The 57,459-nt window shown below is 39.0% G+C and overlaps 2 protein-coding genes and 1 long non-coding RNA gene across 4 annotated transcripts; all 3 read right to left on the minus strand.

Annotated features, from left to right (window-relative positions):
- Positions 1 to 31,313: 31,313 nt before the first annotated feature.
- LOC129454549 (uncharacterized) lies at positions 31,314 to 33,945 on the minus strand. Its single transcript, XR_012359375.1, has 5 exons — positions 33,091 to 33,945; positions 32,447 to 32,506; positions 32,263 to 32,353; positions 32,107 to 32,186; positions 31,314 to 31,929 (listed from the first exon to the last, which is right to left on the minus strand). It is a non-coding gene; the product is annotated as an uncharacterized lncRNA (long non-coding RNA).
- A 6,711-nt stretch (positions 33,946 to 40,656) lies between these two features.
- LOC141350851 (GTPase IMAP family member 7-like) lies at positions 40,657 to 41,771 on the minus strand. The gene is made up of 2 exons (XM_073856685.1): positions 41,729 to 41,771; positions 40,657 to 41,675 (listed from the first exon to the last, which is right to left on the minus strand). Exons 1-2 carry the CDS (start codon positions 41,769 to 41,771, stop codon positions 40,720 to 40,722), a joined length of 999 nt encoding a protein of 332 aa, XP_073712786.1. The 3' UTR covers positions 40,657 to 40,719.
- Positions 41,772 to 46,216: 4,445 nt separating this feature from the next.
- Positions 46,217 to 55,092, minus strand: LOC129436609 (NXPE family member 3-like). 2 transcript variants are annotated; one of them, XM_073857648.1, is made up of 8 exons: positions 54,749 to 55,092; positions 54,240 to 54,304; positions 53,599 to 54,030; positions 53,099 to 53,514; positions 52,943 to 53,019; positions 51,984 to 52,187; positions 47,305 to 47,642; positions 46,217 to 47,231 (listed from the first exon to the last, which is right to left on the minus strand). In XM_073857648.1, the coding sequence occupies exons 1-8, from the start codon at positions 54,810 to 54,812 to the stop codon at positions 47,037 to 47,039; spliced, it is 1,791 nt and encodes a 596-aa protein (XP_073713749.1). In that variant the 5' UTR covers positions 54,813 to 55,092; the 3' UTR covers positions 46,217 to 47,036. The 2 variants fall into 2 exon arrangements, with proteins under 2 accessions (XP_073713749.1, XP_073713750.1); XM_073857649.1 differs by lacking the exon at positions 54,240 to 54,304 and having other exon boundaries at positions 54,749 to 55,090.
- Between the last annotated feature and the right edge of the window lie 2,367 nt (positions 55,093 to 57,459).

A 57,459-nucleotide genomic window follows, 5' to 3' on the forward strand; every position in this document is an offset into this window, starting at 1 on the left:
TGGTGTCTTATGTGGTGTCTTATGTGTTAGAAGGTTTAAAAGCCATCTGTGTGGATTTAAGAAAAGATGTGTTCATTCATGTCTGGCACAAAGGGAATAGCCCAGGGTCAAATAGGTCGTGGGAAGGAGCCACGGGTCTGAGGAATGTCATGGGTCTGGGGACTGTCATGTGATTCTTCAAGTTACAAGCCTTAACAGAAACATATTGTTAAAGCATATGGAGGGGAGGGACAAAGACCATATATATTTACCAAGCCTGGCTCAGAGCTTCAGACTGGTTTGGAGATTTCCTCCCAGGCCGGCAGACTGGGTTTGGGAGGAAATTTCCGGGCGGCCTCGGCTTATTATTTTGTCCGGAAAATAAAAGTCTATCTCTTGAAATCAGAACCTAAGACTGAAGATTGTTTCATTTGAGGAAAAGGAAAACCACAACAAAACCAGTCAGTATCTGGTGGGACCACCAATCGCCTTACGCAGTGCTCATTCAGGTCGGTTATGACAATGAACTGCAGTCAAGTCGAGACCCAGATGAGGACAACAAGCATGCAGATGAGCTTCAGTGAGAGGTTTTTGACAGTTTTTGCAGAAATTCTTCAGTTATGCAAATCGATCATTGCAGCAGCTGTCTGGGTGGCTGGTCTCTGACGATCTTGGAGGTGAAGATGCTGGATGTGGAGGTTCTGGGCTGGTGTGTGATTAAGAAAAGAGACCCGGCTGGGTCGGCTGGCCTTTCTTTGTGGAGTTTGCATGTTCTCCCTGTGTCAGCGTAGGGACCTAAGAGCACTGTTTCAATCACACTTTCATCTCCTTTGTGTGTGTGTGTGTGTGTGTGTCCTTGTGTCCTCACCAACCTGGTAAATAAAAGACATCTTAATTAGTTATTACCATATCAAAAACCCTCAATTCTATCAATGCTCACCAGCATTCCTTTACTTTCTGTGCATCAATAGATAAAGAAAGGGACATTGGCCCTCATTTATCAAAAGTGCGTACACCAAATTTCCAGCGTACACCTGGTGTACATTCAAAACCACGGTGACTTTGAGATTTATCAATATGGACGTTGGCGTACGGCACGCTCAAATACTACGCCAGCTCAGGAGGTGGTGTATCCATGTTTTGAGTTAGGAAATGCGCAGAAAAATGTTCCTAACACAAAAAAACGCACTGACAAACTAAAATAGTATATGATATATTATGACCCACTGCAACATAGTAATTATAAACTTAAGTGTTTTTTTGTGTGCAACATGAACTTCAATGTTTAATTTGTTTGACTTTACCAAAGCATTTGATTTGTAAGCATATGTATAGACCTTTTGCGAGTCGACGTCACAGTTACGTCACGCGGGCATGTGGTGGCAGAAAAACAGTGGAAATGAATGAGACACAAGTGAAACGAACAATATAACTCACTAGAAAATGTTTTGTTGTGCTGTTGAGTGTCAGAATATGAATGCCAAATTAGATAACCTTCATTTTTATAGTATACCGTCGTCGAAGACACCATTTGAAGATAAACGTAGGTGTTTATGGTTGCAATAAGCCCTCAACCGGACAGACTGGAGTGATGAAATCATTTGGAAATCTTTTAATAATTAGAATAGAAAATAATTAGAGAAGATATCTGGTGTTCTGTCGAAGTCTGATCCCTCTTTGTGTTTTTTATAGCGTTTTTATCACGTTATGTTTATAATTTATTTAGAAAGATTAAAGATTTGAATGAGTTCATAATATCAATAATATTACCATATATTAAAGTTTTCATATTTTTTCGTTTTCTATTACTTCTTTTTACCTTTTATCTTAGCCTATGTCTTCCTGTTTGTTCTAAATTATGATGTTTACTAATAAATATATAAACATAGCACACACACACAGGGTTATTATAGTTTTCAAAAAATATTTGTTTTTATTTTTATTTAGTTTGTAACGTGTTATTTTATTTCAGTTTAGTTTTAGTTCTTTTAAGTGGTGCATAAATAGTTTTGATTTCATTTCTATTTTTCAAAAATCATTACTTTTAGTTTTTATTTAGTTTTAGTATAGTTTTAGTCTTTAGCATAATATCATGGTTTTGTACATACACCTTGCCAAATCTGGTAATGTTGAAAATAAGATAATAAGATTTTTTTTAAATAAGTTTTTTTATTTAGTCCTGTCAATCAAAGGGCAGGACAAATACCACACCAACCAACACTCAAATTTCTGTTAGATTATTTAAGCTGGGTATATATAATATATAAATATACATGTTTGGTTATAAATAATCATATGCTGGGTTGTTGTTAACCCAAACATGAGTTAAAACAACCCAGCATTGCATTAAAACAACCCAGCATATGTTTATTTATAACCTATCGTGTGTTTTGTCCAATATTTTCCCAACATTGGGTTAAAAATAACCCTGATTATTTAGATAAAATCAGCACATCTTACTTGTACAAACTTATTTCTGTGCACAAAAACTGAAAATCAATGCAAAGTTTAATGTTCTGTCTATGAGTGTCCATTTCTGTACCAGGAGACATCGTTGTACTAACAATTAATGGTTGACTTAATATTAATATATAATATTATTTGTTGATTATCCGCAAAAGCATATAAAATTTCAGATAAGCTCAGCTGACATTCTTTATCATAGCAACCAAAAAGCGCCAGCTAACACTGCCAAGCAAGCGGTCGCCGTCAGCGTTTTCAGCCATGTTTAACATTTAAATGCTTTGGTGTACAGTACATTGATATAATTAAACCTTCTTCAGTTATTGTAATGGTTTGCCAGCAGAAGACAGGTTGTCTTAATAAACTAGCTGTCATACACATTACGTGACGCTGCTGTGCAGGTCAGGAGTTCTAATAGACACTCGTCTGCAGTGTTGGTCAAGTTACTTGGAAAAAGTAATTAGTTACTGATTACTGATTACTTCCCTAAGAAAGTAATCCCGTTACTTTACTGGTTACTTATTTTCAAAAGTAATTAGTTACTTTACTAGTTACTTTACTAATTACTTTTCAAAAACATGATGCACGACCTGAATATGCTACACAGTATAAAGCAACAGGGCCCGGTTGCATAAACCACCTTAAGTGTAATTTTCCCTTGAATTCACCCTTATGTTTCATTTAAACTTAAGTTTTTTTCTGTTGCATCTCCATGGCAACAATAGTATTTTATAAACCTGGGTCGCTGTCGTGAAACATTTAACGATTACCCTTACCTAAGAGAACCATTTCAGGGATTATACTGTATGCAACACCTTTAAATTATTATCTTACTGTAGGTAAGGGGAATTTACCCCTTAAGTTTCATACTTTCATACCCTTAAGTTTCATACTTAAGGGAAAAACTTAAGGTGCTTTATGCAACCGGGCCAAGACCTTTTAGCCTAATTCTATTCTTTCTGCATATTCCATCATCTAAAATTGAATCAAATGAAACATTCTCTGTTTTAACCTCTCGACGCGCACTAATTCGTTTTTTTAAGCCTGCTAACATTAATAATATTAATATCAACATTACTATACATCGTTTAGAAGGTCTACAGGTTTAGCATTAGTGTATGGTCTCTGTTTTGAGATACATGCTCTAGCATCAAAAATGAAGTAAGTTATTTTGTTACAGAAGTCCAGATGACAACATGCAAAATATAAACGGGACTTCTTACCTTATAACGATCGCGAGTCAAATCCGTTCTGTTTCAGATGTGTGAATAACCCATGAAATCAGTCTAATAAAATTCATCAAATGACAATTTTTGTCCACAAATGCGTATAATCCATGAAATATAGTAGTCTGTTGTTTACATCAGATTTCGCGTGAACGTGTATAAGATGGAGCCGCAGCGGTCACGTCAGCTTGTCCACAAATGCGCATAATCCATGAAATACAGTCTGTTGTTTACATCAGATTTCGCGTGAACGTGTATAAGATGGAGCCGCAGCGGTCACGTCAGCTTGTCCACAAATGCGCATAATCCATGAAATACAGTCTGTTGTTTACATCAGATTTCGCGTGAACGTGTATAAGATGAAGCCGCAGCGGTCACGTCAGCTTGTCCACAAATGCACATAATCCATGAAATACAGTCTGTTGTTTACATCAGATTTCGCGTGAACGTGTATAAGATGGAGCCGCAGCGGTCATGTCAGCTTGGGGTTCAGGGATTTTTACAGTAAGTTTCACATTGTTTGCTTAGATTTGAGGTGGAATCTTTCGCTGTAGATAAAAGTTTTAGTAGTTCCCACGCAGAGTGTACAGCGGACGCTGATGTTTTTGTCACCGTTAACTGGGTTAAACTCAAAGTAATGTCGGTACTTCCAAGCATTAGTCTTGTTCTCTTCCGCGCTCCATGTTGTCTTCTCACGTTCAACAATACACGGCGCGGCGCTCATACGTCATTGTCACTCCACTCGCGTCACGACACGAGAGATTCTCACGAAACAAAATCAAGATTAAAAAATAACGCAGTAACGCAGCCTGCTAACGGGGAAGTAACAGTAATCTAATTACTGGTTTTGCAATTGTAATCCCTTACTTTACTCGTTACTTGAAAAAAGTAATCGGATTACAGTAACGCGTTACTTCTAACGCGTTACTGCCCATCACTGCTCGTCTGCCACCTATTGGTCATTTTTGATCTAGCAACATCTGCTCATTTGCTTATGATCCGGTAATATGAGTGACTCCGTGTTCAACTGCTGATCCAATAATATTTAAAAAACAAAAACGCAAGTTTTGTTTTCCAAAATTTTAGTTAGTTAGTTTTAGTTAGTTTTGTAGGTCCACATTTTAGTTATAGTTTAGTTTGTTTTTTTAGAAACCTTCGTTTTTATTTTATTTCAGTTAACTAAAATGTTTTTTCGCTAATAGTTTCAGTTTTCGTGATAGTTTTCGTTTACTATAATAACCCTGCACACACACGATGTAAAGTGTTAATATTATATAAACAGGCCTATACAAATTAATTTGTATGTAAACATAATAGTTTTAGAACAAACACGTAGGCTATAAATATAAGGAAGAAATTGAAAACAGGAAAATGATGAAATATTTAATAAATGATATTATACAGAATACATGATAGTATTGCTCTTATAAGTACTTCAGCGATTCATACTGTAAAATAATTGATTACCAATAAAGAACAATACATATACATTACATACATGCACTCATATCAGTAGCCAAGCCATTTAAACTTTTAATTTATTTAAAAATTAAATGTAGCTTGGTGAAAACGTTATAAGAAACATTACACTTAAGAGAAATATAAAAAAAAGAGACTTCTTCAGAACACCGGATCCATAAAAATCACAGTTTAACGCTAAAACACTTCACACCGCTATTGCGAAGCATTCACTTTCTGCCACCAGTTGGGCTCCGCCCACAAAAAACGTCATCTCTGTTTGCAAACACGCAAAAGTTTGTTGAGAGCCTGTGCGCTTTACCTGATTATTCAGGGCAGGGCATGTGAACGGAGCTTAGCGGGAGCGGAGCGTTGAGCGGTGCAGTAATATTACCATCAGAGCGCCTTTCCGAAAATTCCGCTCCCTCAGCACCGCTCGTTGAACCCAGAACGCCCTTTGATAATTTGCTAGTTCGAGGATCTGTAAAAACGTCGAGCAATAAGTTATGGAATTCAAGTCTTATACATAAATGTAAAGTTAAAATCAAAGTTAAGATTGGACAGGAAGAAAAAATTGAAAGGGAGTGCGGAGAGACTGTAAAAGTTAGCAAATATTCATCCTGGAATCTGAAGCGGCACATTGCAAGAAAGCACAAGGATGTGCTACGAAAACATGGTAATGCATCAAAAGGTAAGCTAGTTACATACCATTTGATGATAAATAAATACAAATGAGTAGGTAAGGTAAAATGCTTGTGTTGAATGGAGCCATAAATCCGATCATGATGACATCCGGACAAAATCATGGCCACGAATTATCTTTTATGCTACGTTATGGACACTTCTTTTTCTTATTTAGTCTAAAGTATGGCCATAAATTAAGAATTCGTTCCCAATATTCAACAGTTTGTTCCTTGGAATTAATTATTATAATATTTCGTAATTACTATTACAATTATTATTACTTCAAATTATGAATTAGCTTAGTAAAACATGTGGATGTCGTGGAAACAAATTTTTAATTTGAATTATATCCGGAGCTCCGTATCAAACTGGATCTAAGATACAGCTAACAAACAACTGTATGTAAATACAGAACAACACACTACAAAAGTTACAGTACTACATCATTTTAAAATATTATGTAAAAAAAAACTTAACCAAACCATTAAGCTGACTTAGAAGTTAGATGTAGGCAACAGTAAATAATAATAATAATAAATAATTCTTCTAAATATCAATAAGCGTCATTAATAATAAAAATATTACAAATTGTCATGCAATTATTAATGTGTCTTTAATCCCACTTTTTAAACTCCCAAATAAAACAATTTTGTTTCTTTCCACTTCCCCAGTTTCTCTTCTTTGCCGTCTTCTGTGTGTCCATGTTGTAAAATGAGGGCGTGGGGGAAGCGGAGACTTGAATTTATATGGGCTTGTTATTCTAATGACGGTCGTTTTCAGCGGCGGCATTTATGAAGGGCAGATATTGCTTACACCTGAATTTCAAAGGTACGCACAGCTTCATAAATCAGGCGGTGAGAGGAGTGTACACATAATCTTAAGCCAACATATACGCCCGTTTCTACGCGAGAATGATAAATGAGGGCCATTTCTAAAGATAACTAAACTTTAAACACAGAAAACCTGTTTGGGGATACATATGTTAATAACTTGCAACTGTCCATATTGTCTCCTAGATCTCTTATTATTTTAGATAGCATTTTCAAAATGCCAAGCTAAACCCATGAAATGGGAAGGAACACGTCCGGGTCTTATACTCGCACCCAACCATCAAGTTATTTATGATCAACAACACGAAGGCAATGATTCTTTAACAGGTGAAATCCAGGCTAAAGTCTCATAATCTAATTATGAGCATCAAAGTTTGATTTCGGTCATTGATGTGATATTGATTTTAATTTTTGACATGACCTTAGTCTATATTACACATATCGAGGTTATTTTTTTGTGTAGTATTTCAGCTGAGTTTTCACAGGCAGGGCCACACACTGCAAAAAATGACTTTCTTACTTAGTATTTTTGTCTTGTTTTCGGTAAAAATATCTAAAAATTCCTAAACTAAGATGTCTTTTCTTCATGAGCAAAATGACCCAAAAAAATAAGTCTAGTTATTAGACAAAAAATATCAAATTTTAGTGAATTTGTGCTTAAAACGAGCAAAAATATCTGCCAATATCGAATTTTATTTTTGTGACTGATTATATTTTTGCCAATAACCACTAAACACCTTTTCAGTGCTAATTATCCATTGCGCATCTTTAGTAAATATCAACATCGTTATTTATCGCCAAAATGATGGCGTGCGTTGGCACAAGCTGTTAGTAAATCTGGCCCTTAAAATGAAGGTAAAAATATGTTTATTTCAGATGGTTAATTAAAGAGATTGCCTCTCAAAGTCCATCCCTACGTCCTTGTCGTGAGAGGTGGAAGCAGGTAAGGCTGACTAACAGGGCTCTGGTGAAGCGCATGGGCCAATCCCCCGTGTCGTGGATAAAAATGATTACTGAAACATTGATGGAAAGTAAAAAACCCTGTAGCATAGAAGATGAAGACTCTTCAGAAAGACATGCCGAAGAGACTATGAAGGCGCATACTGAAAACCTTAGGGAGAGGGTGCAACGGAATCTTCTATCTTCTAGGCAACCTATTAACATTGCAACCTGGAACATCAGGACAATGTACCAGGCAGGAAAAACGTCAGCCATTGCAGAAGAGATGAGGAGGTACAAGATCTCTGTCCTCGGTCTGTGTGAAACCAGATGGATACAGACAGGTGAAGTCAGACTGGCAAGTGGGGAGTCCATACTATACTCTGGACACATGGATGATAAGGCATCACACACGGAGGGAGTAGCATTTATGCTCTAAGCTGCAGACATTCATGAACCACTGCCTAAGACGTATCCTTGGGATCTTCTGGCCAAACACAATAAAAACATCAAGCTTTGGGAACTCACCAACCAGGAATCAATAGAAATACAGATAAAAAGGAGAAAGTGGATCATACAATGAGAAGAAACAAAATAGCAATAACCAATCAGGCACTGACATGGAACCCACAAGGCAAACGAGGAAGAGGTCGTCCCAAGAACACCTGGAGGAGAAGCACAGAGCAAGAGATTAAGAAGGAGGGGCTGACGTGGCAACTGCTTGAAAAGATGGCCCAAGACAGGCGTGGATGGAGGCGATTCATCAATGGCCTATGTTTCGAAGGGAATGTAAAGGCTTAAAGAAAAGAAAGAAAGAAGAATTAAAGATACAAGTCACATTAACACCAGGCTGTCTCACCACTCAGTGCACTAAATCACCAGAATTCTAATCACATGCACCTGGTGCACCCATCATACACAAAGAGTATTAGCACACACTTCCCTCTGCCACATCATCTGGTTTCTGTTATGGAAAAGGACTCTTTACTCATTAATACTCCTTACCTGCTTTCTCCATACCCTCACCCCATATCCTCTAACTTTACCCAACTCCTCTACAATAATACTCACCTGAAACCCACCCCTGGAACCACCATCTGCATATCTCTGGTGTGTGTGTGTGTGTGTGTGTGTGTATCCTCACCAACCTGGTAAATAAAAGACATCTTAATTGTCAATTACCATATAAAAATCTCTCAATTCTATCAATGCTGACCAGCATTCCTTTACTTATCTGTGCATCAATATATCAATAGAAAGTGAAAGGGACATTGTTTCTATTCTGTTAATGAAAATTGTTTGCATGTTATTTAAAACTAAATATAACGAAACTTTTAACACAGAAAATCTGTTTGGAAATACAAATGTTCATAACTTGCAGCTGTCCTCATTGTCTCCTAGATCTCTTATTATTTTAGATAGCATTTACACAATGCCAAGCTAAACCCATGAAATGGAAAGGAACACGTCCAGGTCTTATACTTGCACGCAACCATCGAGTTATTTATGATTAACAACACTAAAGCAATAATCCTATAACAGGTGAAATCCAGGCTAAAGTCTCATAATGTAATTAGAGCATCAAAGTTTGATTTCGGTCATTGATGTGATATTGATTTTAACATAGACAAATGTAATAAAGTAAATGCAAATGGACTGGCAATCCGAAACACCGGGAGTTTTCCTATGCATGTAGGTTGGTAGTATTGATCAACTAGTAGTGGGTTACGACTGGCAGGGCTAACTAAGGAAAAATCTGAACAACATGCAAAGTTCTGTATCTGCAGTAAGACTGGCTGTGTGTCAATGATGTAGTTCACCCTTGAGAAATATTTGAATCCTGTCTGTAAAGAAATATGATTGGTGGGTTCAAATAAAGAATTCAAATGTGTGTCCTGTGATGGATTGATCATCTATACAGGGTGTACCCTGCTTGTGGCCTGAGATGCTAGAATAGGCTCCAACCTTCCCATAGCCTTGCATACGATGAGCCCTTTTGGAAACGGTTGGTTGGTTTGATGGATGGATGGATGGAGTGAAATTATTTGATAAGAATTTAGCAGTGCTCTGACTGCTTTATTTTATCCTTTTGTGATTGTTAATGAATTATTAGGACTATGTAATAGTTTTATACTATTGTGAATTTTAGAGATCCAGCTGTGTTAGGGGCCATTTACATGTCACGTCTTTTACTTGCAAAATTATGTTATTTTAAATGAAGACACGCGGCAAGCGCGCTCAAGTAGGGAGAGCGACGTGGTGCAACATACTCTTTGTTTTTTTTCAGGTATGCCGGCACTGCATTGAGTTGAAAATTGTTCAAGTTTTCAGAATGTTGCACTGCAGGTCATGTGACAAGAACCCACCAATCAGCTTTACCCTTTACCTATTAATAATGTATCATGTAAACATTGTATCCTTACATATCACCAAAGAGTATAGAAGTACCAAGAGGCAAAACACAATAGAATGTTCCATTGCAACAAACGCACCCATGGCGGTCCTGCAGATTTTCCAGGCGCAGGTGCTGAAGGCCCTGGATGAGGGCAGCATGTATTTAAACACCTTCAGGGATCTGAGGGCAGCTACAGACTTCTCGCTGAAGGCTACAAAGTAGTCAGCGCAAGCCATCGGAGGCAGCATGGGGTGATGAATTGCCAGCTGTGGTTATATCTCACTGAAAGAGGTCGACAGGAAGACGCTGCTCAACGCACCCGTTTCTCCATCTGGCCTGTTCGACGGTGTGGTGGACACCATCACGGAGCGTTTCTCGGAAGAAACGGAGTGGTGACTTCCTGCCTCGCTGCCCTGCGTCTCATGGCCTGGTGTGACCGCTGCTGTCAAGACATCGCTCCAAATCTGCGCCACGCCGGCCGGCAGTGCAACCCCTCGTGACGACGACCCTCGCTGTGAGAACTGACGTGGTGGTGCGTCATAAGAGCCCCTGGCAGGAATCCTTCAGGAAACGGGGTAATAAAATGGATATGGATATTGGGAAGAGTGCACGTTACAGTTACGAATGGATGTATGCGAGTGCTAAGACCCTGGTTCGATCCCAACCTATTCAGTGAGGGTGCCCATCTTGGGTTGGTCACAAGGCAGAAAGTGGTCATGACGGAGGTGTCTTTAACGGGCTGGGGAGCCCTATGCAATGGCGTTCCAGCTTTGGGCTCCTGGTCGGAGACGGAGCGGTCATGGCATATAAACCACCTAGAGCTCAAAGCATCTATCTAGCACTGCAGAGCTTTATGATGTTGATCGGGGGCCATAATGTTTTTGTCCGGACGGACAACACTACGGTAGTCTCATACATCAATTGCCAGGGAGCGGTGCACTCCAGGCCTCTGTTCAGACAGGCAGAGATGATGCTGCTGTAGGAGGATCATCATCTCCTTTTAATAAGAGCGACGCATGTCCCCGGCAAGATGAAGTGCAGACCTTGAGATCTCAGGCGAACGGCTCGAGAAGTGGAAACTTCACGTGTGTAGTGTGTGCGGGAACCACTGACTGCTGCAAAGTGTGCTTGATACGCTGAAGCTAAGCTATGCTAAGCGAATAGGAGATATCATGGGGTCTCTGTGAATGCTGAATGCTTACAGTTTGGACCTGGAGACTACAACATTACGCTGAAACCCAGAGCGGGTTATGTGCCTAAATCACTATCTACGCCATTTAGAGCACAGTTTATTTCAATCTCTGCCTTATCCTTTGACAGCGCAACGTCTACGGATGCACTCGTCTAGAGTAAGCTTTGCCTGATGAGAGCCCTCAAGGCTTATATCGACTGCTTGGCGCCGTTCCAGACAGTGGAGCAGCTGTTTATTTGTTATGGGGGCAGCGCTAAAGGATGCCCTGTTTCCAAACAAAGACTTTTTCATTGGGAGGTTGATGCTATTTCACTGGCATACACTAGCCAGGGAGTGGAGTGCCCTTTGGATATTAGAGCCTATTCTACGAGAGCGATCGTATCTCCATGGGCTTGGTCTAAAGGCGCATCTATCCAGGATTTTTGATTGACTGTTGATTGGTCATCTCAGAACACCTTTGCTAGGTTTTACAATCTGCATGTCTTCTCCTTGGCTTTCCGAGTGTTTTCCGTGAGTACGCCCTCTACCTCCAGTGCCTGGTTTGTTATTTTATTAGGGCGTGTGTGGGGTGGTGCTACCACAGCACTATTTTGTGAATATCATAGTGCCGAATGCTCTCCACACACTGGGTGTTTAAGTTGTGGATCTACTGCAAGAGTACCGCGTACAGTACTACTCCTTGGTTACTCAAATTATTTCCTGCATCCTTGGCGCCGGAAACTGTCTGCTCGCTGGATGCTAAGTCATGTGTTTACTACAGTTGAATTATCTCCCATTGTCATGACTTTGGTCTTTCGTCTGTTCCGTTTCTTTTGTTTTTTTTTGTGTGTGTGTGTGTGTTTTGTGTTTTGACAGTTCTCACGTGCGCGTTTGCCACCGGAGTGATCTCATTATCACTGATTTCATTCACCTGCGACATCCACCTGTTTCTTATTTGTCTCCCCATTCGTTTGGTATTTAAGCTCTCTGTGTTTTGTTGCTCCTTGCGAGTTCGTCATTGTTATGTTGCTTTTAGTCTTGTCATGCCGTGTTCGCCGTTTTTGTTGGATTTATACATTTTTGACCTTTTTGTCTTTTTTGCCATTTTTTGCTCTGCCTGCTCTGTCTGCTTTCTCTCGTTCACCTCTCATTAGGACTACAGCACCTCTGCTCCTCTCCGCTTCAGTGGATTATTACACCTCTCTCTGCCCTGCCGGTCTTATGCTCTACTGTCTCCCGTTTGTGACCGCTGCCCGGTAGCACTGAGTGAGCTCCTCTCTGCCGCTCTGCTGTTTCATCTGACTTTATGCTTTGCGCTGTCCAGCTTACTGGTTCTCCCCTGTCCAGCAGCACTGTGACGGATCGTTTGGTGTCCAGCCCTCAGCCGGCTATACTGCCGGGTTGTCATCTCTCCTCTCCCCGATTCGTATCGGTGGTATCTCTACGTCGAGCTGGGCACGTGATCTCCAGTGCACGTCTGTGACTTCTATCATCAATGCATTACGGCGGCAGCGAACTTTGGACTGTATACAAGGACTATTACTGACCCGCAGAGCGGTAGTTTGATCTCCAGTGTGATATCCAGTTTTGCTCCCTGGCTAGCCCAGTGGTTTTTCTCTGTCTATTATTTGATCTTTATTAAACGTTTGAGTTATCTGCAATTGGATCCTTGCCTCTGTGTGTTTTATACGAGCCCTGACACCCATAGTTTTAACACCGGACCTCGTCCACTTGTTGGGTACTGCAATATGTGACTACAAGAATGCTGCGTTTATTGCTGCTCGCCTAGTTATTTAGATATCTTCCACAACCTGTGTGCCGGACGCCAGCTGCTCGCTAGGTATTGTATTTTCCGGACTATAAGTCACACTTTTTTTCATAGTTTGGCTAGTGACGCGACTTGTTAGTCAGTATGAATTCTTTTGACATACAGTGCCTTGCGAAAGTATTTGGCCCCATTGAACTTTTTGACCTTTTGCCACATTTCGGGCTTCAAACATGGAGATATGAGACTGTGGTTTTTTGTGGGGAATCAACAACAAGTGGGACACAATCATGAAGTGGAACGAAGTCCATTGGATATTTCAAACCTTCTCAACAAACAAAAAACTGAAAAATTGGGCGTGCAAAATTACCCAGCCCCTTTACTTTCAGTGCAGCAAACTCTCTCCAGATGTTCTGTGAGGATCTCTGAATGATCCAATGTTGACCTAAATGACTAATGATGACAAATAAAATTCACTTGTGTGTAATCAAGTCTCGATATAAATGCACCTGCTCTGTGATAGTCTCAGAGGTCAGTTTAAAGCGCAGTGAGCATCATGAAGAACAAGGAACACACCAGGCAGGTCCGAGATACTGTTGTGGAGAAGTTTAAAGCCGGATTTGGATACAAAAAAGATTTCCGAAGCTTTAAACATCCCAAGGAGCACTGTGCAAGCGATAATATTGAAATGGAAGGAGTATCAGATCACTGCAAATCTACAAAGACCCGGCGGTCTGTCTAAACTTTCAGCTCAAAAAAGGAGAAGACTGATCAGAGATGCAGCCAAGAGGCCCATGATCACTCTGGATGAACTGCAGAGATCTACAGCTGAGGTGGGAGAGTCTGTCCATAGAACAACAATCAGTCGTATACTGCACAAATCTGGCCTTTATGGAAGAGTGGCAAGAAGAAAGCCATTTCTTAAAGATATCCATAAAAGTGTCACCTGGGAGACACACCAAACATGTGAAAGAAGGTGCTCTGGTCAGATGAAACCAAAATCGAACTTTTTGGCAACAATGCAAAACGTTATGTTTGGGGTAAAAGCAACACAGCTCATCACCCTGAACACACCATCCCCACTGTCAAACATGGTGGTGGCAGCATCATGGTTTGGGCCTGCTTTTCATCAGCAGGGATAGGGGAGATGGTTAAAATTGATGAGAAAATGGATGGAGACAAATACAGGACCATTCTGGAAGAAAACCTGATGGAGTCTGCAAAAGACCTGAGACGGGGATGGAGATTTGTCTTCCAACAAGACAATGATCCAAAACATAAAGCAAAATCTACAATGGAATGGTTCACAAATAAACATATCCAGGTGTTAGAATGACCAAGTCAAAGTCCAGACCTGAATCCAATCGAGAATCTGTGGAAAGAACGGAAAACTGCTGTTCACAAACGCTCTCCATCCAAACTCGCTGAGCTCGAGCTGTTTTGCAAGGAGGAATGGGTCTCTCGATGTGCCAAACTGATATAGACATACCCCAAGAGATTTACAGCTGTAATTGCAGCAAAAGATGGCGCTACAAAGTATTAACTTAAGGGGGCTGAGTGGTTTTGCACGCCCAATTTTTCAGTTTTTTATTTGTTAAAGGGGTTTGAGGTGTCCAATGCATTTCGTTCGGCTTTGTGGTTGTGTCCCACTTGTTGTTGATTCTTCACGAAGAATTGCAGTTTGTATCTTTGTGTTTGGGGTTTGAAATGTGGCGGGGGGTTGAAGAGTTCAAGGGGGCCGAATGCTTTCGCAAGGCACTGTATATGAACCAAAAGACAACATTATCGTCTACAGCCGTGAGAGTCCGCTATATGCTGCTCCTGTATTTATGTAATTCATTGAATTCAGTGATGTGGAATGACGAGACTGCGAACTTAATGCTTGTTGGCTTGTTTTGTTCATTTAGCCTATTCAGCCTTCCAGGTATGGTCCCGGTATAGCTGCCGCGCTTTTCCATGTCAAGATCCCTTTCCAATGAGCAGGTTGTGCTGGAATATTTGTGAGATTTTATTAATGCATTTATGTCTTTGGCTTGCTCTATGCCCTAAACATGAAGGATGACAAGGACTTAAAATGTACTTTTGAATAAGTTCAGAAGGCCCTTATGAACCTGGAACTACATGAAATGTCCTTGCCTTTTTAATTAAAAATGGGTGAGAAACCCATTTGTGTTATTGCAGTTTTGCCAAAAAAAGTTTAATGTTTCAACTGTTACGAGGCACTATGTGTCAGGGATTTAGGCAGATGAACCCAAGCGCAGACACGTGTGGACAGGACAAGACTTTTATTGAAAGGGGCAAAAACAAAAACCCACAAGGGAGCAAAACAAGACAGGATATAAACTACAATAAACTAACACTGGACTAGACACAAGACTAACAAACTACTTTACAAATGACAGAAGACTAAAACTACACTAAACTGGGTACTCACAGGAAATATCAAACAACGACAGGTTTAGGCACATGTATCAACATCAATAACATCAGACGAACGAGCACAGGACAGCAAACACAAGGGCATTAAATAGGGGTTCAAATCAAGAGGGGAACAGGTGACATGATTCAAACAATAATGGGATAATTAACAAGGAAACAAGGGGGCGGGGTCAGGAGACGAGACTGAAAGCACATGGCTATGAAAAACAAAGCCAGTGCTCTCACACAAAACATTGGGCTGCCATGATCCTGTCACTATGACTAGAAAACTGACATGAAGACAGGATCATGACAGAACCCTCCCGTTAAGGGACACCACCTGGCGTCCCACAAGGGAACACACTAGACACGAGACAGGACGACAAACTGACAAGACCCACGAAAACATAACAAATAACAACAACGGCAGACAGGCATAAATTACAAAAGGGTTCGGGTTACATAACAAAAAGAACAGACAAGGGAACGGAGGTGGAGGAACACAAAAGTTCATAGGAGATGGCCGGCGAGAGTTCTGTGTCCTGGGCTTTCTGGGTGAAGCAGAGGGGGGTCTTGTGGGCAGCCTGGGTGAGGCATGACCGGAAGGGGCAAACTCTGACAAGGTAGGGGAGAGAAGAGAGTCCAATGATGACACGGAGGCAGAGGAAGAAGGCCTGGTAGACGGGCAGGATGATGTGGGTGAGCTGGGGAAAACAACTGACAGGGCAGGTGAAACGGACACTGACTGGGACGGGAAAACGGATGACAAGACAGGGTCACTGGGCTGACAAGGGCAGGGTGGCAGCGCTGGCAGCGCTGGCTGCGCAGACGTTTGGATCTGCACTGGCTGTGCAGACGATTGGGGCTGCGCAGACAGTTGGGCAGAAGGATGAGGCTGCGCAGATGGCTGGGGCAGCACTGGCGGTCCGGAGGCGAGGAAAGAAGAAACAGGCTGTGAAGCAGACAACCCTTTCCTCTTCTTCCTCTTCGGGCGTGGCGCAGATGCTGTGGCCGGTGTAGTGGGCACAGTAGAGGGAGTGACGGACTGGACGGAGGACCCTTCTGACGTTGACTTCCAGGCAGGGTTTCTGCGGAGTCATAAAAAGTCATAAAATGTCTTAAATTCAATAATAAAAATTTTAGGCCATAAAAAGTCATAAAAACATCCGGATTTTCCATACAAGGTCATAAATTACATTTAGCCACGTCTTAAATTTATATACTTGTTCATTCATTGTTGCCTTTACCCACAAAAATGTGCTGGCGGCGGCATTCACTCGTTTTGCCTGTTGTAGTTCTGTCTGAGGAATCTGGGTGGGATAATCACAGCGTTCGAGGACTACAAGGTCCATGCAGCAGTGCAGAAAACAGACTTGTCATAAGTACTTCAGAAACCCGCGGTCCCGCGCGAACTCCGAACTTCGAACTCTCGAGGGTCAGCTTAGTTTAACTGAAATCTCCAGGTCTATCACAATGGGAAAGTGTACATTTAACGAGCTATGGCTCATAGACAGTGCGTTTAGTAGTTGGCTCAAACCCGTAGCAAACAATCGATATCAAGCCTATTGCACACTGTGTAAGAAGCAGGGTTCTAAATGAACACCCGCCAAATGCGGGTTGAAATTCATTTTGGCGGGTGTTAATAAAAACTTACTAGCCAGTTTGGCCGGTGATGCATGAGGCAGTGCATGCATGATACATAAAGCTCGTTCTCGGTCATTTATCCCTCTGGCATTACTTCCTACATTTCCCATGAACACTGTGCCGTAATGCTACATGATGATGTTTCATACGCCAATTGGCTGCACGCAGTTTGCAGCGAAACCAGGTCATAAATTTAAATCATAATGGTCATAAAAAGGTCTTAAAAAGTCTTAAATTTGACTGAGTAAACCCTGCAGAAACCCTGCCAGGAGATCCTCCTCTCTCGTTTGCCTCGAAGACTGACGGGTTGAGACCAGCTCTCTGGGGTCGAGATGGTGAGCGCCGGGTCCTCATGCGTCAACACTCCGATGACCAGTCCCTCTGGGATAGGGGACAATCGGCTGCCCGGGAGCTTTGGAGGTGGCGTGCTGTTCCGCTCATGTTGCTGTCCCCCGAGACGGTTCACCATCTCCCGGTAAGGGAGATGGACCAGTTCCCTCCGCTTCTGATAAGGAGGGAGAACATTCAGGCCAGAGACGAGATAGGAGTTAGCCAACACCTCAGGAAACAATCCCCTCCTCCCCTCGACCGACCTGGCGTAATCCCTCACAGAGAGTCCTCCCTCTCATTACCATAAAGTTGAGCTGATTTCAACTCTCCTCGACGCTCACACTGTACATGAGCGTTGAAAATGAATGTCTTCCGGCCACTTTGACGCTCTCGCCGGTGGCGGTATGAATGCACAGTTACTCGGCACTTTTGGGCGTTTTTCCAGACAGGGTTTAGATTAATCCAGGACAAGGCCTTAGTTATATCACATTTAGGTAGTTTTTACAGACAAACCTGACAAAAAATTTGCTATTAAAAATAATTATTTTCTAATTTCTACTGTGCAGACCATTTCTGTATATTTACAATTTTAAGGTATTAAAAATAAAAAAATAAATACAATATTACAAAATAGCTTAGTGTTTAATGTAGGTACGTATCACAAAAGATATACAGATAAGTGCACTGAGGTCTACAGGTGAATATACTGGGCTCTTAGCTTTGGGCAGACAGGAGGTATACAGGTAAGTATGCGGGCTTTTAGCTTTAACTGTACACGAGGTTTTACAGGTGGGTATACTGGGCTCTTAGCTTTGGGCAGACAGGAGGCATACAGGTAGGTACATGGGCATTAAGCTTTAAGCGTACGGGAGGTTTTACAGGTGAGTATACTGGGCTCTTAGCTTTGGGCAGACAGGAGGCATACAGGTAAGTACATGGGGCTTTTAGCTTTGGGCGTACAGGTGGGTTTTTACAGGTAAGTATACCGGGCTCTTAGCTTTGGGGAGACAGGAGGCATACAGGTAAGTACATGGGGCTTTTAGCTTTGGGCGTACAGGTGGGTGTTTACAGGTAAGTATACTGAGCTCTTAGCTTTGGGCAGACAGGAGCCACACAGGGAAGTACACGGGGCTTTTAGCTTTGGGCGTACAGGTGGTTTTACAGGTGAGTATACTGGTAAGTTTGACTTACGGCAAGCAGGTGGACGCATATACAGGACTTTAGCCCTTCGAGGTTCAGACGGGTGGAGGAGATGTAAATAGATTTTTCATTTTCTATTATAAAGTAAACAATTCAATATGGTTCCTTACAAACCCATTTGAAAAATGCTTTCGAGTTATTTAACACTAAACTCTCATTTCTATTTATACTCCCCTTCATTCCTTTATTTATCTATGCATATATGCCTGTTTGGTTGACTTGCTCTGTGTCTGGTAATGCATGGTCTGGTAATGCATAACAAAACTAGATCTATAACCACAATAGATAGTTAAACTAAGATAACTAAACTTTAACCACAGAAAACCTGTTCGGGATAACATATGTTTATAACTTGCAACTGTCCTTATTGTCTCCTAGAGCTCTTATTATTTTAGATAGCATTGTTAAAATGCCAAACTAATCCCATGAACATGTCCTGTTCTTATAATCTCACGCAACCATTGAGTGATGATCAAAAACACTAAAGCAATGATCCTATTAGGTATCCCATACAAAATCACATGAAGAAACATATTTTCCCCTTACAATTGTTTGACCCTAATGTCTCATAATCTAATTATGTATGGAGGACCAAGAGTGCCCCTTAAAAAATAATCAATTTTAATCAATTTAATGATTTGAACATAAAAATCTATATAAATAAATAACTTTGTAAATGAAAAATAATGGATATATTTAAAACTTTTTTGTAATTCAAGTTTTACAATGTATTTAAATGGAACAATAATCCTGTGTATTTTAAAATAATTTTCAATAGAAAACTAAATAAACAATTAAAAATTATTTCATTCATGATAGTTAAATTTTCTGTGTTTTTCCCTGCTTCTATTAATGTAAAGGTGCTTTGAAACAATTACCAATTGTGAAATAAAATTGAATTGAATTGAATTGAATCCTTAGGATGTCATTCTGAAACATGGCTTTTTTTACCAATGCTTTGCTGATGACACGCAACTCCATCTCTTATTTTAACCAAACGATTCCACGGTTTCCACTCAGATTTCTGCCTCCCTGAGTGATATTGCAGCTGAACCTTACAAAGACAGAACTGCTTGTGATCTCGGCAGACCCGACAATACAACACAACCTTATTCAGTTGGGCTCATCTACCATATCCATGTCCAGACAGCCGGTAATTTTGGAGTGATCATTGACGACCAGCTGAGCTTCACTGATTACATTGCTAACACTGCACAATCCTGTGAATTTTTCCTTTACAACATCAGGAAAATCAGATAATTTCTGTCCAAGCATACAAATCCTTGACCTAGTCCTAAGCAGACTGGACTACTGTAATGCTCTCCTGGCTGGCCTTCTAGCCTCCACAGTCAGACCTTTACAGATTATCCAGAATGTGGCAGGCAAAGTGGTCTTTAATGAACCGAAGAGACCATGTCACACCCCTCCTTATCAATTTACATTGGGTCCCTGTAGCTGCCCGCATTAAGTTCCCACCTCTATACCTACACTCACTATTTCGGTCATATGTGCTCTCCAGATATCTGCGCTCTGCAAGCGAACGGTGGCTTGTGGTGCCATCACAAAAGGACACACCTTCTTCTGGACTGTTCCCCGTTGGTGGAATTGTCACAGGTCGGAGCGGACCACCACTATCGTGAGTCACGCTTCTCCCTCTGTTTCCACCCCGAGGAGGTCCCAAAACACCCCAATGAACAAACAGACGAGGGATATAAAATTTAACAAGGTTTATTGAAAAAAAGGGGAGGGGGAAGAGGGGATCTAAAAAAAGCAACTTCTGGAACCAGGAGGGGGGGCTGACATGGATACGCTCGTCCTCCTGGATTTAAAAGGGGCGTGGAAGGGGACGTCTCTTATTTGGCCTCGTGAACTGCAGGTAAGTACTCCAGACTTAACTTTCTCTTCTCACCCGTGAACTGCAGGGGATTTTCTCCAGACCCGTACTCCTGGACTCACAAGAGGATGTAACAGGTAAAGGTATACAGGTAAGTATGCAGGTAAGTACAATGGCTCTTATGTTTGGGTGTACAGAGGGTATACAGGTAAGTGCACTGGGCTCTTAGCTTTGAGACGTTCAGGAGGTATACGGTCAGCACACTGAGTTCTCAGCGTTGGGTGTACAGAAGTTGTCGAGGTAAGCATGCAGGTACGTATCACAAAAGATATACAGATAAGTGCACTGAGGTCTACAGGTGAATATACTGGGCTCTTAGCTTTGGGCAGACAGGAGGTATACAGGTAAGTATGCGGGCTTTTAGCTTTAACTGTACACGAGGTTTTACAGGTGGGTATACTGGGCTCTTAGCTTTGGGCAGACAGGAGGCATACAGGTAGGTACATGGGCATTAAGCTTTAAGCGTACGGGAGGTTTTACAGGTGAGTATACTGGGCTCTTAGCTTTGGGCAGACAGGAGGCATACAGGTAAGTACATGGGGCTTTTAGCTTTGGGCGTACAGGTGGGTTTTTACAGGTAAGTATACCGGGCTCTTAGCTTTGGGGAGACAGGAGGCATACAGGTAAGTACATGGGGCTTTTAGCTTTGGGCGTACAGGTGGGTGTTTACAGGTAAGTATACTGAGCTCTTAGCTTTGGGCAGACAGGAGCCACACAGGGAAGTACACGGGGCTTTTAGCTTTGGGCGTACAGGTGGTTTTACAGGTGAGTATACTGGTAAGTTTGACTTACGGCAAGCAGGTGGACGCATATACAGGACTTTAGCCCTTCGAGGTTCAGACGGGTGGAGGAGACGTGTGTGTACACAGCCAAATCCTTGTTTTCCACTTGCAGGTAGACTTACGAAGGACACCCAGGCCTTCACTTCCCAACACTCAGTGGAAACAGTCCCACGCCGATACGAGCCCTTAGCTCGGGACCTGCAAGCTGGTAGTACAGAACACATAATTGCATTCACTATTATCTAGGGGTCTAAAGACACAAAATAAGTCAGAAATTTTAGACTCTGGCATTAATTTCAAGAGTCATGTGAAAGCAAAAAGCAAATTCGCTTACTACCATCTCAGAAATATAGCCAGAATCAGAAGTTTTGTCTCAAGACACGACTTGGAGAAACTTGTTCACGCTTTCATCACCAGCAGAGCGGATTATTGCAATGGACTTCTTACTGGGATCCCCAAAAAGACCATTAGACAGCTTCAGCTCATACAGAACACAGCTGCTGCCAGACCAGAACCAAAAAATCTGAGCACATTACTCCAGGCCTCAGGTTCTTACACTGGCTTTCTGTTACATTTAAATTCGATTTTAAAGTATTATTACTCATTTATAAATCACTTAATGGCTTAGGATGCTAAATGAAAATAAACCTAACAGATTACTCAGATCATTATGATCGGGTCAGTTAGAAATACCAAGGGTTCACTCAAAACAAGGTGCGTCAGCAGTTAGCGAGGGGCAACCTTCCGATCTCTGATGAAGTCAATATGGAAGTGATTTTAACTGCAATTCACCGAGTGGCTGCTAAAGGCTAGCTCCAAAAGGGAGTCAATTTCTATAGACCTCCATGTTAAAATGGCCAACTTTACAGTAGAAAATATGTTTACAGCCTGGTACAAAAAGTGGTTTTGGTCTATATAGCTAAGCTGGGGGGGGCATGGTTTTAGCAACCAGCTACCTCAGCTTCACCCATGTCCCTCCTCTTTATCCATTTTCGGATATCTGCGAGTGATGCTGGTTACGCACGACCAAGATGGCGACAGCAGGCACCACCTACTTTAAGCTTCAAAAAGGATCTTAATAAACCTATGGGTGACATCACAGACACTACGTCCATCTTTTTTACAGTCTATGGCATTAAGCTATTATGCCACCTGTAGCTGAAATCAGCTTCCAGAAGAGATCAGATGTGCTTCAACGGTAAACAGTTTTAAATATAGATTAAAACACATCTGTTTAACCCTGCATTTACTGAATGAGCTCTGTGCTGCTTCAGACTGCCTACACTTTTATACATGTTTTATTGTTTTTCACACATTTTAAACAGTTTTCATTAATTTTCTTTTAATTGTTATTTTAAATTCTTATGTATCTGTCAGGAATGGCAAGACAGATGAACCCAGATCCAGACATGGATAGAACACTGAACAGTTTATTGGACAAAATAAGAAAACAAAAACTCATGAGGGGGTAAAAGAAGACAATATACACAGGACTGGATGAACACTAAACTGGACTACATGACATTAAACTAGACTTGACTGACTAAACACTTAACAACATACAATAACAGAAAATAAACTTGGCTTACTCAATATTGAAACAGACAGCAAACAGATTAGGATAACACAGTACGATCACAGACAGAACACTGGGCACAAAGACTTTAAATAAGGACAAAATAAATTACAGACACGTGAAAAGAATCACAAGAAAGCTAGGAAAAAGTGACGAGACCCGGGAAATGCATGGTCAGAATAAACCAATACTAAAACCACGCATCTTCCACATAAACATGGTACTGCCAGAACCCTGTCACAAAGACTAGATAAAATTCAAGACAAGATTCTGACAGTACCCCCCCCCCCCCTTTAAGGAGTGGCTACCAGACGCTCCACAGGGGGAACACTAAACCCTGGACATAACTGACTGACAGACAGACGAGACCCAAGAAAACATTACAAATAACAACAAAGGCAGACAGGCATAGATAACAAACGGGTTGGGTTTGAATAATAAAAATAACAAACAAGGGAGGGGGGAACAAAAGAGTTCATGGAAGGTGGTGGAGGTGAGTTTTTAGTCCTGGGCTTTCTGGGTGAAGCGGGGGGGTCTTGTGGAAGACCTGGGAAGGGCATTGCAGGAAGGGGCAAAGTCTGACAAGGTTGGGGAGGAAAGGGAGTCCAATGAGGAAATGGAGGCAGAGGAAAGGAGACCGGGTGGACGGACACGATGATGCAGGTGAACTGGGGAAAACAACAGACGGGGCAGGCAAAACAGGAGACAAAGAGACTGGGTGGGACGGGGAAACAGACGGCTGGAGTTGCGCAGGCGCTGGCTGCGTATCAAAGGCTGGGGAGGCTGCAGCTGGCTGAAGAGCCAAGGACCCCTTCTTCCTCTTCTTCTTCTTAAGGCGTGGCGCAGAGAGTGTAATTAAAGGAGGCGGAGTGGTGGGCATGGCGGGCTCTGTAGAGGACCCCTCGGAGGGCGACTCCCAGGAGATCCTCCGCTCGTGCTTTCCTCTGAGACTGACCGGCTGTGCTGAGTGCCGAGGATCGGGGCTGAGAGTTTCGAGTCCCCCTACGTCGCCACTCCAAGAATAAAACCCTCAGCAGTAGGAGGCAGTGGGCTGGACAAAGACCCAGGAGGTGGCGTACCCCTCTGGTCCTGTTGTCGCTGTCGTAGGGCGAGAAGGTCTACCAGATCCCAGTAGGGCAACTGTAGCAGACTCCGTCGTTCATGAAGAGGTGGAGGGTCATTCAGACCAGCCACCAAATAGGCACTGGCCAGAAACTCACTGTAACACCCCCTACTTCTCTCCACTGCCAGGGCATAGTCCTTGAGAGAAAGCTCTCACTGGGGTGGAAAGGGCGCACTACCTGAGAGGGTCTGGGTGGAGATGGAGCTCCACCACATCGGGTCTGAGGCGCACTGCATGGCTGAAGAGGCTGGGTTCAGTTTTGCTGTGATCATTCTGTCAGGAATGGCAAGAGAGATGAACCCATGCGCAGACACGGCTAGAACACTGAACAGTTTATTGGACAAAACAAGAAAACAAAAACCCACAGGGGGGTAAAACAAGACACTATACACAGGACTGGATGAACACTAAACTGGACTATATGACATTAAACTAGACTTGACTGACTAAACACTAACAACATACAATAAACAGACAATAAACTTGGCTTACTCAATATTGAAAAATACAGCAAACAGATCAGGATAACACAGTACGATCACAGACAGAACACTGGGCACAAAGACTTTAAATAGGGACAAAATAAATTACAGACACCTGAAAAGAATCACAAGTAACAAGGAAAAAGCGACGAGACCCGGGAAATGTGTGGTCAGAATAAACCAATACTAAAACCACGCATCTCCCACATAACATATGGTACTGCCAGAACCCTGTAACAAAGACTAGATAAAGTTCAAGACAAGATTCTGACAGGATCTTTGTTTTATTGTGATTTTGTTGTGTGTCTCTTATTTTTACATATTTTTTTCTTATATATTGTTTTCTCATTTCTATGTAAAGCACTTTGAATGACCTCTGTGTATGAAATGTGCTATACAAACTTGCCTTGCCTTGCCCTGGCTTGCCTTGCCCACGCTTGCCCTTCTCTATTTTCCTCTTTTATCTTTCTGTACGTTTTCTGTGAAAAACACGTATTGATGATGCAAGGATGCTCACCAGTTTTGCAACTCCTCATAGTTCTCATGCCACCTCCTTGCCACCCCATAAATACTTTTCTAGATCCGCCCTTGTTTGAATGTTTCTTCTCTTGTGTTTTATTGTGCCTTGTAAAAACACTTATGTATTGCTGTTCTTGTGTTGCTCTAATTGCTTCTATTGTTTACCTCATTTGTAAGTCACTTTGGACAAAAGCTTCTGCTAAAGGACTAAATGTAAAATGTCATCTAAAATAACTTGACATACAGCTATTATTGTCAAAATAGCTGGCAACAAAAGTGAGTACACCCTAAATGATAATACATGTATATAATTTAACCATGCAAAGCCACATGTCCTGTTCATCATGTTCAAGTTTATGTTCATACAAATGTGTGTATCCTGGAAAATCCCAAATTCAGTATCTCAGAAAATTAGAATATTACTTAAGACCAAAACAAAGAAAGGTTTTTAGAATTCTTTGCCAACTGAAAAGTATGAACATAATAAGTATGAGCATGTACAGCACTCAATACTTAGTTGGGGCATCTTTTGCCTGAATTACTACAGCAATGCGGCGTGGCATGGAGTTGTCCAGTCTGTGGCACTGCTCAGGTGTTATGAGAGCCCAGGTTGCTCTGATAGTGGCCTTTAGCTCTTCTGCATTGTTGAGTCTGGCATATCGCATCTTCCTCTTCACAATACCCCATAGATTTTTTATGGGGTTAAAGTCAGGTTTAAAAAAAGGGATACCATGGTCCTTAAACCATGTACTGGTACCTTTGGCACTGTGTGCAGGTGCCAAGTCCTGTTGGGAAATTAAATCTGCATCTCCATAAAGTTGGTCAGCAGCAGGAAGCATGAAGTGCCCTAAAACTTTCAGGTATGTGGCTGCGTTGACCTTAGACCTCAGAAAACACAGTAGACCAACACCAGCAGATGACATGGCACCCCAAACCATCACTGACTGTGGAAACTTTACACTGGACCTCAAGCAACGCGGATTGTGTGCCTCTCCTCTTTTCCTCCAGACCCTGGGACTCTGATTTCCAAAGGAAATGCAAAATTTACTTTTATCAGAGAACATAACTTTAAACCATTCAGCAGCAGTCCAGTTATTTTTGTCTTTAGCCCATGCGAGACTCTTCTGATGCTGTCTGTTGTTCAAGAGTGGCTTGACATAAGGACCAACTTTATGGAGATGCAGATTTCCAGGACTAAGTACCTGGTTAAAGGACCATGGTATCCCTGTTCTTAATTGGCCAGCAAACTCGCCTGACCATAACCCCATAGAAAATCTAATGGGTGTTGTGAAGAGGAAGATGCGATATGCCAGACCCAACAATACAGATGAGCTGAAGGTCACTATCAGAGCAACCTGGGCTCTCATAACACCTGTTGGACCTTAAGGGTCCATTGCATGTTCATAATTGGAGGAAAGACACGGTATTAAAATTAAGTTATTTATTGATCAGATATGAAAAAGTTTTACAGCGCTGGGTCATCTCAAGCAATGAACGACGAGCCCAAAAAGTAACATGCATATTTATAAAATATGTGACGTCGATCTTTCTTCTTAGAATCTCCACCCACAAAGGCCGTTCCCCTCGTACATCTGACTCCATCACCACACCCAATCTGTTAGGGAAGAAATGATACACACACAAAGAACAAACACAGGAGGTTCTGTTCTTCAAGGTTAAGCTGCCATGTCTCCATTAGGTTATTCTGTATACAACCTTCATTTCATTGGTTAATACACATTTATCAAAGACAACATCATATCTTTATTACATCAATTATTCAATGATTAATACTGATTAAGTAAGGAATATATTGCATATTTTATCCTGTGAATATTAAAGCATTAGTTAATACATGGTTATCTGTCTGCTTTTCTTCTTTAAGCCTCGCTCTTTATCTTGAATGTTGCCACCTGCAAATTCCTCACTAATCCAACCACGACCTTGTAACTTTTGCAAACACAGAGGCTGCTTCCTCTCAGTAACTTTCCACTCTCTCAGACAAACACAAACAATATTTTACTTCAGCATACTATAATGATTATTGAAAACACTTCTAAATACAATATTAATAAAACATATGACATTAAAATCCCACAATTCCCTCTCTTGACCTCTGAAAGAGGTCACACATTTTCTCCTTCATCATTCTCTAGGTTCTGTAGGCCTAATAGGGGCATGCTGTATGGGGGTGGATTTTCTTTTTTCTCTATTGCAGACACTATCAGCCTGTTACACAGGGATCTGAGACAGGGGATACAACAACATCCACAAGTGACCAGTATGGCCACAAATACTCCAATTGAGACCACTATAGATGTTCATAAATCAAAGGTGTATGATGTCGTTGAATTTTTATTCATTATAATTTTTTTTTTGTGTGTGTGTAATTTAATTCAATTCCCCCATATCTCTGTACACACTAATCTTGTGATGTAGTTTTGGACCTTTTGTCAATTTTCAGATTACCTCCATTGCTAATACCAAATATTATGGTGATTATAATTGCAGCTATAACCCCTAGGGCCCACAGAACCTTCCAATTTCCATATAGCTTCATCCCTGTGGAAAAAATACACTTATGCCTATTGGCTAATACTCAAATAACAATCATAAGTTCAAAAAGGAAAAAGAAAATTAAAATGTAAAATTAATACTGTAAAATTTTACAAGAAACTTAGAAATTAAATTCAAAAGGAAACATTGAAATGTAAGATTATATAAGAAACTTAAGAAATTCGAAATTCGAAGGTCAATATGGTATATAGCTACCCAGATTATAATGAATAAACAGTAATTGTGATGTTCAGGTCCCTGAACACTTCTGTCAGGATTTCCAGCACTTTGACTTTGTGGAAATCCACTTTATCCAGGCCACACCCCAGCCGGGGAGTGGATACACTTGTTATGTTTTCTTTCTCACACCACTCTCTCATACATCTGAGGCTGTGGGTAAAATTCTCATATATTGGTAAATCAATCTGCCGTCGTCCTCATGGATAACTGTACATTCACCTGTGTGTTTGTTCTGTCTTACAACCTTTTGTGTACCGTACTTCGCTTTGAATTGTACGGCTATACCTGCTCCGTAGGCACAATCTATGCAGTGTGCTAAAGGTTCTGTTGCTGGGCTAGGAAAAAATTTCACCTTTTTTATGCACAATTTTACAGAGTGTTTGTTGACTTTATTGTTGGTGTTGTGTGAGTGTTACCCCTGATGTTTCACTTCCTGTTTGTTCTCTCTGTATTCCAGCTGATTTACTTTCACTTTCACTTTCAACACTCTCCCTCTCTTGGACCTGAGTCCTCAGGTCCACACCGATTTCTGTGAGAGACCTGCTGGGAGAATCACATGGAACACAAGAAGAGAGATGGAACCAGGTGTCGCCTTTGACCTGTAGCTCGACACCATGTTAGGTTTTTGCTTTTACTCTCGGTGGCCTGGACCGTCTCGGTTCGGCCCAGCACCGTCTGAACACCTTCACTTTCACTCAATCATCATTTGTAACAGCTTGGTCGTTGTCCCGGTGTCGTGTAGCCTGGCAGGAAAAATGTTTAATCATAGCAGTTAGTTTGTAGAAATAAACATCATCAGTTAGTGGCAGGATTGGATCCTACACCAAGGCGTTCCGTGGGCCTGGAAACTGTCGACCTGTAAGCAATTCAAAGGATGTGAAACCAGAAATCCTGTTAACAGAAGAGCGAATAGACATTAATGCAATTGGTAATGCCTCAAGCCATGTTATTTTTGTCTGTGCACAGATTTTGTCAAGTCAAGTTTTAATGTCAAAGTCAGGTTCATTATTTCAGCTTTGCTCTGTCATTGGGGCGATGAGCAGCCCCGAAACTATATGTCAATTCCAGTGCGTGTTTGTCAGTTTGTCAGATCTAACTTTGTCTTGGGAAACCATGGTTGGGGATATAAGTGATTTATTAGGCAGTTGACAACAACCACTTCATTAGGTACCTTCACAGCCTGTATTATGTGTCAGGCTTCGCTAGCATTTATTATAGGCCGGCCTTTCCTGGTTTCAAACCCACCTATCTGCCATATGGCAGTTCCATATATGTGACCTGATCCAGCAAAATGAGTCACAGTGACCCAAATTTCAAAATTGAGATTTTGGTATCAATGAAAAGAGGAGACCATAAGCTTTCAAATGATATCCCAGTCAAAGGCATACCTTGAATGGTTTTAAAGATATAGACATTTGAATTAAGGTTGTCTGTCCTCTTTTTCTAACTAAAAACCTGAGAAAAACGCCTTTAAAGTTTTTGCCCGTTTTTTGTAGACATCTTTCAAAATCCATTGCATTTTTAAAGGGATAAACTATTTATTTTACAGCTTAATTTGACCAAAGACATTAATATAAATGCCATTACAGTAAACCAGGAAACTAGCTTATAAATCAAACAGAATGATGTTTATTGAAAATGTGAAGTAACAGGTTTCTGTGATGGTTGGGTTTTGAGTTAGGGGAAGGGAATAGAAAATTACGTCTATGGAATGTCCCCACAAAACAATGTGTGTTTGTGTGTGTGTGTGTGTGTGTGCGTGCGTGCGTGCGTGCGCGCACACATGCGTGTCCGCGCACGTGTGTGTGTGTGTTCGCGTGTGTGCGCGCGCGCGTTTGCGTGTGAGAGAAATTGAGAGGCAGAGAGACAAGCAAAAAGAAAACAATAATGCTTGCCTATGTAATCATATCTTTGTGTAGGTTAGTTGACAATAACACTGTAACCAATTCAAAAAGGAGTTAAATAGGAGAGGAGAGTGATGTGAGTATGACAGGAGGATGGCTGGACCAATCGCGTGCCCCGGGGTTTCCCATTGACAAATGATCAGCCTTTATGAAGATTTCTGATTGGCTCTAAAACAACGTGTAACACCATATTTGGAGAGAGAGTGACGTTTCAGGGCCAGGGGATCCCCCGAAATGCTCGGAGGTGAGGAGAGGATTTGACATAAGCAATGTTTATTTCCAGCGAATTTAGTAAAACTGTTTCAACTTTAATAGTCATTTAAACACCTTTACTCAATTATTTGGACTACGAAACTTTGGGAGATTATTTTTTAATGTCTGTTCTTTGATATTAGCTAAAAATATTTTTTTTGATAATTTCATTGTTTTTCCACATTATCGGCTCATATCTTAAAACGGAACGTTGCGACTTCCGACTCATTTCGCCAGAGCGGGTCACATATACTGTACCAATCACATATGCATAGTCACTATAAATAATCACCCTCTCTTCACCAGTGTAGTGCAAGGCTTTGATAACAGCTATCATTTCAGCTGTCTGTGCTGACTGCTTACCCTCCAATTTACCACTCACTCTAGTCACAAAATCACCCTCAACCTGGTCAACCACACACTGCATGAAAAGAAGTGTATCCGTACTAGGAAACTCCTGTAAACACCACTGATTTTCGGGAGTATCTACTAGTTCCACTGAGGGTAAACTACTAATTCCACCAAGTTAGGAAACTCACGTAATGATACCAATTCGGATGTATCTTGCTGAGGGGATATCCCCGTGGAATATGCAGCCATTTGTTGCCATGGCAAATAATCCCATTGAAGATTTTGGCAGGAGCCACTTTCACACCTACAGAGGTTCTGGAATTTCACACCTTTGCACAATTCTAGTGTCCCCATTGGTGTTTAATCTCAACACTGATTGGTTGCTTTTAAAACCCCCTCCCAAGACTCTGACAACTATTGGGACACAACTTTGAAACTTTCCAGTTGAGATGATTTGATTGGTTACACTTTGTTTTAAGCCCAACCCAAGCCCTCATAGCTTAGTGACTTGATTGGTTATTTGCCTGCTATGCAGATAGACTACAACCCCCCCCCCCCACTATATACTACTATACTGTACATCCCCAAAACCCTTAAAAAAATAAAAACTTGAATTGAGCTTGAAACGTTTATTTAAAAAAAAACTGAACAATCCACAATTGTCACAATCACAAAATAATATAATACACAAATATTAAAAGTTGCATACATAAACAATACAATTTAAACTCATAAATATACAGACAGAGAAAGCAATATTAGAGTAAAATAAAACAAAATAAAAGCAACAATGAAAACTATATTCAAAGCAGTACAATGTAATGTAGCAGTGGCGGCTCGTGACTGCTATCCGAGGGTTGCAAATTCAAAATAAGTGTTCGGAGTGTCATGTGTGTTGCTTGTGTTTTTAAAATATGTGTTTGTTGCTTCATGTAAACCACGTGCATCACGTGTTTAGTCAAAACACGTGATACACATACACGCAGAACACATATTTTGAAATTGAGAACCACACAAATGAAAATAAGTCTAGTTCTAGACAAAATAAATGAATAAAATACACACACATACATTAAGTGAATTTGTGCCTAAAACAAGCAAAAACATCCTACAATAGTGTGAGAAAAAAAATCTTAAGTTTTCTTTTATCTTAAAAACTTAATTAAAACACAATTTTCTCACCCCAATGTTAGATATTTTTGCTTGTTTAGGCACAAATTATCTTAAATTGTATATTTTTGTCTAAAAACTAGACATATTTTCTAAGGTAATTTTGCTCATCAAGAAAATACATCTTGATTTAAGAATTTTTAGTTTTTCTACTGAAAACCAGATAAAAAGTGTTAGAAAGTGATTTTTTTGCAGTGTATAATTAATCACAGAGCTCTGTCTTGGAATTATTCAAACAATTTTCACTGTAACACTGTAATTTCTCACATTTAAAAAAAAAAACGGTTGCATTAAACCATTCAAGTTTTAAAACACATAGATTTGAGTACTGTGAACTTAAATATAAGTGCTTAACTGCATGTGACTCAATTTGTTTAAGTTCACGCTACCTAAATATAAGTGCATAATTGCACAAGACTTAAGTTCAAAGTACTCAAATGTATGTTTTTTAAAACTTAATGGTTTAAGGCAACCGATTTCCTTAAATGGTTTGAGTTAAGTTAACTGCTAAAAGCATATACTTGTCAGCAAAGGTAACGTTGATGCACCCTCATCTGGACAGACATCTCTTTGGAGCCCTTTGGAAATATTAAAGTACATAAGTATTTGGCATAATACTTATACACATATACAGATACACACACACGACAAATCAAATGGCATAAAGTTGTACATTTTAGAAAGTTTACTTTAACTGTACAAAGATACAACAATATATGATCAAAGAACTTCATAATGTCTTCATAACTTCTTACTAGATTTTCTGTGTTGATGTCCTCAGAGTCTCTGTGACGTTCTGCAGCTTCATTACAGTAGGCTACTTCAACATAGTTGTCTATCAAACACAGAATAAAAATAGAATCACATACATCATAACCTCTTTGATTTAATAATTTCATTATCAAACTTACATCATTTTGGCCAGATTGCAGTGACATCAATTTCTTCAGTGTCTGGATCAGTCTGATGTTTTAGCTTCCACTGTTACCTCATTATATTTCTCTGTCAAACACAGAATTAAAAATCACATACATCATAACACATCTGTTTACTATTTAACCTGTTTGATTTTTAAAATTGAATCAATAAACTTACATCATCTTTACCCAGAAACCTCTTCAGCGTCCACAAAGTTGACCACAGTGTACATGACCTCTGTAAACACAAACATGGATAGACTTCATATTTAAAAAGATGAAGAACAGCAAACACATTACGTTAAAATATGACTCCAAGCTTCTTTACAATTAGCATCTAGGTTCTCTCAAAGTGAAGCTGGCTTTGTTACAAATCAATATAAAGCTATTAAAACCGTATTGAAAAATAAGCAGCATCTACCCGAACTAAAGCAAAGAGCTTTTAAACAAAAGATCGTCTGTGTATCATTTAAAATAGCAGAGAGACACTTGCTAGCTGCTAACATTTCCAACACACAAGTTACTGTTGTTTTGTTTGTTTTAAGCAAAGAACGTCTCATCTTGGCTTCTTAAAAGTTTTGTTTTTAAAAACTTAAACATCGAATTGATTCTTTTAACAGCCCGGTTTGAATGTTACTTCGCGTATTTTTAACCTCATGTTTACCGCTGTGTACCATGTATACCCTTAATGTTTTACTGTTTGTGCTTTAAATTCAAACAGTTCTAGTATAAAGACAAAAACAAATCATAGTAAATAACATAATATGAACAAAAAGGCAACCGATCAGCGCGATGCAGACAAACTAATTAAATCAAACTTACCTTACTGTTGATGTGCAAGCAAACAAAGAGTAGTCCAGGCTGTAACGGTTCGCGATTTTGAATTTTCCCGTCAAGCCCATAGGTCAAGCAGTCGCACCTGAAGGGTGGGGCAGATGAGTGGGTGCAGGTGCATTCTGGGAAATGTAGTCCTTTTCTTTGGCGTTGTCACTGCTGTAGCATATGCTGCTGTAGATGTAAACTACGATTTCCAAGATCCATTGGATGCACTACAATCATTCCAGCCCAAGTTTGATTGATCCTCTGCTCGCACTTTATTATATACTTATATAATCCGCGTTTTCACACTATGCATTGTTCTTTATACTTGGTCATTAATAAAAAATAAAAAATATTTCTATAAAGTTTAAAACATTGACAAAACATGTTTAGTTGACAAACATGTTAACAGTTATTTTGAATGATGCTCAGATTTTCTTAAATATAAAATCTTTGTGAATCAGCACTTACTTGATGAAATACAAAACTCTTTAAACATGCCTCAGGAATGATCTCTGGGTTTAGTTGATTAACTGCTCATCATTGGAAACATTGAACGTTTACCTAAATGAATTCTTACTTAAATATAAGTAAACTAATGCTGAGTTAAGACATGTAACTTACTGAACTTACTTAATTACAACATGAACCCAAATTAATTTATTGTAAATGAATGCATTAACTAACAATGAAAAACATGTCATGTTAATGATGACTCTTCATTAGTTTATGATAGTATATGCCTTAACTCAGCTTTAGTTCATGTTAAAGTAAAAATACATGTATGTCTATTATCACTGTGATATATGGACCCTTATTATATTATAAAGTCCCCATCTCTTTTATTTAAATTGATTGATTGAAGATAAACATGATAATATGTGGTCTGACTTTGTACAAGCACACATTATCATATGCTAACAGTTACCTCCTCAGATAGACTTAGACTACACATTGATTGGTGCCCGAACATTTTCCTTACAAGGGCCAAACCTGACTGAGGGCCGTGGGCCAAAAGTAAATGGTGTTGTGTTATATTAAAATTAAAGTTGCTCTGATAACCCCTAATTTATAATTTTCTAATATTTTAAAAATAAATAGACAAACATTACTCTGTTTATGCATAACTAATGCAGTTTTATTTTCCAAGGCTTTTTGTAAAAAAAGAAATCATTTTGCCAATCAATTTTAAATATCCTTTTCTCTGTGTGCCCCTGCCAAAACCTCTTCATTTTTAGCCTGTAGTACCCGAGTTCATTTAGTTTCGTGATGCATTTTATACACCTTCAAGTATGCATGAAACATAAAAAAAATCACTTTAATCCCTTGCATTTAATATTAATTTACATTTTTGTAATGTAAAAATACAACAAAAAATGATACATTTTAGAAAATGTTTAATTAAAAATATGATCATCTGCGTCAATAACTTTTATTCTTTTTCCTTATCTCACGTGGCATGATGGGCCAAATTAAAGATCTATTGTGGGCCAACTTTGGGCACCTCTGGATTAGAAGTACAGTAGCTGACAGGTATCTGCAGATATGTTTACCCAAGTTTGTCAGTCAGTATCACCGAACATGTTTTGCATTCACATGTGAAAGACTGTTTTTTTAGATTATGGACCTGTCTATTGATATTTCTGTTTCTATTTTAAAAGATTTAATGAAATGTTAGGGTAGAATTATAATAACAATAGAAACAGTGAACTTCAAATCATGAGACATCAGCAAAATCAAGCAGCTTTAACATTTCACTGACTAATTTATCAATATCCTAGCTAGCAAAAATGTGTTACATGATGTCATTTGAACGGCTTCTTTTAAACGATGTATGCAGCATTGAGAGAAACGTGCACAATATTCTGACCTAGGGCAGTTGGAGACATGTTTTCAAAGTGTTGGAAATAAATATTCTGGAATAACATTTGTTGCATTTCTCTTGAGTCAGAGACATAATTTTCACACATTAAAATTTTAATTGTGTCCATAGAATTTTAGTTATTTTGAATGATGCTAAGTTTCTTAAATAGACTAATTAAATTATATTAATAATAAACGTATTTAGAAAACAGTTTTTATGTACCACAATACTGTATGTGCTGTCTTAAAGAGACATGGTTAACCCCCCACCCCACCCCACTCAGCTCTGAAAACAAAGAAGACACCCCTACCTGTGGGTCATTAACATATAAAAAGCCCTTCACACCTCACACCCACTTTTTCTCACAACCAGCTGTAAGGATTACTGGAAACTTCCACCAGTTCCTATATACATCCACAAACGTAAAGTTTCTGGATGTTTCACAAGTTTACTTTGGTGTATTACCTTTCCAAGCACTCTGCCTCAAAAATCTGGCAAACCTAAAGTTTAGCAGGGATTTCCCATCCCGTATTTGTCCGTATACAGCTCTTTTCATGCAGTGACAGCAAACCCTGCCTTTAGCGTACCATCTGATGCTCTAAAACAAAGCCATCCATAAATAACGTGATTACCGGTGGGGGAGTTGTCAGTGGTACCGCGAACAAACCATCTCTCAATTTGTTTGCTTTTTCCGTCAATGGTATGCAGTCATATGGCTCACCCTCAGTGATTAGATCAGTCATGTTTACACCCTCATGGACATAATTTCAGGTTTGGCTGGGCAGGATTTTTTTTTTGTTTTTTTTTTTTGGTAAACTTTATCTAAGACACCGTTTTATATATTGGTACATACCTTATTATCTATTGTTTGTTGTTTATAAGGCCCCCCAAAAAAATATATATATATATATAAAAAAAAAAAAAAACATAAGTCTCTGGTCCTGGGTCAGACATAAGGCTCTATCTCTCCATAGTTCAATTAGCCATTCATTTGTGCCCCATCCGTCCGGGGGCACATTACAACATTGACAGGTCATAGTAATTTCTAGGTCCCTATCTATTATTAACTGGTGTGTTGGAGGAATACAGAAATGCGTGCAAACTAGACTGGTTTGCTACCTTATAGGGTAGTGATTTGTTGATAGTCACTTTTCAATTTTACCAGAAACCCATTATCTCCACCGTTGTTGAAATTTTTTTTTTTTTTTTTTTTACAGTGGACTATTTAGGCCCATTATCCACTAGGGCTCTTAATGGTCCATGAGAGGTCCAGCCATTCCTTTCATGGTGGGTTCCTGTGTGCCCCGTCATTCATCCGCATCACTCCCTTTGGCCCCATGTTGGGTGCATAGGCGCCATTAAATCTGGTTGTGATGGGTTGTGCGATCTCGGTGGCCCCCTGCCATAGCCATCGGCTCCACGCCCGGCACCACCTCCTCGGGGACCCCATCCCCCCGCAGGTGATCCGTTAAGTGGTCTAGCACCAGAATTTTGGGGCTGTGACCAAGTGTTGGGACAATGCCGTCTCCAATGTCCTTCCTGTCCACACACATAACATGTATTCCTGCCAAAACCTCCAAAACCTCCCCGTTTTGGTCTACTACTCCTTCTTGGCCCTCCCCTTCTCTGTTGGTTATATCCCTCCCATGGGTTTCCTGTATAGGGTGGGGCTGTATATGGATCTATGGGCTGATTGGGATATTGTACGTTGTCCGGGACACTAGTTGTGATAGCTACTGGTGTTGGTTGGGCCTGCTGGGGCATTTGTTTCTTTTTTGTGTTTGCCTGTTTAGTCTGTTCTAGCTGCAGTTTCAAAAGCTTATTCTTAATCTTATCTACCTCTAATAGTTCTGTTTGTGTGATTTGTTTATGGCCCTGTCTGTGTAATACACAAGATCTCTTTCCCATGTTGCTATCATTTGTATTTCTCTGTAATCTTAATAGAGTTGTGATTATCTCTCCCTGTGTCATAATTGTTTGTTGTAATCTTTCCATTTTTATTTTCAGGGCCTTTATTTCATCAAATTCAGCATCTAGTTCACCGCTGTTTACTGTTAACACCAGCTGTTGCTTTGAGATCGAAACAGACTTTTCCTCATAAGGAGGAGGTGTGTGCAGTGAGGGGTATAGTGACTTCACTTGAGGAGGAGCCATGGGTGGGGCTGAGGGTACTGGCTCAGTGCTTCCTTGTTCTACCTTTTGCTCGCTCACAGCACAACTGTCAACTTCCCCTTTTCTCTTTGTAATCGTCTCGACTTCAGCTGCAACAAAAGCGATTCTCGTCCCCTTTCTCAAATCTGTTTCTGAGTCTTTTACAGTTGGTCCCTTTCCAAACTACTTGCCTTTTTGCCATTGCACATACACTGTTAGGCAACCATACTCATCAATTTTTTTTAAAAATTTCGCCATTTTTACACAATTTACAAGCATTCAAAACTTCAAAAAGCACAACACGTCACTCTTTTCTAGCAGAAAGATATATACACCAGTAGTTTTCAGGAGTTTCACCCGCAATACAAACACAATACAACTTTCACAGAAATGTCACAAAAATAACAACAATATATCAACAATACTATTCACATTAAGACGTCACTTCTTCTTTCCAGTATTCGTGGACCTCTCATCCAACGGGCTGCTGTACACCCCCTACAGGCTATACAACCTGAGTTGGTATTTTATAATACCTAATGTATTAAAGGAATCCTCAACCTTTTTAATTAATTCTGTTAACTTACACCGCCATTAACAGTATTCGTGGACCTTTCATCCAACGGGCCTTGCACCCCTTACAGGCTACAACCTGAGTCGGTATTTTATAACACCTAATGTGTTAAAGGCCTCCAACCTTTTTAATTAATTCTGTTAACTTACACCGCCATTAACAGTATTTATGGACCTTTCATCCAAGAGCCTTTCACTCCTTTTGGCTACAACCAAGTTGGTATTTTATAACGCCTAATGCGTTAAAGGACTCCTCAACCTTTTATTTAATAACAAAATTCAAAGATTTCAAAAAGTTTTTCACTCTGATCAATTTACAAAAATGTAAATTTGTATTTCAGTTCGGATCTCCTTATCAACACAAGTAATTTGGTATATCCAAATAGCAGAATTCGATAAAACAGGCTTCTGCTTACCTTATTTTAATAGAGCGCTCTTTTTGTGTTGAAAGGGAGTCCTCGCTTACTCTGGTTTCTTCAATGTGAAACCCTCCTTCCTCTCACTCTCTCCTTCCCTCCAAAGAACGTCGGGGTCACCAATTGTTGGACCTTAAGGGTCCATTGCATGTTCATAATTGGAGGAAAGACACGGTATTAAAATTAAGTTATTTATTGATCAGATATGAAAAAGTTTTACAGCGCTGGGTCATCTCAAGCAATGAACTACCAGCCCAAAAAGTAACATGCATATTTATAAAATATATGACGTCGATCTTTCTTCTTAGAATCTCCACCCACAAAGGCCGTTCCCCTCGTACATCTGACTCCATCACCACACCCAATCTGTTAGGGAAGAAATGATACACACACAAAGAACAAACACAGGAGGTTCTGTTCTTCAAGGTTAAGCTGCCATGTCTCCATTAGGTTATTCTGTATACAACCTTCATTTCATTGGTTAATACACATTTATCAAAGACAACATCATATCTTTATTACATCAATTATTCAATGATTAATACTGATTAAGTAAGAAATATATTGCATATTTTATCCTGTGAATATTAAAGCATTAGTTAATACATGGTTATTTGTCTGCTTTTCTTCTTTAAGCCTCGCTCTTTATCTTGAATGTTGCCACCTGCAAATTCCTCACTAATCCAACCACGACCTTGTAACTTTTGCAAACACAGAGGCTGCTTCCTCTCAGTAACTTTCCACTCTCTCAGACAAACACAAACAATCTTTTACTTCAGCATACTATAATGATTATTGAAAACACTTCTAAATACAATATTAATAAAACATATGACATTAAAATCCCACAATTTGAGCAGTAGCAGACTGATTGACTCCATGCCCACCGTATTGCTGCAGTAATTTTGGCAAAATGAGCCCCAACTAAGTATTGAGTGCTGTACTGCCCTACAAAGGCAAAAGGCAGTAACTTTGTTTTTGGTCAAAAATTACTTATTGATATTTTTGAGACATTCAAGACCTTCTTTATTATTTGCATTAGTATCTTGAGTCAATTTTATGTTTTTTCGAGAAAATAAAAACAAAGAAGAAATTAACTGACAACTGAAACTCACCATAAGTCTAAACTTTAAAGTCATTTTTCTCAGTTTCACACTCTAGCGAGTTAAGGTCTTTTGCCTTTGTAGGGCAGTGTACATGCTTATACTCTCCATGTTCATACTTTTCAGTTGGCCAAGATTTCCAAAAATACTTTCTTTGTATTGGTCTTACGTAATATTCTAATTTTCTGAGATACTGAATTTGGGATTTTTGGAAATAAACATTTGAAATATATCAGTCTGTGTGTAATGAATGAATATAATAAACAAATTTGACTTTTTGAATGGAATTAGTGAAATAAATAAACTTTTTCATGATATTCTAATTATATGACCAGCACCTGTACTTTACATCTGTCTAAATTTCACCAGCCTCATTCTGGACCATTAGTATCAAAGAATAGGATGATTGACTTCTGACCAATAAAAATACAATTATGTAAGATCAAACCTCTTTTTGATGCAGAAAGTATATGTTGTTTGAATTTGCACACTTATTTTTATTCATATATTTTATACGTAGTGGACAACAGGGCTGTGCTATCCACTTTATAGATAATAGGGATTAATACAGCTGTTATGTCAAAATTGTAGTATAAATATAGTATAAAAATCCTTACTACAGTAGATCTCATTGTTTGAATAAAAACGTTTGCCTAAAATGGACTAAATCTAACTTTTTAGTGGTTTGTTTTATAATACTATCAGTGCATTAGTCACCACTCACTTGGGTTTTCAGAAGTCATTTTTTTGTAGTTTTCCATTAAAATAAACACTATAGTGCTTATTTATTCAGTTTGATCATTCATAGTTTAGCTAGTTCACATACAGTAGTTCACTAAGAGTCAAATATTAAAAAGATTTATTATCAATTACAGCAAATACATTTTTATATACATGAATATGTTTTCTGTAGATAAAGGATTACATGAACAAAGAATCAACACCACCAAATCTAGTGAATTTTATCATACACCACTTACATTTCACTCTTGTGTTGTGTATTTAAAAAATTATCCACAATCATTGTAATCAATTATTATTATTTTCCTCTTGTGAAAAAAAAGTTAAAATTTAATGCAAAAACACCAAATATATATTCATTATCACTAAACCATAAAAAAAATTGGTCAAGTTTTGCATAAGGTTTGATGTCACAAATAATTGGCTTGCACATGTGATTGTATCAAGAAAATATAAATATATATTTTTGACATTTAAAAAGTAAGAATGAGCAATGATGAAAGTCGCTACAACAATGTTTTCTTTGAGAAAAAAATTACACTGAATTTATGATGCTATATCAGAAACACAATTTTGTCTGATTTACTAAACAGTTATACAGATTTTTTTTCCAGGTTTAAATCATGCAGCAAGCAGAATTAAAGAGACAATATAAATGATGTGTTTTTAAAAGCATGAATGGATTTGATAGTGTCTGTTTTTAAAATCCAAAATCATTTTACCATTGAGATACATCATGAGTAATTCTGAAAACCTTTAAGAAACCTCTAGAATAACAAGGCTTTCATGAAATACAGCATTTCGACTTTTCTTGTAGACGTTTTAACATTGCTTCCTTGTCAGCCATTTCTTTTTCCAGCTGCTGTTTTAGTTCAGCTACTTTTCTGCTTTCTTCGTGCTTTTGCTTATTTGCAGATATCACTGAAAACTGATCAATCAATTTTTTGACTTTTTGTTCATGTTGTTGTTTTTGTATTTCTTGTTGTTGTTGTTGTAGTTGTTGCTCTAGCTCTGCCTCTCTCTTCTTGTAGTGTTTATTCTCCTCCACCAGTTTTTTTAACTCAGCTTTTTTGGCTCGCTTCTCCCTCTCAGCAGCTTGGATTTGCTCCTTTAACTCAGCTTCTCTTGTTTTGTATTTTTGTAATAGTTGGTATGTCGTGTTAGAAAAGCACTGGCCATTGTTGCTTTTCACCATATCTTGGATCTTCTTTAGGAGTGTTGTTACTTGGTTACGGTTTTCATCTCTATTGTTGAAAACATGATATCTGCCCCCACATTCATCAACTAAAGCTTTAAGATCTGTTGCAGCCTCTCTTACATAGTCAATGATACTTTTGTCCTCTTCCAGATCGTCTCCTCTCGTGAACAGAATCATTGTGTATTTAATGGAATCTTCACCAAAGACCTCCCGTATTTTCTGGACTGTTTTTTTCTCTTCATCTGTGAAACGACCAATTCTTAACACAAGTAGAAAGACATGCGGTCCAGGGTAGGACAGGTCAATGCACTTGACTGTTTCTGCCGTCAACTTTTTGTCAGATAGCTCCGTATCACACCATCCAGGAGTGTCCACCACTGTGATTTCTTTATCACCAACAATTTCAGTAGCCATCTTGCACTCCCTGGTCACTGACTTGGAGCTTGATTCTTTGTGAAAAGCATCTTTTCCAAGGATGGTATTTCCTGTGGCACTCTTCCCACTCCCCGTTTTCCCAACCAGGATAATACGCAGCTTATTTCCTAGGGAACAGAAGGAACATTAACAAACAGTTCTTATTAATGTATCCTCTTACGGTTTATCCATTTCTGCTTCAAACCTTCAGATTGTGGATCCATGTTCACTCAGTATGACAAAGAACCAGACAGGAGTGAGTTTATAAGGGCTGGGCTTGTTCCTTGCGATCTACAACAGAAACTAAGATACTGCACGACATCACACTGACATATGGCCCCCATTAGAACATAACACTGTACTGCATCTATCCCTAAACAGGTTTTACAACTTCTCTTTGTGGGTTTATAAGATAAAAAAACTTTCAAAGTTATAAATAATACAGCCATAGTTATTTTTATTGTTTTTGAACCATGTATTCTTAAAATAAAAATTAGTGCTGGGCAAAGATTAATTGCGATTAATCGCATACAAATTAAAAGTGATTTTTTTGCATAATATATGTGTGTAATTATTATGTATATTAAAACACACACACACACACACACAGACACACACACACACACACACACACACACACACTCTGGTTTCCATGTTTTATGGGGACATTCCATAAACGTAATGCATTTTATACTGTACAAACTGTATATTCTATTCCCCTTACCTACCCCATTCCCTAACCCCAACCATCACAAAAACCCTTCTGCTACTTCACATTTTTAAGAAACATCATTTTGTTTGATTTATAAGCTTTTTTCCTCATGGGGACATCAACATTTCCCCACAAGGTCACAAAAACACTGGTATTCCTATCTAATTACCAGGTACACACACACACACACACACACACACACACACATTCATTTCAGAATTTTTTTTATATATCAATTTTTAAAATGTATATATGTAATATAGAATATATTAAAATATAAATAAATATATATTTATAAATATATATTTATAAATAAATAAATATAAGACAAAGACTTGTAAATGTTTAATGTTCATTTAACTTTGAACAAAATGTTGCCAGTAAATAACATACATTTAAATCTACGGTTAGTAAACGGCAACCAGCTGCAAGTAATACTGTAATTTCTACGGATTTTTTTTACAGTGTTGTGTTTTTCACATTTAATTATGAATTTTCAGTGTGTGTTAAACTTTTTTTGACCCCTTTTAGTTTTGCACACCTCCAGCCATCATTAACAACAATAATATATTACTTAAATGACTTTATAAAAAATTGGAAATTGTAAAAATGTGTTTGGAAAAATGTGTGATCAAAACATTGACATGTACACACTAGTTGTTTTTATTGCAGACACTTGCAGTCAAAAAAAAAACAGATATACGTTTACAAACATGTATGTATTTATTTTTAGCATTCATTATACAAAATATTTGTTTACAGAATATAAGAGTCCAGTATTGCTATATGAATATAACTATAAATATTATTACAGTATACAGTAAATTGCAATATAATCAGAATTTGAAGAAGGGGTTGATTTTAGTAAGTAAAGGGTAAAAGTGGAAAAATAAATTGTGTGATAAGCTGAGAGAAGTAAAGATCATAGAATGCAGATGGTTTAGGTTTAGTGGGCCCATTGATCATGTTGTGCCCTCCCTGAACATCATGCATGCACTGAGGAGCATTTTCCTGATATAAACTAAGCATCATACAAATCCGTTTACAACTAACGGCTTCTAAACAGCTTAGATATAAAACCTGAATTGCCTTGAGCAGTAGGTTCTCTGTTCAGTTTTTTTTTATTCTCTTGATTCAATCTTTCACCAAGCATAGTTTTTATTTCTTGTAGACACCTTTCCAAATGGTCTAGACGCGCTATCATTTTTTCAAGTTTTTCTGTATTGGTTCTCTGTAACTCTAACATCAACTCAATGTCCCTTCTATCAACAGATATGTGCTCCATTCTATTATAATCTTGTCTATGTGCTCCCTTACTATCATTGCTAGATATTTTATTCATAGGCATCACTATTTCTGTGTCTTTCTCTTCTTTATCAATCGGTTTCCTCACTTCTCTTATTTGGCTTTGTTTTTCTCTTTTCTCATTCATTTCACTGTATTTCCCCAACTTTGTTTCTGTATTTTTATGTTTAGTAGTATATTTGCTTGCTGCCAAATTCTCTTCATTTGTCTGCCATGGCTCTTGTTTTCTTTGTTGATCTTTATTTTGATACATAGTCTTTGTGTAACACTTTTTAGCATTGTTTTCAACCATACGATTGATCTTCTGTAAAATAGAAGAAACTTGACTTTGAATGTTTTTGTTTTTGTCTCTGTTGTTGAACACATGGTATCCAGAACACATCTCAAGTATATTCTTTAGGTCTTCTTGTGTATTTTTAAGGTAGTCTTCAATGGTCTTCCCCTCCAGATCGTCTCCTCTGGTGAACAGCAGTAGCATGTGTTTGTAAGCTTCAGGGCCAAATTCAGTCATAATATCGATGATTGTTTTTATCTCTTCGTAAGTAAATCTTCCGAGGGGCAAGACCAGGAGAAACACATGAGGTCCAGGACTGCACATGTCAATGCATTTCATGATCTCCTGCTTAATTTCAGTCTCAGATGAAGAATCGGGCCATCCAGGTGTATCAACCACCGTGATCCGTTGCTTGCCTATAGTGGATGTTTGCGCTGAACAGATCTGGGTTACTCGAACTGTGTGGGCTGCCGTTCGAAATTGGTTACGACCTAAAAGAGTGTTTCCTGATGCACTCTTTCCTGCTCCTTGCTTACCCAACAGAACAATTCTCAATTCTTCCATTGTAGCTCTTAGCTGAAAAAGGTAAAAGTAAAAAAAAAACATTTATATTATATTTTGATAGCTTTAAAAACTGTAATCACATTTTCTAATTTCTCTTTTTAAGAGAGCAAATATAAAAAAATACAATAAATATTTAAATCTTTGTTCATAAATAAGTAATTATCAGAGTAGCTGTTAAGTTTCAGTGCAGTCTGTCTTTCTGGTTCTGCTAAAATGACAAACAGCTTTATTCTTTAGTTCAATGCTCAGAAAAGATGCTCCTCCTCTTTTTGTGTGATGTCACATATGCTGTAAATCAAGAGCACCATCTGCTGGAGCTCAGCCTAAACACGTTTATGATTCTGTATTTCACTTTACTGAAGCATGTCTATTAAAATGTTTTTTTGTCCATATCATAGAGAGCCCTTAGTGAAATAATAATTATGATGGCATATTTTAGTAAACTTGATTAGGATACAAACATTTTTGCAAATGGTGTGCGTAGAAATATAAAACTGATTTATTAAGGTAGGCAAAATCAGTTACTTACTTAAAGGGTATGCTGTATGTCCTGTTCTCTATTTAGTAGTGCAATATATCAGGTTAGCAATTTTGTAGTGGTGTTTGATTTTTGCTCATTCAATGTCGTTCCCTCATTTTAATCCGCAAATCACAGCACTAACAAAACTGTTCAATCATTCAAGGCCTCATATCTGCCAGTCAAACACCTGAGAGATGAATAAATCATTCAAGCATAAATATTTGAATAAACAAATAAAATAATACACAATCTCCTTATATAAAAATTCAGTGATTTATATAAACTGAAAAAATTAAAGCAATACTCACTCCAAATGCTTACAATAATGCTAATGATTGAATCTTAAGTAATCTTAAGTGTTTAAAAAATTCCAGTCTAGTTTTCGACCATTGCATAGTACAGAGACCGCCATGGTAAAAGTCGTTAATTTTTTTATTTGACCTTTATTTAATGACCTACTGATGTCAGCTGATTCTGGACTCTTAACATTACTCATCTTACTCGATCTAAGTGCAGCCTTTGATACACTTTCCCATCATGTTCTCTTAGATAGATTACTTTCAATAGGTATCACTGGCATTCAGATCCTATCTTTCCGGATGCACTCAAAAATTTCAGGTCATACTCGTCATCTTTCACTGCTGGTGTCCCTCAAGGCTCTGTTCTCGGCCCTCTTTTATTTATCATTTACTTACTACCCCTTGGTAACATCTTCAGGAAATATGGCATTAGTTTTCATTGCTATGCGGATGACACCCAGCTCTACTCATCATCCAAACCAAATTCTAGTCTTCTGTCAACCTCTCTCTCAGATTGTCTAGACGTCTAGAGTATAAGATTCTGTTTCTCACTTTCAAAGCTCTTCATAATCTAGCACCCTTATATCTCTCTGAACTGCTTCACATCTACACCCCGAAGTGTACACTTCGATCTTCCTCTTCTGTCTCCCTTGTAGTACCTTCTGTTCGCTTAGTCACTATGGGGTCCAGGGCATTCAGCTGTGCTGCCCCTCATCTCTGGAATTCTCTTCCAAAATCCCTACAAGAAAGTGATTGTCTGGTTACTTTTAAATCACGTCTTAAAACGTACCTATTTAAATCAGCTTTTTCTGATCAGTTTTAAATATTGTATGTTTTACTGTTGATGTTCTGTTGTATTGTCTTGAGTTGTTTTATGACTGTCATTTTACTGTACGGTGTCCTTGAGTGCTCTGAAAGGTGCCTTTAAATAAAATGTATTATTATTATTATTATTATTATTAAGTATAAAGCTAAAATAAAACATTCAATTGATAAAGTGTAAAAATTCATTTATTGATGTTTCATTATAAACCCATATCTACTTGTGACAATTGAGCTATGGCTAAGCCACGCCCCAAACACGATAAGCCAATTAGTAGACATTCTCTACATTCTGTACTTCCACATGCATTGAAATGCATTGCAGTTAGTCAGTTTTCATTCGTTTTTATATGTTTTTTCTTGTCATTTTAAGTTTAAAATGGTCAAACGGTGTGCATGCAACCCCAACACTAGGTATCCCGAGAGGCTGGGCAACGTTGTGTATTTTTACACTTTCCCAAGCTGACAATAATTAATAACATAGAAAAGAAGCATTAACTTAGAGATACCAAAACCTGCTTTGAGAAGCTACACTGTAAAAATGGTGGTTACATAACCAAGTTTGGATGTATGTATCTATATCTTTTGAATGGAAATGAAATTCTCTTTTTGCTGTCCACATTAGAATGACATAGGTTAGAGATTATATAAAGAATAGTAATACGACGATACACAAGTAATAAAGAATAGAATAAACAAGTAATAAATTATAAAAGACAAACATTAAGGGTTGTTATGTGACGTACACAGTTGGGTGCAATGCAGGAACGATGTAAGTGTGCAACTAGTGAAAAGAAACACCTTTTTAGTTTGTTGGTGCCAGATTTTGTTCGACAGTTTGTAATTTATCTGCCACCCTCAGCAGTTTCTGCCACTATTTATTATATTGTAAAAAACACTTAGCCTATAGTGTATTACCATGTTTAACACATTCAATGTATATAAAATAAAATAAAGACTGTTGCTTTTATTCCCTGATTGTTCCTGACAAAATCATTCAGGGCAAATGAAAGAAAGCAAAATGTCTATCTCATTTTTGATGATGACAGGACCTGGATGAATTTTCTCTTCGTTGTAGTGACAGGCTGTCATTTGCCAAACATCCAAAATATAAACACCAACATCTTGAAAAGCCCACCGTAGGATTCTGTCCAACTGCAGAGAATACCAGTCACTGCCAAACACATCCTATTACAAAGACAGAAATACACCTTAGGCTAAATATACATATGATTTTGTTTGATATTATTGACTTACTTACCTTATAGCCGGTGTTGACAGTCTTGATTATAACGGTAGTATCTGGTGCCCGTTGTAACATATCTAGTACAGCTTTGCGGATCCTCAACACTCTGCGGGTGTAGTAATCGAGAGGGTATGTTGTGAAGTGTGGCCCCAGATTAAATACAATAACAGTGTGAGGTCCTCCAGTCAGATCATCAATCTCATTACTGACGTAGTGCAGATTAGTCACTTCTGTTTTCAGACAGCGTAGAGGAAGACCGTGAGACCTCCAGTGTAAGTCAATGTTGTTCTCCACATCCACTGCTAGAAGAGGCCCTGCCTTATATTGAACATGCTGGTTCATCCGCTTTAAAGCTGCAGTGAAAAACACCAACAATGTGGATCCCAAACTTGTATTTGTCATTTGGTATCGACATTTAAACCATGACCAGTGTTGGGTGTAGTTACAAAGTAATTAGTTACTGTAACTTAATTACTTTTTCCTTGAAAAAAAAACTATTTTTATTTTCCAGTGCTTCTAAAGTAAATAAACTAAATATTGTGTATGTACTGTAGAACAATTACTGTATTTTCCGGGGTATAACACGCATCAATCAAAAATGCACCATGAAGACGTGCCTGTCTTCTTGGTTACCTATTTTATGTTTTATACTAATAAATACTTTAAACTGCACTTGGATCCTCACTCTCCTCTGCCTCATTCACAACAGAACAACTAGCTAACATGGATCCAGCAGAGATTTTGTTTTGTTTATGCCAGGAACTTTCCCCGCTCGAGGAACATGTAAATGTGTTCTTGGACCTCTGTAACCTGGTGGATTTTGAAGGGCATTTTTCGCAATGGATTAGAGGACAATGTGCGCTGTTTAATGCCTCGTGGCAGAGAAAAAGGGGCATTGTCACACTTTGTGAACCTAGTGCTGCGGTTAAGCAGGTCCTCTCACCATGTCCAGGGTTGTGGTGGACGGGTTCCTAAATATTTTATTGGGGGGGCAGTAGGCATTGGGGTTCGTGGGATGCGGAACCAGAGCAGCCATGGATGCCTGAATGCACTACGATCTGTCCTGTCTTTTGTGCGCCCGAGCCTGTTCACAAGATGGCTGCTATACCGATGGGCCCAGTTGGGGCCTGTGCGAACCGGTTGGTCGCTAGCCTAGCAGATACCCCGATGGTGTCGGTTTGGTCGGCCGGCATCCTTAAGCCACCTGTCTCCACAATCGGGCCGATCACGTCAACGGAACCAGCCGGGCCGATCACGTCAACGGAACCAGCCGGGCCGATCGGGTCGACATGATTGATCGCGTCAGCCAGGTCGACCAGAATGACGGATTCAGCCGGTTCAACCAATTTTTTTGCTTTTTCCAAATTGAATGAGTCAACCATATCAAGTAATTCTATCAAGTTCACTGAGTCAACCGAGTCAAGTGAGTCATCTGATTAGTCTGAAACACCTGAGCCAAACGAGTCATTTGAGTCAATGGGACAATCTGAATCATCTGACTCTTCTGAACTTTTTGAAACTTCTCTGTTTGTCTTGGCTTTGGGGTGTGCTTGGTCTGTTTTTTTGCTCTTCTGCTTCACAGGAAGTCTCTCAATCTCATAAGCCAGTCATCCAGAACTCTCTGTCATGGCTGGAAGGTCCGAACCTTATGCACTTTTTGTCACGAGCGAATCACCAGTGTCAAGAGAATCGGCATAACCAGTAAGGTCACGTGAGTCTTCTGCACTTTCTGTCATGGCTGAGAAGTTTACATTTGAGTCCCCTGAGCTTTTTTCGACCAAGTTAGCTGAACCTTTTGAATCTGAATCTGAAGCCTGTTTTGGAATTTCCTGAGTTTCCTGTAACCCGTAATTCAGCCATTATGGTCACGCCCAAGCTCCATAGACCCTCTGCCCTTGCCAGAATGGCTTTGCATGACTCTGATGAACTCTCTGCCCTGTCTAAGATGGCGGACTTTGAACTCTCTACCTCATCCAAAATGGCTCTCACTGAACTCTTTGCTCTGTCAAAGATGGAAAATTTTAAACTCTCTGCCTGGTCCAAAATGACTCTGCCTGCATTAACCAGTCTCTCTGCTCCGCCTACCTTGAGTTTGTTTTCCTGGCTTTGCCAGCCTCTCTCTCTCTTGTGTCTATCTACAGGCCCAGAGCACCTCCAGCACCACCATGGGTTGCGGTTCCGACCAGCTCGCTGATTTTGTCTGAAACTGCGCCCTGGTCTCCAGCTCTGCTCTGGTCTCTGGCTCTACCTGTGGCATCACCCTGGCTTCCAGCTCTCCTCTGGTCTCTGGTCCCGCCTTTGGCTCCACCCTGACCATCTGCTCTGCCGGCTTCACCCTGGCTTCATACTCTGCCTGCACCGCCTTGGCCTCCTGCTCTGCCTGCACCGCCTGGCCACCGGCTCTGCTGACTTCACTCGATCCTCCGCCACATGAACTTTACCCACCCTCCTACCCCTGTTGTTCCTGGACTTTACTCTTTACGCCCCTGGGAGCATCTGAAAGCCGTGCTTGGGGGGGGGTTCTGTCATGATCCTGTCTGTGTTTTGCCCTGTTTCTGTTTGCTGTTTTGCCCTGCTGTTGATTGTTTGCTCCGCCCACTTGTTAGTTGCCATGGAGACTCATCAGAGTCATTCATTCCCTCTAGTGTGTTGTCATAGTTACTCATTGTCTCTGCTTTGTGATTGGTTCCTGTCTGTTATATCTACATTGTTTGTTTACTTCCCTGTTGCTAGTCATTGTTTAATGTTGTTTAATGTTACCCGTTACCTCTGTGTTCTGCCTGCCTGTCTGTTTACTTGTTTTATGTTTATACTAATAAATACTTTAAACTGCACTTGGATCCTCACTCGATTCTGCCTCATTCACTCTAGTGTAGTTTACAATTCTCAATATTAACTGGTTGGTTATTAGCATTACTCAGATATTGGCTGTTTATTAGTACTTAAAAAGTACATGTTAATGCCTGATTCTGCAAAGCCTTAAGCCTGATTTATAGTCGTGCGCAAGTTCTACGCCGTAGCTACGTCGAAGGCTATCCCTAGCCTGTGCGTAGCTCTGCGTAGCCTGACGTGCACCTCGGATCACAAGCGCTGTGATTGGTCCACCAGAACCCCTCCCGTAAGGTAAAAAAACTGTGTCATAGGTATTTCCGTTTGTGACGGTGAAAACAAAGAATGGCCAAGTTGAGGAGTGATTTAACTCAAATTGCAACAAAAGTCACTGTTTATTTACTTCCATAATTGCTGGTCTTCTCAAATCATACACAACAAGTTTCTGTTTCTTCGTTTGTGGGTTAAGTAGCCAAGCTTCTTTTTCATTGACGGTCGTGCTGCTACTATGGTTAGATGCGTGGACCTACCAGCGATCTGCACGCATGTTTGCATGTCGATGCGGACGACGCGGCAAAAGTATAAATGAAAACCGACGGGGAACCTACGCCGTCGCGCCTACACCGTAGGACCTACGCACAACTATAAAGAGCCCTTTATTCTACATCTTTAATCCAACCAATACTTAAACTTAACAACTACTTAACTAAGTATTAATAAGCAGTAATTTGGACTATATTGAGGCGAAAGTAGTTAATAGTTAGATAATAGTAAGAATTGGACCTTAAAAAGTGTGACCAGAATAATTAACTCTTTCCCCGCCATTGACGACTTATCTCGTCAATTAAGAAAAACATTTCCCTGCCAATGACGCTTTCCTGACGTGTTTTTATGGTAATCTGTAATTCCGCTATTATCCTATTATTTTACCTAATTTATTAAAAAACTGAAGCAAAAATCTAACAAAATTCCTTTACAAAAAAGCAAATATTTCAGTTTTGATATATTTGTATGTTTATATATTTATAAGAGAAAAAATTTCTGGAAGGCATTTTGTGAAACTTTTGTGAAAATCACAAAAACTGCTGGCGGGCAACTTTTTAAAAAAAGGCGGGCGGAGAATGAGTTAATATACTTTTATATGATTTTTTCGAGCCGTGTCAAACCTTCTTTGTATAATTTACTAAATAGGATTTAGAAAGTAATTAGTAATAAGCAGTGGTGGGGAAAGTTACTTTTAAAAGTAATGCATTACAATATTAAGTTACACCCCAAAAAAGTAACTAATTGTGTTCTTAGACCTCTTTCAGGCCTTGCAGGTCTTTTTATGACTTAGAAGTTCTGCATTCAGAAATTGCATATTTTCATCGCAAAAATATCAATCTCTGGCCTGCCATCTCCGTTTCTCAAACCTTTTCTGCTCAGGCTCGCACGCATAGAGTACGTAATTCTATGTGACTATGTTCAGTTTAATTATTAATAATTATATATGCTGTATATTTTTTTTAAATCAAATTTATTAAACTGAAAAGTAACTCCCATTACTTTTTTAAAGTAACTAAAATATTAATGTGTACATTTATAAAGTAATGCATTACTTTACTTGTTACTTCATAAAAGTAATATTATTACGTTACTTGTAATGCGTTACACCCAACACTGGTAATAAGTGATTCAATTCTTTTTGGAGAGAGTAATTTGTAAAGTAATCTAATTGCATATTTGAAGATGTAATTACTAACTAATTCATTTTTTTGAGTAACTTACCCAACACTGACCATGACTGAGTCAAATTACCTAATTAATCTAAAATCTTACTGAACCAGTAAACATTCAATGCTTTTCATTTAAAGTGAGAATCTCACTTGGTACTGCTTTCAGCAAGAATTCAAACCACTGTCTCAAAGTAGAGTCTCCCATCATGTGGATGTGTTTGTCTTTCAGGCACTGTGTTGTTGTTTCGGTAGTAAAATTACGGGTTCTACACACAAAGGACTCCCAAACATCATTCAGGTAAAACCCAGCTGGAACTGGTGTGTGCAAACCAGCACGACATTTCTGTGTTACATCTGCAGACAAAAGTGAAACTGAAAGTTGAAATTGTATTTTCACAATGCCAAATTAAAGTTCCCGTTCTTCCTGTGTTTTTGAACCTTTGAATGTGTTTACAGTGCACAATACATATTTCACGTGTAAAAAAACGCATTGTTCACACAATTTATTTATCTCTATAGCGCTGTTTTTACTGTCCTAAAAACGTGCTGATGTCTTCCTTGTTCTATGAAGTATGAATTTCTTCTTCAGAAATACGTAACAAGCTCTGATTGTGTGGTTTGTTTAGTGTGTTGTGATTCGACAGCAGCTTAGCTTAGCAGAGCCGTTTGAGCTTAGCTGGCAACTGACGTATTCCTGTGGGCGGAGTTTAGTCAATAAAATGTTCGTCTGACGTCATTAAAGCAGGAAGTAGAGGGCTGTAATCCAAACTGGCCATTCGATGTAGGCTTAGAAAAAGGAATTCTATTAAAGAAAATCTATCGCCTGGCAGTGAACTTAGAGCTTTATCATTTTACAGGTATTATTTATGCTATTAAAGCAACATTACACACTAACTATAATGTTTAAAAAATGTTAACAGGAAGAACGTGACCTTTAATTAAAATGGTTTAGTAAACGAAATGCATTTCTACTTTATTGCATTTCTACTTTAGTAATCACAAATGCATAGAAATCCTTTAATAAATTCTTTATGTGGACTTTCTGACTCCAGTTATGTTGCAGGCAGTGTAAATTTATCACATACGGTCGGTCTAAAAGGTTGCCATACCAATTTGCACTGTTTCACTGGAAGGAAGAATCTTGATTGGTGTTATTTGTCCATTGATGTTTTTGTTGGTTTCATTCCTGTCAAAAATAACGTTACTGACGGATTTTCCCTTCAGTGCTAAAAAATGCTAAATAGGATGCAAAAAATTATTCTTACATAAACATTGCTTCTTTGGCAGTCAAACATTCGTTATACCCGCCCATAGAGTGATAGACACGAGCGCTGCATGGCAGGGATTTGGGTCTCTGACAGCGCCATTCTTCTCCACTGCGAAAATCTTTGTAATCACAGCAGCAATCTCCAGTCAGCATCCTCTCCAGTCCATTCTGGTCCCACTTCACATTACACATAACTGTTTCTGTCAACCTGGTCCCATTTGGTCCTGGTCCTTCAAAATATCCGTTAAAGTAAACTCTGTCTGAATCAGTTTCTCTGTGATGCTTGAGGACCTGCACAGCTTCACTGGAGTGGATCAGACGCACAGCCACCTGTGCCTGTCCAACCCACGGCAGAAGAAAACGCACAGAGTAAGAGCCATTGAGCAAATCCACCACCTCCCCAAACACACTGGCCTGTGACAGAAAAACATTAGATCAGATAAAGATCAGTACTCAGTAAACATCACTGATACAGCAAACATGTAAGAGGTACAGTACCTTTTGGGGATTTTCAGAAGAGAAAAGCTTTGCTTGAAAGAAATCTCCTCCATAACATTTATATTTATTGTTAAAGTCTCTGGCATGGATAGTAACAAAAAGCTCCTCCCCTATTTGGTAGCTGTCTTTCAGGTTCTGTATGATGAAAGTGGAGTGAGCTGCACTTGTACTCATAGACACATCTGTGATTGATCTGTCCGGTCTAGCCCAGTAGAGTTGCTGCTGTAAACTGGAGTAACTTTCTGAACTGATTCCAAATTCAGAGTAAAATGAACTTGAACTTGATTCTGAATCTTCTGAATTGATTTCTAGCAGAACATCAGCAGGAGATGTGGAGAAGTTTCTGGAGTTGCAAAGTTTGGCAACGTGCTGAAACAAAAACTTGTTTGGAGGTGGTTTTTCTTCTTTACTTCCCATGTAAGTCCATACAACCTACAAGGTTAATAATCATACTGCTAATAAAAGTGTCATGAAAACAAATCTAAAAACGAATAATTTAACTTTATACAGTGATTGAGATGCAAAGTTAGCTACAGAGCATTGCTTGGTCCCAAAGGTATGTACAGAAACTAATGACTGAATTAAAGCTACACCTACATGCTCAGACATGATTTTCACATAAGTCGTATTTCTAGTCTTACCAAAAATCCTGTAATTTCAAAGCACAGGCCAGTAAACAACAACTTTAAGCGTCTCTCCTTGTGAACTGTGAAATGAAAATTTGTCATTGACATAGTGTCGTTAATTAGATATGTTACGATATTTCAAAAGAATTACAAACACGTTAAAATAAAGAAAACATTCAATGATAATAAATATGCAACTTTTCAAGAATAAGACAAGCCTGTAGCATTTTGATTATGAGTTTGTAAAGTAATGTTACGAAAACTAATGGTAAGATTAAGAGATGGATTTAAGAACATACTTTAAAATACTTTGTGTAGCCTTCCCAAAATAAAATATGTTAGTAAAATAATATAATTTGCATCTGGTTAGCAGCAGTTATACGACTTGGTTCATCGTAATCTTATCTAAAAAAAAACAGCAAAATAACTTATACTAACTAATAGACTGTGACCGAGTGCATTTTTCTATTAAATTCCATACTAAAATGTTATTAAATGTTATTAAAGTATTTTGTATAACTTACTGTATAGTCGGCATGTTTCGAGGTTCATTTTGTTACTTGAAGCCATGTGTAAGTACAATGTCATTCAGGTATCCGTGTTTATAAGTGACATTGTGCGTCATCGTGTCGTTGTCAAACTGGTTATTCAACCTGCAATTCAAACATTTTAACGGCGTCCCTTGGACTGACACCAAATGGGTGAATTCAGAGGAAACTATTTTCTAAAAAAAAAAAACATTGAATTCCTGCGAGAATGAACATCTAAAAATCTTTCTCAAAGAGTTTACATCTAACTCCAAGATGACCGCTGTTTGGAGACACAAGAGTCACACCTCACCAAGAGGTTTGACACTATTTAACTTGTGTCATGCTATGCATATCTGGTATGCAGCTCATGTAACAAGTTTTGCTAACGCAATAAGCCTATGCCATACATGCTAATGTACTGTACTTAATAATAATATATAGTTAATAATCCATTTATAACAAAGACCCTACAGTTGGATACAGTAAAGTTTGCGTCTAATAATGCCATCATAATCACCATATGCAAATTAGGCGATAACAAATAAAAATGAGCTAATGGCATTACAGTTGACAAAGCACTGCAGGTGAATAGGATAAACAAAATAACTAAGTTGTATCACCGTAGATCCTTCTTTGTTAGTGACTTTCCCTCTGAAATTTAAATATAAAGATTAGCATGTTTTGGTTAATTTAGAAAAAATCTACATATGCAAACAGATGAAGCGTAGTACATAAATTTGAGAAGTGTATAAGGAATAATCACCTTGGTTTAAACAGGTGAGAGTAGTAAGCTGCTTCGTAAGCTGAAATCTTTTTGTATTAATGTATTAAAATGATGAAGTCCAGTTACCAGCATGACACTAAAACAGGTAGTGTTTATGGATACTTTTTACCAGGGCTTTGAACCAGATTTTTTCCCCAATTGGTTAATTTCAAACAGTAATTTTACATTTCTGGTTTTCGGTTCCACCCTAAATTTGACGTTCCCGAACCGGTTAATAATGTTCCATGTCAGCTGTGGGACATACAAATAAGTAGGCTGATAATTAGGACATTAAACTTAAATTATTAGTCTACATAATTTTCCTTAAGTCTCTATCTTGTACTCAAACATTAAAAAAGGCTAAATTATGTAAGCAGCATAACTGTAATTCTACATTTGTTGAGTGCACTTAAACGCGCTCGCACACACACAGATGGAGGACGAATTCCAAACGATGCTTCGGGAATAAGATGCAGTATAAACAGTCGCTCCACATAAAGTGAAAATGACGTTGTTTTTCAGTGCTTTATTCGCCAAATGTACTTTAATGGACTACAGTATGAGACACAGTACAGGTAGCACAAGTCTGTTTTTTAAGTTTGTGCTACTGTTGATCTTTAAAGGGCATATGGATAATCACGTTTAATTGTAGTTGTACGGGACACATTTAACCGCATGTGCGTCTGTGGTACAGAAAATTGTTAACTTTAGCGCCTTTTGCGGTTAAATCGTTTAAAATCACTTAAAGATCCAGTATGTCATTTTTTTCAACACAAGAGGGAACAGTTTCCGACAATAACAAAGCCGAAGCTTGATGACGCTTAGAAAGCAGGTGACGATGGGATATGTCGTTTTCAATGAGTTTTCACCATCTATCAATGCATCTACGTCGAATTATTGAATCATGACCACGGATGAGGTAATTTATTCGTTTTTGTATTACCTTTATGTCTGATAGCATTATTTTATGTCATCATAATCAATGAACTGCAAGGAACATGACATGTTATGCTATATTATCCCGTTACAACTTAGCAATTCGTCAAATTATTTTTTTGGGTTAATGCTGTGCAGTTTTATGCGTTTATAGTTAATGGCGTGTTGTTTAACGTGTTCAAACCTTTGCACGTAGGGATAGATGCCAACTCTAACGTATTGTCCGCAACATTCATGCATTTGATTGGTTTCACCCGCTCTTTACAAAGAGCAATATAACTGTTTATGAGTGCTATTAAAATCGTCTACGGATACTTAAATAATAAAATAGATTTGCTTACCTGTCTATTAATACACTCGCGAGAGCAGAGTCTCTGTCAAGTCCAAGATTGTCGCGAAGCTCTCCATCTGGAAAACGCCTGGCCGAGATTTACTCTGGTTTTATTCCTCCGTTTGTCACAAAGTCTGCATGTATCCGAATATGGACGCTTACAATTTGTTGGCACTTCCATAACGTTACTCGCCAAAGAGTAATCGTGATCCAGATCAGCCAATAACACAACAGCTATAACGCTATAGCCCGCACTTCCGCATTTGATCATGTGATATTCCGGTGTGGTGGAATATATATATATATATATACAGGTCTATACAGATCACGGATCAACTGCAATCCATTACACCACTAATTAGTATTAAAAAACAAACATTTTGAGATACTTGGTAGATATTGAGCATTAGAGACTTGGGCTTGAGTAGACTACTTGCTGGTGGCAAGCTGCTCATTTCTCCGATGAGTCAATGGCGACCGGAAGTAAACTTGACCGAGTATTGCACAGAAATTTTATCGAAGAACGAAAACGGTATTAACCAGTTACCATTATTTTAAATAAACGATTCTGTTCCGGAACATCTACCATCCTCCTTTAGAGGTGGATAGCATTTACAGAATACACATCCATTTGTCCCTCATCCAACATCCTTCTAATATTGATTGATACATATG

This window comes from Misgurnus anguillicaudatus, chromosome 19, assembly GCF_027580225.2.
Source record: "Misgurnus anguillicaudatus chromosome 19, ASM2758022v2, whole genome shotgun sequence".
Lineage (NCBI taxonomy): Eukaryota > Metazoa > Chordata > Actinopteri > Cypriniformes > Cobitidae > Misgurnus > Misgurnus anguillicaudatus.

Bases quoted from the DNA above. Each gene is read 5' to 3' on its own strand.
- LOC141350851 (XM_073856685.1), bottom strand. From the start codon at position 41,771: ATGGATCCACAATCTGAAGGTTTGAAGCAGAAATGGATAAACC. The intron at 41,676-41,728 runs GTAAGAGGATAC...TCTGTTCCCTAG, and splicing joins GAAGCAGAAATGGATAAACC to GAAATAAGCTGCGTATTATC.
- LOC129436609 (XM_073857648.1), bottom strand. From the start codon at position 54,812: ATGACATTGTACTTACACATGGCTTCAAGTAACAAAATGAACCTCGAA. The intron at 54,031-54,239 runs GTAAGACTAGAA...TTAACCTTGTAG, and splicing joins TTGAAATTACAGGATTTTTG to GTTGTATGGACTTACATGGG. The intron at 52,188-52,942 runs GTATGGCAACCT...TTTTGTCTGCAG, and splicing joins CAGTGAAACAGTGCAAATTG to ATGTAACACAGAAATGTCGT.